Source organism: Talpa occidentalis, unplaced genomic scaffold, assembly GCF_014898055.3.
Source record: "Talpa occidentalis isolate TD23 unplaced genomic scaffold, MPIMG_talOcc4v2.1 talOcc4.7, whole genome shotgun sequence".
Classification (NCBI taxonomy): domain Eukaryota; kingdom Metazoa; phylum Chordata; class Mammalia; order Eulipotyphla; family Talpidae; genus Talpa; species Talpa occidentalis.
This window is the reverse complement of record NW_023605083.1, coordinates 57,361,145-57,433,233: the sequence shown is the minus strand read 5'-3', so window position 1 is coordinate 57,433,233 and position 72,089 is coordinate 57,361,145.

Below are 72,089 nucleotides of genomic sequence, written 5' to 3'. Positions count from 1 at the left end.
AAAACATGAGAGCATAGCAACACAGGGATAGTGACCAGAAGAACTGGTTAGCTGATTATGGATATTTAAAGTGTCATAAAATTCTCACTTATGCAGCACTTATAATGCCAGTGGAGGAAAGCACTTAGCAGGGAATAAAGGTGGAGTCTTAAATTTGAGATTTAATAACTGTATGTCCATGATTCCATTCTTACTATGACCCAATTTTGAGACTGGACCATTACACTGTACATCTTCAAAAAGTATCTGGGCATGGCAGAGAATACAACCCTAGAGAGAGAACTAGAGTATAAGCAGTACTAGTGAAGTTCCTCAGTCTAGAGTACTTAGCTTGAAATTAGGAGGAAGGATGAGGGCAGAATGCTAGGCTTATGAATTAAAGCAACAAAAGAGGGGGACGGGAGATAGCTTTGATTGAGAGGGCAAATAAGTTGTCAGAGTTATCTGTGAGAGCATTCATACATGCTAAATTTCATCATTAATGAAGATACCATCAAAGAGCAATACGGTAAACTAGCGATGTTAGCTGACATATTGAATTTTGACTCTCAGTGAATGTTTGATCTGAGCTTTAACAGATCACATTAGGAAGTGGGTGGTGAGAGATTGAGGCTGCTGATCTACTTCATGCATGTATCAGAGTTAGCAGAGAAGTGCAAAAGAAAGAGTTTATAGCCAGTGGGGGCAATGGTAGATTGAACTGTAAAGAATCTAACACAGATGAAGAGAAACGAGATTGACAGATAACCTTTTGAATTGAAAGGAAGCTGTCATTTAATGCATGCCATTTAATATATGTCATTTAATGTACTTCTTTTCTTAAATTTTTAATTGCTTAATTGGAATGAATTAAAACATTGCTCAACAACAATTTGGTGTGACTGGATTTTAGAGGATGAACATTATCTAGTTCTATAGGGTATATGTGCATGCCATTTGAAAAGATGAGTTCTGATCTATTGACTCTTTTGTAGAAAATTTGAGTTAGGTTCTCGGAGATCAGAATTTTCTTTCTCCTTGAGTAATAATTTGCTGGTTTTGTACGGTAGTGTTGCCTGGGAAGCATGCGACCAGAAGCACTCAAAAACATGTAGTGCCCTTTGTGGGCATCTCCCCTTGGTCTGGTGTAAGAATTGTATTCAATCAAGTTGTCAGAACAATGACAGCTGTGAGAAGGGGCCCATAAAGCTTATTCATCAAGCTCTGAAACAGCTAGCACTTTACTTGTCTGGAGTTATTTACTAGTGGTTGATGATGACACAGTTGAGTGAGGCTGAGGCTTATGAGGCATCTTGGCTCTCTGTTTTGTTGAGAAGGTCATTTGAAAGGGATAATTTAAAGGACTTTAGTATATACATTTCTAGTCTTTTATTAATATGGTAACATGCCAATTAAAATGGAAGAGAAAAGTATTTTTAGAAGAAGCATGCATTGTGATGTTACAAAAACTTGGATTGTCAGTCAGATTGGGTATTTAATCAGAATAGCAGAATCTCTAGAATATATAAATCATTATAACTCTGTGAGAAATGATAGAAGCACATTTTTAACTTTCCTACTAATTAGATCCTTATCTTTGGGCTAAGAACTTAAGATCTCCATCCTTAGTTATCATCTGTAAATATATATTTCACAAGGTAATATTTTTCTTTTTCAGTGTTTCTTATCTTTTTTAAACAAATCTGATTCTCTGTATATATTAACTCATCATTCTACCAGTGTTATGAAACCCCAATAGGCCAGGAAAATGGATGAATTCTTCTAAATCTCTTTCATACCACAGAATATTACTAGCTTTTTACTAAAATTAAAAAAAAAATCCTTGAATGGAGAGTTCTAAAAGAATAACCAGTAAATGAATCAACTCTCAGTTTATTGTGCCATTATTATGTAGACATTTAGTAAATAGTATTTGATTAACTGTAATGATTTTTATATATGTTCTACATTGTTATAGTACAAACATTTGGAGAAGCTTGCTTCTGTTAGCATGTTTTAAGACAAAAATTTTCACCTTAAACTTGAATTTAAGTCCAAGTCAGCTTGAATTTCCATTTTTTTTAATATATAAAATCTATGACCCAAGCTTATGAGTTCTAATTAAATAAAAATTTATCATATCCTTCAAATTTGGTTTCAGCTAGTGAGAATAAAATATTGTATACTTCTTTTAGCTGATAGCCATCTGCTACAGAAACATTCAAATGTCAGCTCATCAGAATTTAAAAGGACTTCCTGAACAGAAGTTCACTGAAATTTAGGAAACTTTAATGGAACTTCTGTTGCAAAATGATGCTGTCTTGGCTTTAGGCTAATCCCCAAAACACACCTACAAATCCATCTCCCAAAATGTCTGCCACAGAGAAGGAGTTGGATCGGTTTTACAATTTTTATGGCAAAGGTTAAAATAAGTAATTTCCACAACAGCTGTCGACATACAGTCTGTCTTTGGAGGCTGCTTTCCCTAGAGAATTTTATTTCTTCAAATGTCATAATTAGAATTTCATCTCTAGTGACTACTCAAGGAAATCTGGCGGCAGGAGACAGCATGGGTCACATTTTAATTACGAATGCTTCTTTCCTGTCTGAAGGGCCAGGAGCTTGTTGCTAGTCATGTCACAGGATCCCCCTATGCACTATGAATAATTAAGTGCACTTTTCAGTGGATAGCAGTTGTTTCCTTAAAATTCAACAAGATTTATCAGAGCATTCGCAGACTTCTTTGTCCTCCCCAAAACAGTGGGGTGCAAAGAAGTAGATTTCCAGTAATCAGAGCAGTGAGTTGTGTTGGCGCACTTGGATAATCTATCAGGGATGTGTATCAACAGGAGGGCACTTTCATATATTCGTTTTTTCCTTTCATAAAGCAAACATTTGTTGAATATCTTTTGGTGTTGAGCACTGAACACACAGTTGGGGAAACAAACTTGAATAATATTTTTTTTCAAGATGGAGACATACCTGAATTTGATCTGAAAATATCATTAAATGAGTGATATAGTGGAGTTACGTATATCATGCTCTGGGAATACAAAAAGAGGCAATTAATTCCATTTAGATAGATTGGGAAAGACATGGCAGGGAAGATGATTCCTCAGCTGAGCTTTAAAGCATAAGTAGGTAGGAGTTCGATTGATAATGGAGGGGAAGGGATTCTTGACAAAAGAAGCTGCATCTACAGAGACAAGGGTATTTGAAGGTACCTGTAGTTGGTTTTAGCGAGAATTCAATGCTGAATGCTTTTGAATAAGTAGTAGAAGATAGATATGAGTACAAGATCAAGGGTATATTTCAATGCAGCAGAAATGTAGATGCTATGGACATGTTATTTATCTTCACAAAATGGCTACAGGCATGACAAGGTATTGATCACCTCAGTTCTCATAGCAGCCAGGCAAGATTTTTAGTGTCTTTGTTGTTTATCCCAAATTGCCAGAAAAAATCTATCATTTTCTTTTTTTATGAAATGAAAATGATTAGTACATTAGTAAAAAGAAGTGAACTTGAGACATGAAAAAATGTATTAGCTGCAAAAGCATTTTGCTAAGAAGTTAGAAAGACAGAGTATGTATAGCTCCATTGATATAAAATTCTAGAAATGGCAAAACTACTGTGATAGGAAAAAGATTAGTAGTTGTTGGGAGCCAGGGATTGGGCGGAGGATATAAAGTGAAAAAGGACACAAGAACATTTTTTGGAGTAATGACAATGCCTATTTCATGGTTGTGGTGATGGCTTTTGGACTGTAAACAGTTCTCAGATCTCATCAACTTATATACTTATTATTGGTGAACCTTATAGTTTGTAAATTATAGCTCAATAAAGCTGACAGTATAGATGAGGGCCATCAGAGATTGGTCTTGGAATGAGTTAACCTCAAAGGCACTAAAGCCTTATATGCCAGAAGTAATAGCATTTCCAGTAAAAAACACCTAGAATGAGGTTATGAAGGGATGTCCTCAAGCATGCAGAGACACAGAACCATATTAGCTGATTCTGAACACAATATGTAATTGGTGGAGGAAGAACAGTGATTTTTTACTTACATATATTTTTTGGATTTTAAACTGAGTGTTTGACTTTAAATCATAAGTACAACAACAATAAATTAAATAAACACACCCTACCTGCTAGACATATCTTTAAAATTTACATATATACACATGCAAATACTCATTTAATTTTCATAAGATCATAACACCCTATTGGTAAGTCTTATCACTATTCCCACTTATCAGATAAAGAAATGGAAGAAAGGGAGGTTAGTAGCTTGTCCAGTATCATACACCTATTAAATGTTAGAACTGAGATTTAAGAGTAGTAGTCTCCTTCAGCGTTTGTGTACTTAAATACAAAGGCATGATACTTGGATTTTAAATTTCCTAGAAATTTAATAATAGGAGTTTATATTTAACTTTGGGACCATTATTGGAATGTATCAATATTGTAATTTTATATCACTACAGAGACCCTGATGATCTTTACAAGACAGCAGGGCTGGACATAATTAAGATGGGGAGTGAGTTTTTAGCTTCAAATACAGGGCAACATTGGAGCTGGCACTGAAAATATACTGACCATCAGAGGCACAAAAATATCCACAAATAACAATAGTTGATATGGGAGGAGTGGCTACATGAAGATGGAAAGGAGGTTTCCCTTATTTTCTAAAGGAAGATAGTTGTATATGATCACGAGTTTCATGAAAAGTTCAATGGATTGGATGAAGAAAAATTACTGGAGAGGACTAAGGGGATGTATGACAATCTACTACCATGTTTCCGTGCAGTGAGATCTCCACTGAAGAAGCTCTTCTGAATATTCCCCAACCGAGTGGAGATAATTTGCATACACTGGAAATCTGGACTATATTCATTTTTTATTTGTACCAGTACAGGAAGAGATCGTTAGTAACTATGTCTTCTGGAAAAATCAGACTTTTCCTCATTGATGTGTCAATGTCTAGCCTGGGAGAATAAGCAGAGAGAATTAAATCTGGACATATACTTCAGTTATAACCTCTAAGCTAGCCTTTAACAGTAATAAATTCCCTGTTTTGATCTCCATCAATCTTATGCTGTGTCTATTCCTAAAATAATTCAGAGTTAGTTGAAGAGAGGGGTGTTAGGACAGACCCTAAACAGCAGCAACAATGACAATATCATTCTTTTTTTTTGGTTCACAGAAAGATGGGAGGAAGTGACAATATAGGGCAATATGAAGGTCAACACAAAATGGAGGGGAAATAGAGCAAAACTGAACTAACGCAGTGTCTCTTATAACCTATCCTTCATTCACTGCACATAACTCTTCTCTGCTTTTCTTCCCACCATGGCAAACACACATTATGTCACCTCCTAACCCCTCACCCCCATCCCTGCCAAACAACAACAAAAAAACCACCACCAGGATCTTAAGTCTACCAATAACTTTTCCAGTTTTTATATTTGTTTTGTCACCGCTCAATGTGAAGACATTCCCAAGAAAACACTTGCAATCAAACAAATTTAGGTTTTCTAAGTTGGAACAAGGAAAATGGCATACTATGGGGAAAATAGAGAGATGGAGTTAGGATAGTCTTATAGGGTTTAAGGTAAACCTTTCTTGACTGGATTGTCAGAAAAAGGGTCAATTTGCCACAGAATACAGCAACACTTTTAATTTAGAAGGTTGGAGGAATAGGGCAGGGCTGTCATTGGTAAAGGAGCATTAGTCACTCATATTAGCTTTATGAGGAAAATGTGTTTGCATAGTGTACTTATTTTTGTCTTGCTCCATCAGAGTCACTGAATAACTCAGATGATTGTGATATTCTGTGAAACTGTTTATATTCAGGAAGGAACACTGTAACCTAGCTGTTGGCTGCCAGGACAGCTAAGAGTTGTCAGCTGTCAGAGAATTTTTTCTCCCTTTTTCTTTCAGTTTCTTACATCCATCAACTTACCTCTCCATTCAGAGGCAGCTTGAAAGTTTGCTTTCAGAGGGGAAAAAAGCAATTTGCATTAGTTACCATCTTATCAACCATGACTGAAAATTAGAGCAGATATCTTAAAAAGAGCAGGATAGAGAAAGAAAGAGAGAAAAGATTACCTTTTAAGAAACTATGCACAAAAAAGGAAATGTATTGACTATGTATGTGCATGTGACTAATTTAGTGGAAGAACAAATTCCACTCATACATATGTTTATAGATATTTTATGGTTATAGTCACTAATAATATTGAATTATTTGAGGTAAGCAAACATATTAGAGAAATTTCATACATGGTTTGGATATGTTAGGTGACTATAATTATCTTTTTTAAAGACATAAATAATGCAAAGAAAAGGTTATATAAAATATATCAGCAGATTGAAGAGTTTTAATTTACTTTTTCATAGATGAAATATTAACAACTAAGGAAAGTATTATATTTCAAGCACAATATAGCTAAGCCTCAAGTGAAAATTTCATTAGGTTTATCTTTAATAGCAGACTGGGAACACCAGAGTTTGCTTCCTACATGTAACATAAACCTAATGCAGAATTTTAAGTCTTTCACTAGTTCTCTCTTAAGAGAATTGCATTTTTTAAAAAATATAAACTTTTCATTGGCTTTCTAGTTTGGACTTTTTATTTATTCATCTTCAAACATCATTCCCTTTATCTGTATGGTTCCTACAGAAATAGTTATGGATGTGACCTGCTTCACAAATTACATCTTGGGCATATCCCAGCTTTCTCATGCTTTAGCATATGTGAATGCCTATCTATCTATGAGATAATATTCCTTGAAGGAACCAATTTTGAAAACTTTCCCATATCTTTACATTTGGTTAGGATTACTTTTTTCTTCTTCACACTTTTTTTGTACAGAGGATCTCTGATTATGTTAATCTTTTCTTCTCACAAATGTTTAATGATTTTTTTCCTAGCAATCACTTATGTATGGTATTATGGAGAAAAACGTGTCTTCTCTACCGTAAATGGCAGCTAATACATAAACATGAGAAAACAGATAATGAGAAGTGATACTAAGAGATGAGGATGATGTGATGCAGTGATTAGAAGGCACCGTTACTTTGGTTTTTCTCATTTTGGAGGTCTTACTTGGTGACAGGTCTGACAGAGACATACCAACATTGACAATGTCAATGTGAGTACACTTTCTAGGAACGGCCCCAAACATGTTCTTTTGCTGAAACACAAGTGAAATTAGGAATAGCACTCTCAGCTGTGACATCCCAAAAAGGTCCTCCAAATTCAAACTGTACCTATTTATTCAATGGTTATCTAACTATCTGTATTTTGTTTGTATATCTAGATATATATTTGTACATACATATTTGTATTACATACATATGTATGTGTATATACACACATTTGTAATATATGTATATTTGTAGATGTGCATGCATGTATGTCAAAAGCTTTTGCATTAGCAATTTTATACAGAAGTTTTAAAAATAAATACTTTTGTGGCAAGATTGGCAAGTGATGCAGAATAATTTTTTTCTTTTCCAAGTCAGTTATGCAGAATGAACATTTTTCTTCTTCAACATCAGTTTGCCTTCTTACCATTCAATTTTGAAATGACCCAGTTTGTTGGTTATGTAGCAAATTAAGAGCATTGGGGGTGCTAACAACATAGAAATAAATCTTATTTTAATTGTTTCAATATTTATTTCCCTGGTTCTAATACTGACTTCTCCCCTCAGAATAACAGAACTCTTGGAATTCAATTGCTACAGGAATGTGGGCTGGCTTCAGACTGGAGAGATTTGCTATTATCATCGCCCAGTCTTGTTTGGTTCTTGTGAAACTTTCCATATAGTAAACAGTGCATTATCAGTGCATGTTAAAATTAGTACAATTCCTGGGCTCAAAAAACATTCTTTGCACAAAGACAGATAACATGATAACATGTTCAGTAAGCCTGGGATGCCCACAGGAATTGTGCAAAATGTACTTACTGGGAGAATCGGGTTTCATCTTTCTTCCTCCATAATACAAATTTTACCAATCCTGGTGACTTGTGTGCTTGATATTGTAAATGAAGTAAATTTTTAGTTGAGTTGAAAAATATTCATCAACACAGAGTATAGTCATATAAAGACTGGTAGACTATGGCTTAAGAGATTTTAGCTGCATAGAAGTTTGAACAGCTGTTGTTATTTATACAAGCATGATTTTCTTCAGATAACTCAACATAACCTTTATATCTTTATTCTGTAATTATGACAGCAGTAATATTTCCAATATCTTTATTTACTATAGTGACTGAATTTATATAGGATTTATTAATATAACTATTATATTTGTACTATGGACTACTGTCCATGATATTTTCATTTAAAAAATTCTATTTCTCATCTGCAAGAAGGCAATTTACTTCTTGAATTTGATATGGTTAATAATACATGTTAATGCTTGATATTAATAGCCAGAGCACAAAGTATTGTATGAATAAGTAATGTGTCCAAAATCTACCTTTAGATTTCTAACACAAGTGATAAAGAGCAGGTCATAGAACAGAGCTGTGACCAATTAGAAATAGCAATGCAATTCGTGAAATGGCCTGACAGATATATCAACATCTGATGTGCGACTGATACAGAGCACTAAAACTTGTCAAGGACACTGCCCAAATAATTACTGTTTGGGAGAGGAGCTCTCTATCCTCAGTGGCAGGAAGATGCCATCTTTGGAGTGTTTGTGTTTAGGACTTTAAAAACATTGGCCACAGCTTCTGGTCAAGAAAATGGTCATTTTTGGCCTCAGTAACTTTGTTTTCCCCTGATTTGTTAAATAAATCCCATTATTGTTGTTCTCTGAACCTGAGTAGTCTTGCAATTGTGTGTGTAGATGAAGAACTCCGACAGTGACTGTTAAACTATTTGGGCAGTGTCTTGGCCAGTTTTTAGTGCCCCTACTGCCCTGCATCATTTCCTGTTATACTTCTGTATGTGTAATTTCTATAAGTAAGATAAAATGAAGCATATTCTTTTATTTTTTGTCATTTTGTTAATATAGTCTTCCTTTATACATGTATCAACTTCTACTTCACACTATTTAACATGCAGCTTGCCTATTTGTCTTTAGTTGCCTATTTGTATCCATCTAATAACATTCATTTACTACACTGAATTTCTACTTAATCATCAAAACGAGCTTCTATTGCCATTGCTTACATAATGCAATCACTATAGTCTTAACTATACCATTTAATAGATTTCTTAAAGAGGATACAGAAAATTCCAGAAGTAGGTGCAAAATGGAGGTTGTAGAAGGGAGTTGGAAACTTAGCATCATGTTCTTTGCATGCTTATTGTTAGATTGATAGTATTTATGCCATAAAAATTGCCATGCTGATAAAAGGAATTTATGCTTTCCAGAATGATTTTATGTTACAAAGTATTTCTTTACATAAGATTTTAAATATGAAATGGGTTCCCCAGTACATATGTTATTTATTTATTTTTGCAGTTTCTTTTAATTGATGGGAAATTTGTCTGTGGTGAAATACATAGAACTTGAGATCAGTGAGGTTTGACAAATATATACACCCAGGCAATTGGAATCTCAATAAAAATTTAGAACATTTTCATCATTCCAGAAATATTTTTGTACCCATTTTAGTCACCTAATGCTCATAGCAAATCATATTTCCTATTTCTATTACCATTAAGAATTTAAATTGTTTCTGAGCTTTATGTACATGGAATCATAGAGTATGTATTCTTATGTGCTTTCTTTTACTCATTGTAATGTTTGAGGTGAATCTATGTTGCAGATGTAGCTGTAATTTATTTCTACTTATTGTTAAGTACTTTTCAATTATATAACTATACCAAGTTTATATTTCTATATCCTGATGGGAACATCTTGTGATTTTAATTTTTGGACTAATATGAATAAAACTGTTATAAACTTTGTGCACAAGTAATTTTTGTATTTCTGTATTTTTGTTTCTCACGTTTCTATGGACTGCTATTTTTGCTTATATAGCTACTAATTTTTTTTACTATGCACTGGATATTATAAATTATGTATTGCTATGAGCTTAAATTATTTTGAGTTATTTAAATATATATATTAGATTTTTTTTCCTCTCAGGAAAATAAGTTATTAATAGATCCTCTTGATTTAGCAGTTTTGCATTTATTCTTCAATGTGGCATGCCTGTTTTAATTTTATACTTATTTGTATGGCCATTTTTCTCACACAGGCTATTAAGTTTTAAAGTATGGTCTCTTTTCGTCTCATCTGAAAGCCTGAAGTTCTCAGTGAAGTTATTGCATTATGATTGGACTGTATCTTTAGTGTGTCTCAGAACGTGAAACTTCTGGTATTTTCATTTACCTCACAGTCCCATAATGTTAAGCCCCTGGGAGTTCTCTGACAGGTCTTCTGGAGTTCAGCTCTGTGGGTGGGTAGCCCAACCATTGGCCAAGAATGTTTAGAAACTACCAATTCATTCTCTTGTCTTGCAGTCCCTGCATGGGTCCCTCATGTATTGCTCTCTGCTCTCCAAATTTCAGCTGTTTCAATTTCTCTATTTTAAGTGAAATACAGAGTTTCAACTGGGCTTAAGTCACTGGATCATAGTTTAGAAAGTTACCTTTACAGAAAAAGAATATAAAATTGGGGCTTACTTCATATGTTTCCTTTCTCTCAGGGATTACTATCCTATCATATCTATTGTGAACTGTTTCTAAACCATTGCCTCACATATTTTGTCCCGTTTTTAGCTGTTTATGAAAGGAGGAAATTACTTCTAGTTATTCCTTCATGGATAAAAGCAGAATCCCTTTTAACTCACCTGTTAATTTATTTCTATAGATTCACTTACTAAAAAGCAAACAGGAGAGAATAAAACTTCATTTTTTGGACCTTTATGATTTAAAAATAAACAATTAATTTTAGCAAGACACAACAATACATCATCATTTTATCTTAATAGAGATAGGCATTATTCTCAAGTAGGATACAGACATTTCTTTGAGATGCTCCATCTAAGAATCAATATCTCTAAAAAATCACGAATAGCCCTAGAACTAAAGGAAATTACTGAGCCTTCATGAGCACAGTTCTCAAGTAGGCTAAAATCTGATATCAATGATCAAATGTTACAAAGAAACATTTTATTTTATAAAATTAATACTCCCCTAGTAGGGTTGGTTGTGAGATCTATAAGGGAGATGCATGAAGCACCAAAAGTGGCAAGATAATTCACGGATATTTTTTATATATATATATATATATATATTATTTTTTTTACATCATTATTCATTTTTGAACAATATTTGCTTCCCCACATCCCCTCAAGTGTAGTTCCCATAGAGTTTCCTTCACCAATGCACCCAGGAACCATCACCTCAGTCCCCTGTGTTCCTCCCTCCCTCCCTCTGATCCCTCTCCCTACCCCTCTCCTGCAGTATTTCTCTGATTTATAATTGTCCATTTTTGCTTTGTTGTGTATTATACTATTATTAATTTTTTACACTGATGTCTTATTTGGTTCCCCTATATTCCTACTATAAGTGAAACCATCCAGTATTTTTCTTTTTCCTTCTGGCTTATTTCACTGAACATAATTTCTTCTAGTTCCATCCATGTTGCTGTGAATGGCATAGGTTTATCTTTTTTGATTGCTGAATAATATTCCATCATGTATATATGCCACATCTTCTTGATCCAGTCATCTATTTTTGGGCATTTGGGTTGTTTCCAGGTTAAAAAAAAAATGAAACTAGTCCACTACCTTTCACTGTGCACAAAAATCAACTCAAAATGGATAAAAGAACTGGACATAAGACCTGAAACCATAAAATATATAGAAGAAAATATAGGTAAAACACTATAAGACATATATTGCAATAACATCTTTAAAAATTCATGGACATTTTATGAAAAATAGAAACAAAGAAAGGGAAAAGAAGGGTGATAGAATGAAAAAATCACAAGAAAGAGAAAAGAAACATTTTATAGGCTATTTACTATGATATTGACCCTTCAGTAAAATAACCTGTTCTTATCCCTATTGTTCCTAAAATTCACTTACTTGTTATTTCCCACAACTAGATTGGATTTTTGCCTCGCTCATTAATCTTTTTTCCATAAATGAAATCTATTGATTCTATTAACTTGCCACATTGGCTACATTTCGTAAACATGGTGCTTCAAATGCCTCTCTTCCTAGGAGAACTAGTGACATATCAAAACTATCCCAAGAGATTTGGTTGCTAGTTTATTTTATAGTGACATTCAGCCATTCTGACAAGTGCTTAATTATTATATGTTCCTCCATAAAGGTTGTCTCTGACAATATGTGTAAATCAAATAAATTAAAGCAGTATAAGCTATTAGTTTTCTATTCTGGTTGACATCTGTGATATTCATTAATAAATAATTTAGTATGTTTATAGACAATGATGAAGAGAGCGTCATTACTGCTGGATTATTTTTCCCTGAAGGATATAGTAGACAGCTGTTTTCCTTTAATAGAGTTAAATCTGAGGCCATGAGTTTATGCTTTGTCCTACTTTCATAAGAGTCTAAATATACAATATTAGTTTGTATGATGAACATGCATTGCATTTTACTCTAAAGTGTGGTATAGAGGAAGGACCATTATAACCATGAGTAGTCACATATTTAAACCTTAAGCTCTATGTCTAAGTAAATGATTTCTCCTATCTGGATCTCAGCTTCCTCATCTATAAAGCCAAAGTTATGACTTAGATAAACTCCAAAAGATCTCTCGGATCCTAAGATTATGAAATGCTGTGTTTTGTTAAATCTTTGCTAGGAACCTAATTGATAGTGATTATTCTTTGTTGTGTCATCAACACTAGGTTTCACCTATACCCCATCTGTTCTCCATACTTTGAGTATCTGACTTAACTGTGTGATCAGCTTGGGGCAACTATTTTTAGTCTAAAAAAAAAGTCAAAGTCAAGTTGATTTTATATCATCTAAATGTGAATTAAATTTCACTTTGTTACTTGAATAGTCCAGCTTTCTAGGCTATTGAAATATGATGAATTGGATGTGTGGGTATGAAGGCAAATGTGAGGAAGAAGTGAGGAAAAAATCTTTATTTCAGTTATCTAACATTTACTAAAGTAACTGTACTGTGTTGGTGCTGTGTTAGTAACCAAAAATACAAAGAGGAACAGGAAAATTCCCTCTCTTAAAAAGCACATAAACTAATAGCAGAGGTAGAGTTAAAATGATTATTATACTATAATGTGATGTGAGTAGCATTTAACTTTTATGAGTTTCTACAATATACCAGACTCTTTGCTAAGAAGTTTATAAATTTTATCTCATCAATTATAAATATAGCTCTATAGTATAGGCATATTTTTATCACATGTATTTTTTCATAGATGAAGAAGCAAGTCCAAACAAGTTAGTTCAAGCTACTCTTTAATGGGTCTTAATGGTCCTTGCTGTCTCATTGCTCTCATTTGCATCTTTTTTAACTTTTCTCCAGCCAACAAATCTCTGATTCTATTTCCATTTCTTTTTCAGATTCCAAAAAGAGAAAATCTGGTTGAAAATTTTTGGAAATATCATATGTTTTAGAAACAGTCTTGCTTTAACCACACTCATTTTGTTTTAGATTTTGTCAAACTATAGATTAGTGCCTTTTGAGCCAGGTGCCTTTCCTCTGGTGGAATCATAGCTGACATGGTAGCAGGGCAAGATGGTATAGAAAGTGGCTGCTACATTAACCAAGACAAAAACCATGGAAGACTTGTGTGCAATAAGTTGCATGGTTGGCTTACTCAGTTCAAAAGATAGGGAATATTTTTCAAATCAACTGTAAAATATGCTTTAACATTAACTGTAGGGTATGCTTTGCTATTGCTCACAGATCAAATAATGAATTATATTATATAAAGCAAGAATCAAATCTACTGAGTACACTACATACTATAGGAGTGAGATTATTATAAGAATAGATGAACAAAGAGAGACAAAATGGCATGAATGATTTGGTATCTCTATTCAGAATGTTATAACAACATTTTCTTCACTATTTAGTCACAATAGTGACTAAATCCATTCCCACAATCCATTAGTACAATAATATGTTTCTTTGAATGGGTTCATACTCTCTTTTATCAAAATTAGCTTTGGTTATGATTATCTGTGGAAAATCTATTATGATTGTAATATTTTATTTTCATTACATACACTTCCTTATTTGTTAAACACACTTATTAAAATGAATAATCATGCTATACAAAGTAATAAGTTATTTTGCAATTGTAATTACTTAGGAATATTATCAACTACTTTACTACTTTATACTTTCAATGTCCTTAAGTTATTGAAAACATTGTATTTTGCATACAAGAGGCACTATGTTTGAACATACAATTGTGTGTCTGTCGGCTTTCTCATATATTACTCACTGGCCCACAAACATATTACTGATGACTATTATGTACCTAAATTAAATAAAAACATTCACACCATAAGCACATAAGTAACAGACAAGGACACCATGTGATTTTGAGAACATCTGATCTTGACTGAGTATCTATGTATCCCAAAAAATTGTAGAATTCTCAGCTCACGTTTTGGGATTTTTTTTTCCAATCACATTATCTCTATTCACCATACTATCTATTAATGGCACAATAAAATATTTCTTTAAAGGTCTTTATAATTTGGAGACATCTTAGGAGGAAATGGAAGTTATATTCTCATCCATATCTACCCTGGTATTTTGTTCCCTTTTCATGCCTAGCCTCATTTTCCGGAGTAAGGTATTCTTTCTCTGCTGAATTATGATCACCTTGTTTCAAATCTTGGTGATGGATATATTCATAGGTTATAGGCCCTTTCGCAGTTATTTGCCCCATGACTCCACAGCTTTCTCCCTTGGACACTCAATTGCCAACTTTCATTTAGGAAAGACTGCATTGTTCCCAGTATAAAGCAATTACCCATGACTTTGTTTCATATGCTTTTGTTCTTCAGCATTAATATAGTATGTTTAATGCTTCTGTTATCATCCCTAGGTGGTTTGACTCCTATTTGCTCTGGGAAAATGAGATTCATGATCTGATATTAATATTCCAGTTGTGCATTAAATTTTTACATGTCTCCGGGGGTCAATATCGTCTCCCAATTCCATGTGTTCTGCATTCCTTTATACTCTAACTGTATATATGCATATTTTAGGATGGTTAGACAAATAAACTCTATGTAGAACTGCATTTCCCCCACCATCCAACAAGAACTTGTAAAAATGCTATATATGTCTTTTTAAGATTTTTTTAAATTCATTCAAAAATATTTCACATATTTAATATTTCATATATTTGCAATCTTAAGGGTGAAATATTCATGTTTGTTAGAGCAAACAATTCCCTGAAAGAAGTATGACCAAAATGCTATAAGGCACGTAGTGATTAATTCTGATGTAGGGATTGGGAGAACTCTAATAGTTTACTGTGGAAGGAATTTTAACATTAACCTGACAAATTTCTATTTCAAGAAGCATTCTTCTTATATGCATACTGGAAATTATATTTTAAAAAAATTAAACAAGCTGACATCATTAGACATGGGAAATGCTTTCCCTCAACGTTACACAGTAACAGATAATTCAAAATCCAATTCTTTCACACTGAATCATTACTGAGACAAAATGAAAAAAAAAATGTCAGATATCCCTCAAGGAAATATAGAAAAGGTGAAAATGAGAAATGTGATCTGAGATTTTAATTTGTAAGTGTGAAAATAATAAATATAGAAAGAGTGTGTCCTCCATAACTGATCAGAAAAGTTAGTTGTTCAATGATCTATTGCTTCTTTTTCTTGCTAATTTTCCCTAAAACTAGTTTCCCTAGTTTTAAAATCTTCCTCTCCAGGGATTTTGATTAGGTAGTTTTAAGACTGTAGCGCATGCATGAGGAGATAAATAAATTTACCTTGCTTTATTTCACCCTTGTTATCTGTGCTTTCAAGTGACTCTATTTTAAAATCAATATAGCTACAACAATTTTAGAAGCTAGTTAAAATTTTGAATATATTTATGCTAGAAAAGAGTGGGATTGTGATCTTGCTGGACTCGACTGATGTTGTCTCCCATGTCCAGTTATAGATGACTGACATTTATTCAATTTTTTATTATTACTTTCACTTTTTTAAAAAGATTTATTTATTTATGCATACAAGAGCTGGGGTACAGGCCAGAGGTGTGGGGGTGAGAGTATTCACCAGAGACAGAGTGAGGAACAGAACGGGCAGACTGACCGAAGTACACTGCTGAGGGGAGCAGCGGACGAGTCAGGAGAGGTCTGCTGCACCATGTGGGTTGCTCCCTGGCTGGCCGGGAATCGAAGCCGCACTGCAGAGGCTGCGGACAGCTTCATAGGTTGCATTTTAACCCCTTGTGCCACCAGGGAGGCCCCTACTTTCACTTTTTAACTCCCTATTTGAACATAATTTAGGATTTTTTCCTACCCAAATGAGTAGAAGGAAGAAGGTAGCCTAATCTTGAATCACATACTACTGTGACTATAAAGTATTTACAGTCTGAAGTCTGACTATGCTTTATCAGCAAATGGTCACTTAGCCCCCTCAGGCCACAAGACACCAGATCGCTTAGAAATGACCATTTTATACCCAGCATTTTATACTTGTGGAAATGTGTGTGTGTGTGTGTGTATATATATAATGTGTGTGTGTGTGTATATATATATATACACACACACATTATATATATGTTTATATATAAATTGATGTTCTTCTTAAATCTTTGCAGATATTGTTAATAAGAGCCGATGGAATAATGTTAATGTTTCTCTCTTATCTTCTAGTGTTCCCTGAAATTGTGGCTTGACTTTTACAATCATTAATTACACTGATTGTTCTGAAGTACATTTATGTGTTTGGCTTTTTTCACTGAAAATATTATCTATGATGTTTATCTATGTATTTGTATGCTCCAGCAGTCCACGTTTTATTTCTGTTTAGCACTGCATTGTACAACTGTATCACAATTTGTCCATTCTCCTATTGATGGACATTCAAAGTATTAACTACTTTGAATAAAGCTGCTATGAATATCTTTATACATTTTTATTTTTTGGTAGCTAGATGTTCTCATTTCCCTTGTGAATATACCACCAATGAAGCTACAAGGTAGCTAGTAGGGAAGGCAAATGTTCAGTGTCAGCAAAAGAGCCTATTTTATCAAAACCATTTTACATTCTCACCAATAATATGAGATTTCTTTCTGTCATCTAGACTATACTTTCTTTTAAAAAAATTCTTTTTTTATTGGTCAGTAAAATTTTTATTTAAACCTAATTTGCAGTATCCTTCCTTACCACTGGCTGATTTTCTTCCACCTTGCTCCCCCTCTGAAAGCCTAAGATCTATAGCCAGGTTTGAAAGGTTAATTTTAAAGTGTGTTTTTGACTCTTCCTTTGGTTTATATAATTCTTTGTTTTCTATCTCTTTCTGATTTCCCTTGATTATGTACTTTGCTCATTTTCCAATAAAGCTGAGCATGAGGAATTTACACAATGCTTATGCCGCTCTGTTCAGTTTCCTACCCCTAACAGTCACTTCTGGTCTTTCAGTTCATTTCCCAAGGCCCTATCTGTTTGATTTAGCTTAACTCTTCTCCACCTTCACCAGAAGGCTCTGTATTGGGCCCAGTGGACTGATTTTCTTTTCTTGGTTTTGACTGTGGCAAATAAGTTCAGTATAAGTAAGGAAAGCATAGCTCATGCACATAGTTGCTACTTCAAGTTCTAGCAGGAGGTTGGTACTCTGCTTGTGAAAGCGACTGCCCCCCAATGCATTCCATTCTTCAATAAAAGTCTGTACCTCAGCTCTTGTATGCATAAACAAATAAATCTTTTTAAAAAAGTGAAAGTAATCATAAAAAATAGAATAAATGTCAGTCATCTATAACTGGACATGGAAGACAACATCAGTTGAGTCTAGCAGGATCACAATCCCACTCTTTTCTTGCATAAATATATTCCAAATTTTAACTAGCTTCTAGCTTCAAGATCATAGTGTAATTTTCCAGAGTCAGCTTACCTCTACTTTTCTTTCCTAATTCTTATATATCTCTAATCATTACCAATACAAATTTTACTATAATTGTTATAAATACCCATCATATATGTAATTTGACTATTAAAAATAAATTTAAATAAGCTCTGTAAGATAACATTTCATAACTGAGTAACAATGAAATTAAGGGGTTTGTTCAAGTGTACTCAACAAGATAGTGTTGGAATTTGGATATATGCCTCTATTTTCTCTAGTCCATTATTCTACATTCTTTTAACTATTAACACTGCATTTAATCTAACCTTTATGTTAACAAATGTTGACTTGAATTTACTTCACCTGTATGGAAAACATTATGAATACTCTTGGTGAATTTTAAATGGTCTCATGATAAGGACAATGAAGTATCTGTGTATTTTATGGGTCTTTATAGCAGATAGTTAATGAAATTATTACTTCATTTGACTAGTTCTATACTATTTTTCTAATTCTTTCTATAAATCCCTTACAAATGTTGATCAGTATCTTTGGTGAAGAAAACATTGCTGGGATTTAAAAAGGAGAAGAGAGGGCCTCCCTGGTGGCGCAGCGGTTGAGCGCTGGGTTGCGAAGCTGCCTGCAGCCTCTGCGGCACCGGTTCGATCCCCGGCTGCTCCCCGGCCACCGGAGGAGGGTCCCACATGGCGCGCAGACCTCTCCTGCCGCCCGCTGCTCCCCTCAGCAGTGTACTTTGGTCCTTCTGCCTGCTCTGCTCCCGGCTCTGGCTCTGGTGAATTCTCTCGCCCTCCCGTGCTTCTGACTGTGCCCAGTGCATGTATAAACAAAACAAACGGACAAACAAACAAACAAATAAATAAATAAAACATGCCTCTATTTAAAAAATAAAATAAAATAGATTTATTTGAAAAAAAAAATAAAAAGGAGAAGAGAAATCACACCTCTATGAATCATTGATTCTTTCTAAATATGTCCCCAGGTACAATGTCAGTTTATATATTTCAATATTTAATAATTTTCTGAAGTCTCTGGTGTGTACAAACATTCTATTAAAACCCTGTAGACTATTTACTTTCTCCAATCATTTATATGGGCTTTTCTTGCCAAATGTTAATGTGACATCTGCTGTACCTAATTCCAGTAAATATCAGGAATTTTTATGCCTACAAATGGTTTATCATACATACACCATCAATTTGCTCTGAGTCATGTCACTTGTACAAATAGCCTCAAGTTTTTATTAAGATTTACATCAAGTGAAAACTAAACACTTTAATTCAAAGGTCTTGGACTTTCAATCCAGATGTTTATAATCTCTCATGTTATTTATATTTACTGACCTTGCCAAATTAATGCTGTGAATTAATTAGCCACATTCATAAATTCACAGTAAAGAGATAGAATTACTATCAAAGGCTGATAATCTATGATACTAGAGTGTCATAAAATAAGGAAGTAATTAAATTCAACCTGGAAGAAGCAAAACATAATAACAAAGTGGACTTTCATTTTTAATGGTAAGGGATCTATAAGATCAGTCAGAATTTCATGCTTAGTTTGATGAATTTAAAGACTTCAGTCATATAAACCAATCATTTCCATAATATTGATATCTGATTATAGATTTTTCAATATTGTTTTCTATCTACTTACATTTGTTTCTTAATTGCATTCAGCTATCTCTCCAATGGCTGGTTCATCAATAAATTTTTTTTTTTACTTTTTCCATCACCCTCCAACTACCTAAAATAAGCTTTTCTTCCCTTATAGAACAATGTGCCTCCTACTCATAGAAGGTACAACAATTGCAACATTGCCCTTATTTGTGATTTTTCATGGGATTATGAGCTCTTGTGGGCAGAGTCTTTGCTCATTTTTGCTCACCATTGTATCTTGAAAGCCTAAAAGAGTTTTCATAGAGTAGGTGATCCATAAATATATTAGAATTGATGCTGGAGTGGATTTAGAATTTCAGGAAGAGCAAAAGATAGTGCAACATGATATCATCATGAAAATAAAAGGTCTTGTCTGTTCTTACAGCTATTTATTTTTTAGCTTATAATTTTTAAATTTGTTGATTGTATTTTTTCAGGCAAATTGTTCTTTTTGGTTCATCTCTCTAAAAACAACATATACGATTAGATTCACATAAGTAAGCCAGTCTATCTTTCTAAGTAAGATAGATTACCAAGCACTGATTGCTAAACATATTTTTAAGGTTGTATAATTCAGCTTCTAATTTTCATATTCTACAGAAAGTTCAGTTATTGAGTCATATTACTGAATATGTTCATTTTTGCCACTGTAGGAAATTATCAAAAGGTATCAATGAGTAAATAAAATATATTTTTAATGAGTTTCACAAATTCTAAAATGTTTATGTTTGTTAGAGAATTCTTAATTTAATCTTCTAATTTTCTCCATGAAACAGGAGTCAGTGGCTTTGGGTAAAATTTATACAGAATATGGACCTATGAGACAAGGAAAATTTAACAGAGATATTCAATAGTGCATGATTTATTTTTCTAAGAAAAAGAATATTTTTGTCCTAAAGTTGAAGCTCTCAATATTTGTGGTCTCTGGATTCCTTTACTTAAATATTATTGAACCCCCTAAATTTATGTGGGACATAGTACAATATAAATTACAGCTATCAAAATTAAACTACCAGAAATTTAAATTGAGGAAAACTTAAAAAATTCATATTTATAAATTAATTTGAAAATAAAGTGAACCCATTTTGTGTTAACAAAAGAACATTTCTATAAGAAAAAACTCTTTTCCAAAACAGAAAAGAATTATGGAGTTTTTGCAAATTTCTAAAATGTCTTACTTGATAGATCCTTATGTCTGCTTATGCATTAGGTCTTCTGAAATATATGAGATAAGTTATGTTGCCTCTAAGAACTTATAGTGTACACTTCTGAGCAGTGAAAAAGTCAAATAATATCCCAATGTTATAATGAAATAGTTTTGATGTTGTGGACCCACTGAAAAAGAATCACCATTTTAAAGTGAAATGTCAGTCTGTTTCAGAATATGAAAGAGCACAATGAAGGATGATTTGGAAGTGAATTTCATTTGCTTTCATCCAGAATAACTGAGTATGCAAGTAAGCCCTAAAATATATTAACCTTTTAGCAATTATTTTCTTAATTTTTATGGGCTGCTTTCCTTGGCCTACTAATTGAAGTCTTAACCTATAACATAGTTAGATTTCTATCAATGCAAATTACATCATAGCGGGAAAGCTTCTACTCATCCTAGAAAATAAAAGAAATCTTTGCTTATCTCTTCCTTTCTATCATGTAGTTTTAGAGATCTAGACATAAGTTAGTCTGTATTTTTTGCTAATCCACCTTAGCTGTTCTTTATTTGGGTGTAATTACTCTAACGGAGTGTTTTTCAAACAACTTTAACTTTAATTTCACACTATATTTTACATATTGATGCAACACACACATTTACATGTGCTCACAGCTGAAACAAAAGTTTTAAGCAATATTACTAACCTCTACATTACAGGTGTTGTTCTGATCTAGATGCTATTTGATTTTATTCAATTTAATTACAATTTATTAAGACAATAATTCTGATTGAAAGTTACTAGATTAATTTCAAAATTCACTATTGGGTTGTGAACTCTAGTTTGAGAACATTTCATTAAGAATCTTTTTATTAATAATCTTCCCTTTCCATACTATGCAAATTTTCATATTTTCTCCTTTTTAAAAACAATATAAAGATACAAAGGATAGATCACATCCCACCTGTGAGCTCTTTTCCTTTACTAACAAGTGATAGAAGAACAACTTGATAAACCATGAGAAAGGGTTTTTAAAATTTGGACCTAATGAGGTCCAAGATATTGTTTGCTTTCCTTTTCCTCTGGGAGACTCAGGAAAAGGAAAGCTACATGCTAAACTATTTCGGACACTGTGCACTTTTCTCTTGCAAATGAATCCATTAAAATCTGGGGAGCTGACCTGTGCACATTGCGATTCAATGCTGACTCAATAATTTCAGGAGAGAGTGGAATACAAGCTTGTATTTTAAGTATTTTAATAATATCTACTGATCATGTGTCCTAGTAGCTGTCTTATTTTTGCTGTCATAATAGAGAAAATAGTTCCTCATCTTTGGAAGGTATGAGTTTCTGTTGGAAAATTGCACAGTTCTGAATATTCCTGCAACTTGTGCATTTCTCAGAGCACGCCCAGCCAGAATGGCGTACACTCCTTTTCTTTCCTATTCCGTTTCACTGCCTTTCTTTCACCTCTGTTTTTCTTTATTTGTACCACCACCCACTGTGGAATGTAACATTTTCCAAACTGACTATCAGAAGGGTTTTCAATGAAAAGTTTTACTGAGAAGATACAATGGATACACGACATTAAAGATATCAATATGAAAACATGACTATAGTTTAAGAAATGTTACCACCTCTTATAGTCAATACGTAGGTTTCTAAATGGGAATAGTAAGTTTCCAATAGTCTTTGGTCTTTCTTTCTATTTTATTTTATTTTATTTTTTTTTGGGGGTCTGTAAACATTTATTTAAATCTTAATACTTTCTATATTTGCAATCATAATTCTTTTTTTTTATTAGATAATAAATTTTATTGTTATATTCCCCATACAATTGCAGCCCCCCCATTCTGACCCCAATCCCTCCCCTCCCGCCCCCGCCCCCCTAAAAGTGTCTCTGGTTCATAGTTTTTTGCTGATTTTGATTTTCACTTTCTTATAGTTATTCATTTTCCTGGTCCCTTATTTAAGTTTTCTAGATTCCTGCTATGAGTGAGACCATCCGGTATTTTTCTTTTTCTTTTTGGCTTATTTCGCTGAGCATGATCCCTTCCAGCGCCATCCATGTTGCTGCAAATTGCATGTGTTTATCTTTTTTGAATGCTGAGTAATATTCCATGGTATATATGTACCACATCTTCTTGATCCAGTCATCTATTTTTGGGCATTTGGGTTGTTTCCAAAGCTTAGCTATTGTAAACAGTGCTGCTATAAACATAGGGGTGCAGGTGTTCTTTGGAATTGATGTTTCTGTGTCCTTTGGGTAAATTCCTAGGAGTGGAATTGCTGGATCATATGGAAGCTCTATGTTTAGTAGGTCCAGAAATCTCCACACAGCTTTCCACAGTGGTTGGACCAGTTTGCACTCCCACCAACAGTGCAGAAGAGTTCCTTTTTCTCCACACCCTCGCCAACATTTGTTGTTGCTAGTTTTTTTAATATGTGCCATTCTCACTGGTGTAAGATGGTATCTCATGGTAGTTTTGATTTGCATTTCCCTGATGACAAGTGATGTTGAACATTTTTTCATATGCCTGTTGGCCATTTGCATTTCCTCTTCTGAGAAGTTTCTTTTCAATAAATGGTGCTGGGAAAACTGGGTCGCTACATGCAAAAGAATGAAGCTTGACCACTACCTCACACCATACACAAAAATCAACTCAAAATGGATTAAAGAACTAGACATAAGACCTGAAACCATAAAATATATAGAAGGAAATATAGGCGAAACACTACGGGATTTGCACATCAAAGACATCTTTACAGACACATCACCCAAAGCAGTGATAGTGAAGGCAAAGATAAATAGATGGGACTACATCAAATTAAAGAGCTTCTGCACAGCAAAAGAGACAATAACAAAAACAAAGAGAAACCCCACCAACTGGGAGAACATTTTTGCACCCAACGCTAATGATAAAGGACTGATCACAAAAATCTGCAAAGAGCTGATGAGACTCAACAACAACAAAGAAAATAATCCAGTCAAAAAATGGGCAGAAGAGCTAAAAAGAAACTTTCTATTTTAAAGAGTAGTATACATCAAGCTTTCTCCCCTCCTTAGATTCTGATATTCTTTTATATTACTCACTGGTATTTCATTTGTCTCTCTTGAAATATCAACTATTGATATCATGAATTAGTAGGCTTGACTTGTATCCACACAAGTGTCTAATTACATTGAATAATTAGCTTGTACTTCTGGGGCTCACCAGTGTATTTCCCACATGACTGTCCCAATATATATTTCCTGCAGTCAGGAAATATCCCGTTAATGGTCTTTTCTCACATTCATATTTTATACTGTTTTTATTCTTTTGGTAACCACAAATGTTAAAAGTAATGATTTCCTGAAATAATTTTTCTTCAAATATAGCCTTAATAGGAAAAGCAATATATAAACCCCATAAAAGAAGAACATTCTATTTGAGAAGAGATTTTGAATGAAGTGAACACATCACTAGTCACATCCTCCCTGGTATGTACCCCTGAGCACACTCGTAAGACTTCATAGCTGACATAGAACCCACATTTGTATACCTCCTTGTGAGTATACAAATGCCACATTTTCTTAACAGAGTCCATCACTCCTACTTGATATTGAGGAGTTTTTCAGAAAAGAAGGAAAAATAAGACACATAGATTTCTAGTCACTGTCCCAGACTTGACCCTTCACTTTGGGTCGAAAAATCACTACTAAAACTACTAAATTGAAAGCAACTGCAGACAAATTATTTCTGTAAATTTTTGGAAGACAAAAAACAGGTAGCTATGTGATAACTGAGTATAGAAATCTAAAAAAGAAAAAAAAAACCCTACAACTTGAGATCCTAAAAAAGAGGTTTACCTGAGGATGATATTAAAAATATTCAATGATCTATTCGGCTTGGGCTTTGATGCTCTATGGAGTACAGAGTCTTACGATGGCTTCCTGAAAGAAGGAAATCCCTTCAATCAACCACAAAATAATTCAGCACTTTCTGCCCTAAGTGCAAAAGAGATTTTCTGTCCTGAATGAATGTTTAATTTAAAATTTGCTGAATTTTCAGAAAACTCCAGAGCGAATTGACAGATGAATGATAGAAGTAGCTGATATGAATGCTTTTTAAAAATTGATGGTAAGAAAAGAAAGTATAAGTTTGGGCTGTCCACAGCAGCAAAACAGAACCTAGGAATGGTGGTAAAATTGATTATCCCAAAAGGGTTACTGAAGCCGAGCATACAAAATCTAAGTTGGTAATAAAAGTCTGCTGCTGTGGTGACAGTCATGTCTGGATAACACAGAGTCTGAGGGTTTAAAGCTATCCATACGTGGTACCTAATCGTGTATACTGTCACAGGAGATAGGTCTGGTAGATCTCACTGCCCTATCTTTAAAGAGCAGGACTTGAGGGGCAATGGCAATGGGTTTGGTTTTCAATAGCTTTAAGTTCACTCCCCAACTTCTTAGGAAGTATAAACTTCTACGGAGTGCTATTGCCTCTCCTATGTTCCTGCTGACTCTTTCTCATCGGATTTCCTTCATTTTCCTGTCACTTCTCATATTTACTTAGAAGGCCCAAAGCAACTTGACCCAAAGTGAAGGGTCAAGTCTGGGACAGCAAAAGAAGATTCATTTTCTTAAAAATTCTACTCCATCAGCATCTTCCACTTTATTTTTTTAAAGATTTATTTATTTATGCATACAAGAACTGGGGTGAGAGGATCACCAGAGACAGAGTGGGGAGCAGAACAGGAAGATCCACTGAAATATACTTCTGAGAGAGGTCTGCTGTGCCATGTGGTCAGCTCCCTGGCCAGGGATCAAATTCATGCTGCAGATATTTAAAATATCAATGGTATGATGCTGTACCATTTTTTATATAACTGAAAGATAACAAAAGGTAATTAATTTATCTTTAGGGCATGTTTTACCTCCATTTCTCAGCTTAGGTAAGAAAGCTTCATAATGCTGAAACTCAACCCCTTGCACCACTAGGGAGGTCCAGCATTTTACACTTCAAGAGGAACTATTATAGTTGTTAGAAATTAATATTTTAATTTTATTTTTTGGTTTGCTACTCCTTCTTTTGTATTCATTATAAAATCCTTGAAAGGATTCAATATCAATGTATATTTCTGTTTGTTGGCTTTAGGAAAAGAATAAGAGAAAAAATATTAGCATTAAATGCTAAGAGTCTGAGGAATTAAAATATAATCTTGTATTTAGAGTTTTAAAGTCTTTTCATACTTTATCTTATTTTAACATATGTGGGAACTAAAAGTTCATTTTAGTAACCTTTCAAACAACTAATTATTGTGAAAGTAGGATTAATTATATTTTCCCAAACTTCTAGCCTTATGTTCTAGCAGGCCCAGATAGTTCTTATTTCTAATTCCTTGACCTAATTTTAATCTTTATCAATAGAGAAACTCATTTCTTCACTTTAAATTCAAGCCTAGAATTATATGGAAGCAAATCAGACCAACAAAAATGATTCAGTAGTATGACTCAAAAGAGCCTATATCGAAGAAATCTGAGGTTGAATAAACCAGGCTTCCCCACTCCAGTCACATGATCACTTCTAACTGGTTCCTATATATTAAAGCATGGTATTCATAAGGCACCCACATTTTCCAGATTTGCTGTGTTCAAGTACAGAATATTATTTACAATTTTTAGAAGGTATTTGCAAAACAATCTGGCTCAGTACTTTAGATTTTTGATATAACTGAAAGATAACAAAAGGTAATTAATTTATCTTTTGGGCATGTTTTACCTCCATTGCTCAGCTCAGGTAAGAAATAACAGCCTTATATAGCTCTTAGAAGTTGGGTCATACTCTTCTAACAATTCCAGTACGTGTCCATAGGTACATAATCCCACATGGGAAGTCAACTATAATGCATTATGATAATAGGAAAAATTGTATCCAGAACTTCACCCTAGTAGCGATAAACATTTATGTTTGTGCATAATACTTCTCATAAGGTTTGATAGGAAACATGATGAGAATAATTTTCTCTATTTTTTTGATTAATGACTTCACACTTCAGAATATCTAAAACCAAAAAGTTCAAGCTGTCTGACCTAAAGCAACAGTGCAGCATAGCAGTTAAGGTAACTGCTTTCATTAAGGGATCAAAACCTTAGAGACATCTTTGATGTCAGCTTATTCACCCAGGCACAGAAAATATTGCTAGTGGCATTTTTATATCTTAGGTTATATAACTGAGGTCCACATATCCTACTCTAAAAATAATTTGCTAAATATCTTTGATCATTTTTACATATTTTTAGTCTCTGAGAAATATAGTCCTTCCATCATTTCTCCCAGTTTAGATAAAGATCTTACTGCTGAATTTCACAAATGATTATTGATGTGACAAGTTACCTTTTAACTATTTGGGAAACTTTCAATGTACTTATGTCAGAAAGTATTGGGAATTTCAGTCTCTTAACAAGAATCAAATACTCCATTTTGTCACTGCAGGTTTTTATTACTTTAAATTTCTATTTCCATGATAAGTTGATCCATAAATTTATACATGAAACTGCAATTATTCTCTCACCCCATGCCTAACTCTGATAGTTGAATTCTAAATCATCATTTAGGTTAGCTGAGGTCTGAAAGCTATAAAGAGAAGCTGTAAATGGTAAGAAAAAAAATGTTAAAACATAGGGATATTTATTTGAATTTGTTGTTACTAATTGAAAATTAAAAATAATTTGGACAGCTCGGGTTAAAAAAGGGAAAATTTAAAAGCTGTTAATGTTAATTCATCTCTGCTTAGAAAAATCCCAGGTTAATATCAGGTATATGGATTATTAAGATATGAAAATCTTGTTCAATATAAAATATTTAAGGTAGGTAAATATCATAAGACTATTAATGCAATAGTATGATGCTGTACCCAAATGAAAGTTAAGATTACTCTACTCTCTACTCTAGATTGCCATCATATTCTCCAACCAGAACAACCTATCACAACACACTGAAGGCAGACATAGACTTAAGAATCTGGCTGTCTGCTATTAAGCCAGATTTTTAAAATATCAAGCAATATCAGCATTCTCAAACATTTTTGAATATCTATTCCACTAAAAATACTATTAATGCTAATGTAATGAATTAATTTTATGAATAGAAATTGTAATTTTCTCAATTAAAAAAGATTACTCTCTAAAAATGAAATTGGGGAAAATGCGAATGCAATATAAGATGTCATCCTGCTACAGTCCAGAAGGTTTCCTGTAACTGTATTACTGAAAACTTGAAAAAATACTAAAAATTTAATCAAGGATATCCTGCCTGCATACACTATGATGCATGACTTGTGTGCAATGCTATCTTAATTAAGCAAAGTTCTATGAGAACAGGGTGAGGGCCTGCAAGAAATTTGTGAATATAGGGTGAAATTAATAGAAAAATCACACTATATTTACACTATTCTTCCTGGAAGAGGTTTCCCTGACAAACCAGCACAAATATTTATTTGTGAGTGTGTCTCTCCTTGAGAAAGGTCGGATGCATTAAACTAACATTATTTGATGCCACAGTAGTTAAAGTCCTCCAATTTACATGTCTGGCTCTGTTTCCATGCTAATAAGATGGCATACTATTTTGACAATAAATTTGTTTAACCTGTATGTTTCCAGTGGGAAAGAGGCACTTATCAGGCATATAGACCATTTAGGTTTGCCTGGAAATAAAAAAAATCTAAGAGGCACTTGGAAAATATGGCAATGTAAACTCATTTTTTGTTACATGGTAATGAAAAAAATCTTCTATTCAGAAGATCTAACTTTTCCACTCCAGAGCCCTTTTAGAATGAATATTCACTATCAAATATTAAAAGGAAAAACAAGCATCACCAGAAACTGGGAAAGGTGCCATGAACATGCTACAAATTTCATATATTTATATTACTCTAATTGATTAGGTACTCGCTAGAGGCCAGGTACATCTCTAAGTGCTTCTAATACATCAGTGAATAAAAGACAGAGATCCCTACTTTTATGAATCTTATATTTTAGTTGAAGCAGTTAGAAAATAGAAATAAGTAAATAATATAGTATGTCAGGAAAGTAGTAAGTAGTTTGACCAAAGGAAAACTCAAGCAGAGTAAGGAATGTTGTGCATCTTGGGAATGAGAAGGCCATTTGTGATATTAAAGAGGGAGGCCAGGTGAGATTTCATGGAGAAGGTGAAAATGGAGCAAATGTTTAAAAGAGGAGAGGGAGATAAGTAACTAGTAACTAGGGGAAGTATAAGCCTGCCAGAGGGAACAGCAAGCTTGGACTCTGGGTGAATATGAATGGGTTTTCTCCTACATTGATACCAGGGTTTGATGGCACTACTTCCCTCCCCACTTCAAACAGTGCCGGTCCTTAGAGAAGGATCTAGGGGAAGCCTGCTACTTCCCATTATTTACAGGGCTATGGGATAGGTGACAATAGTAGCATCAAATGTGTACTTTGTAGGCCTCCCTGGTGGTGCAAGGGGTTAAGATTCAACCTATGAAGCTATGCACAGCCACTGCAGCACGAGTTCGATCCCCGGCCAGGGAGCTACCCACATGGTGTAGCAGACGTCTCCTGACTTGCCCGCTGCTCTCTTTGGCAGTGTATTTCAGTCTGCCTGTTCTGTTCCCCATTCTGTCTCTGGTGAATCCTCTCAGCCCCCCACCCCAACCCTCTGGCCAGTACCCCAGTTCTTGTATTCATAAATAAAAAACCTTAAAAAAAATGTACTTTGTATCTTTACTTAAAAAAAAAAAACTGAAATAAATTTACTTAAAGAAGGAAGAGAACAGAATATTTCTTTCTTCTATTCAATGCTTTAGAAAAGTTGGTCATTAAAAATGTCTTGGGGCCTCCCCGGTGGCGCAGCAGGTTGAGCGCAGTGCTATGAAGCTGTCTGCAGCCTCTGCAGCGTGGGTTCAATTCCCAGCTGACCAGGGAGAGTCCCACATGGTGTAGTAGACCTCTCCTGTCTCGCCTGCTGCTCCCCTCAGCAGTGTACTTTGGTCCTTCTGCCTGTTCTGTCTCTGGTGAATCCTCTTACCCTCCCGCACCTCTGGCCTATACCCCAGTGCTTGTATAAATAAATAAATCTTTAAAAAAAAGTGTTAAGGAAAAGAATATATTAAAGAATTACCAATTAAGTCAAGAACTAAATAATTAGTAGTCAAGTCATGAACATATCTCTGGAGGGGGCATTTCAGTTTTTGACATGAGAGTGAATCTGCTGGGTTCAAAAATCAAAGCTAGTACAGCTACAAACATGGTCAAAGGAAAGAGATTTGACATAAGGTCAAACCGAATGTAGGAAGAATATCTTTTAAAAAAATCAGTAATAATTAGTCCTTGGATCTATTAGTAAATTAAGCATTTGTGGGAAAAGGGAAACTTTTCAATTAATAAAACTTGTATTAAGATGAATTTTGCTATGAAAATGGTGATTTTTAGCCTGTGGTTTCCATTTGCTTTACCTTCTAAAATGTGAATAAATGGTCAAAGAAATGTGAGAATATATATACCAGCCTGGAAACAGTGTAGGGCTTTTGAGGAATCTCTGGAAAGTTGGAGTAGAGCAATATTGGATTGAAAGAGTCACTTAATGCATGTGATTCACCAAATGGACATTGTTTACAATGACTGGTTATTACAATGGGGATTCCTAGACAGCAGGGGATTGGTTAAAATCGATTATACTATTTAGGATGGGGCCTCCCTGGTGCTGCAGGGGTTAAAGTCTCTATGCTATCAAACTATGACCACTTGTATTTCAGTTGATCTGCCTGCTCTGCTCCCCACTCTGTTTCTGGTGATCCCCCTCACACCACCACATCTCTGGTCTATACCCCAGTTCTTGTATAGATAAATAAATAAAAAGTAAAACTAAATCTTAAAAAGTCTCTTTCATGATTATCTGAGACATTTATAAGAAATAACCTAAGCTAAGTTTAGCTCATATTCATGAAATAAGCTAATTTAATTTTGTTTACATGCTTATCAAGTTTAATTTTGTTTACATGCTTATACTCTGCTTGGGAGTCTTTCAAGTCCACTCTCCATTCTATTTGATTTTAACACTAAAGATAGCTCAAGCCAGGCAAACTTTCTTAGCAGTCATTTGGTCCATGTGAACTTTTAAGTGTTGGGGTTGGGTTGTTTCTACCATTGCTCTCATCCCTTATTTAGTCATTATGTAGCTGCCCAACCATGTTTTGCCTGAAGAATTCCCCAGGATGGATAAAGGCCACTTACTGATGATCTGGGACTGAACACTTCTACACTCCAGGGGTGCAGTCTATACTCCTGTCTTGTAGAGTCAGTTTTTACTGTGCTCTGGTATAATCATGAGGGTCTAACTGTTTCTGCAGTTTATTAGTAGGGAAGCTGAACAGAGTTCCTTTTCTTTCAGGGACTCCCAGTTTCTCTAGGAGTCATCTCCACTTGGTTTGAAGGTAGGGAAGTAGATCTCTGGCCTCGCACCTGGAGAAGAAGAAAATGCTGCAGCATTTTTCCTACCAAAAGCGACTTCATTGTTTGAAGAACACTTTCCTTTAAAAACTTGCAGTCTGTTTGTATTCAGTGAAAGATCAGGCTAAAAGGGGGGCTTCCCTGTTAGTGCCAGGAGTTAAGATGCGACACTATGAAGCTATCCAAAGCTACTCAGCACGAGTTCGAACCCCGGCCAGGGATATGACCCACAAGGCGCAGCAGACCTCTCCTGCTTCGCCCACTGCTCCCCTCAGCAGTGTATTTCAGCAGATCTGCCTATTCCATTCCCCACTCTGTCGCTGGTGAATTCTCTCATCCACCCCATCTCTGGCCTGCACCCTAGCTTTTGTATGCCTAAATTAAATAAATCTTAAAAAAAAAAAAAAGGATCAGGCTAAAAAGGTCAGATCCATTTTCCTTGTTTCTTTTTTTTAAAGGAGATAGTTTGCATATTTTATTTTAAACATCAACATTTTAGCTAATATTTCTGAGAAAACTGGAAAATACTTCAAATGGTAGGTAGATATCAACATTGACATTGATTATCATAGAGAGTGGATTTAAAGTTGGATAAGACAAGACTATTATTTTTTTACTTTGTTTAACTTTTTTGCATTGTTGTAATAATGCAAACAATGTATTACATCTTGCAACTGGAAAAACCATTTTAAGAAAACCTGAAAATCAAATAAATGTAGTGGAAAATTATTAACAGACAGGGGTAGCAAATTTGCAAATATACTATTTCTGAGGAGTTTGTTTTCAGGAAGGCCATATGGTGAGATGATTGTCTTTGGAATTATTGGTTTCAACCAATCAACTCAAAAGCAGGTAACTCTGTATTTTGGTTCTTGAACATAATTCCTCCCCCAGACACTTAACAAGTATAAAAGGAAATTATAGAATATTCTAATATAAGCAGGAATCGGCCATCAGGAACATCAAGTTAAAATGGTGAAACATTCTGAAATTCACTATTGATATATTTCAGATTTGTCTCTGTGTTTACAATGACTGATTCACTTTGAACATTATTTAGTTAAATATGAAGATCGGGAATTATTTTTTTAATTCAGAAAACTAAAATATAATATTTAAGAAATATGGCATTAGTGATAATAAAGGGTTTAGTAGAGTTTAGGGTTTATTTTTTTTTATTTTTTTTTTATAGAGGCATGTTTTATTTATTTATTTATTTGTTTGTTTGCCTGTTTTGTTTATACATGCACTGGGTACAGTCAGAAGCGCAGGAGGGTGAGAGAATTCACCAGAGCCAGAGCAGGGAGCAGAGCAGGCAGAAGGATCGAGGTACACTGCTGAGGGGAGCAGCGGGCGGCAGGAGAGGTCTGCGCGCCATGTGGGACCCTCCTCAGGTGGCCGGGGAGCAGCCGGGGATCGAACCGGGGCCACAGAGGCCGCGGGCAGCTTTGCAACCCAGCGCTCAACTGCTGCGCCACCAGGGAGGCCCGAGTTTAGGGTTTAGAGACTGAAATGAAATGATTTTCCTTCCTAAATTTAGTCTTACCCTCTTCATTGTCCTTTACATTGCTATAAAATTAAAATCTGCTCATGCCAGTCTTTAGCTTAAATAAGTTGATTTTTTCCATTTGCCTGCCAGACAAAAGGAATCCTCCTTAATATGATGCACAGAGTCCTTCATTATTAGATATGAGATTGCTTTTCATTTTAATTTCATAGTCCTTCTCCTTATGTACTATATGCTTCAGTATCATTGAAGAATTCACTGTCCCCTGAGCTCACCATAGTCTTTTATATACCAATTCTTTTTCTTTTTTTATTATTTCTGACTGTAATCCTGAAATGACCTTCTGCTCATGTACCACAAACTTCCCTTCTATACTCATCCCATATGTCTCTCTGTGAGGCCACTCTTGAAAGTCTGGGACAGTGAGTCACTCCATGCCCTTGTACTTAGCAGCTTTGCAGGTTACCCCCAGCTATTCTGACAATTTTTTAATGCAACTCTCAATTCTAGACTCCTAGAAGAACTCTTAATGTATCAGTATTCTAATGTGGAGGAGAAACTTAAGAGACATTTTTTCAGTTTTGAGGAACAAATTAAGAAAAATACTCCCTATATTTAATTAGTATACCTAAAAAGTTTCAAAAATCATAATTCAATTTTACAGTTTACTCAGGAAAACTAAGATAATTTTGTACTCTACTATCTACATGGAAAGTCTATTGCAGTAGCTAATTTCATGATAAAAAGCACTTAATAGCATACACACACACATACACACAAAGCAATTTTATACAGAGCTGCACAAAATTTGATTTTCAGCAAAAGCTAAAATTTTGGTCACTTTAAGATTAAACTGCTTAAACTTCAGACTAGAAGTTCACTTTGGAACTTTTTGTCACTCTTGCCCAGACTGAAAATATTCCATATTCCCTCAGAATGGTGAATAGAAAGAGTAAATCATGCCTTTTCCCTCAGAATGATGAATAGAAAGAGTAAATCATGCTTTTTTTTTCTTGAAAGAGAAGTTTGGTGGTTTTCTTTTCTTTTCTTCTTTTTTTTTTTTTTTTTTTAGTAATTTCAGCCACTTGCTCTACACCAAGACTTGTATAGCTCTCTTATTTCTTACTTGTCCATTATTTTCAAGTGTGAAGGAGGGTTGTCTCCATCCTGTGAATGAGTGCACTTACTTGTGAAGCTCTGGTATTAATCTTGTCTCACCCCAGGAGTGGCTGCCTTAGCCATCTGCACTGATTTATTATCATAGACTGCGGCAAAGGTGATTATAGTAGGATGGTAAATGACTGGTAATCCAGTTTACTGCTCTGAGTTGCCCCTGCAACTTTACAATTACTTTACCCAAGGGTCACTGCACTTCCCCAAATTTGTTTTTTTCTGAGCTGAGGTAATTTCTCTTGCCCCTGCAGTTTTTCTGTGTGGTGATGTGATAAGTACAACTGTTCAGGTCAAACAGCACAATCTGGCTTATAGTCATTAGGGCACTAAAGCAACATGGGGATTCATACAAACTGCTATGGGTCCAGGCTAAGGGAGTCACTGTGCTCTCAGCTTTGAGAAGTTTGCATTGATGTGTTCTCCACTTGAGCACTGAAAGTCCCAGCTGGCTGCTACTGCCAGATGCTATTGCTAAGGCAGATTGCCAATCTCTTTCCTGTAGACCTGCTTGTTTTCCCAGAGTTGTCTTGGTAGGCTATATAAATATTTTAAAAAATGAAAAACATTCAGGTGGGAATTCTGGGAATGATCATGGTAGTAATAGATGACATAGAAGAAGCTGATCAAAACAGCTTAAAAAAAGTAAGAGGAGAAGTATAAAACCCTCACCAGTGCTGACACTTTGGACTGATGCCAACCACATGCTCCAAATAATTCAGACTAAGCCAAATCAAAGAAAGGCACGAACAGGGAATGCACAATTCCCCTTGCTAGAGAGCACTGCAGTATTGCAAGAAAAAAATGGGAAGCTCTTTCAACAAGCCCCTAAAATACACACTAATTTGGAGAAATGGAGGCCCTAGTGATCTGGTGTGAGATGAAATGAATAATTTTTCTTTCTTTGCCCCAGATGCTTAATAATAATATGAAATTATTCTAATTTGAGAGAGAGCCTTCTCTAGAGGTAGCTGGGATTCAGAGATTAGTTTAGACCATGGAAAGGGTGAGAAACAGGCTACATTTTTTGTGGTAAATTTCAGCAATAGCATAGGCAGCTGAAGTGAGAAAGGTGACAATAATTGCAGACCTACTAAATTCAGGATTTTTTCTAATCTAGTTTCTTAGCAATTGTTGTTATTTAATTTTAATGCAAATGAGCGATCTAGAAACAAAAGAACCTTCACCTGCTAGGGAGAGTTTACCAGTCCCTCCACCCTCCACTCCCCCCATCCATCCAAATCAAAATCACATCAAGCACAAAACTAACTAAATATAACTAAAACAAAAATTTTGCATGTAACTACCCAACCTTCTTCTCACTGCTATTTGCCTGAATATGTAGACTAAAATCTGTATCTGAAATCCTCTAGCAAAAATATCAGGGATGGTTGACAAAAAGAATTCACCTACACTATTTTTGGGGAAATAGGTAAATACTAAAACTGTTTGGGCTTCTTTACATTTAAACATCAGTAACCAATAAAATAAACATAAAGTTATATAAAATATGTGAATCAAAATAAACGAAATAAACCTAGTTTATGTAGTATTTCACAGTTCTAGATGGGAAGTGCAAAATTACTGTCTAAGATAGGCAACAATTTGAATCTAAGCCTTGAACCTAATTTCATTTAAGTCCACTTTACCCTCTCATCACTCCTTCTCTGTCGCCAGCAGCAAGAACTTGAGCAGGAGAACTAGGTCTCTCTTTTTGGCTCCCCGGCTTTCTCTATATCTTAACCCCAAGAATTTCACACTGACTATTAACTCTCACTACTTTTTCTTACCTTATTCCCACTTGCTTTACCTCTTTACAGACCCCTTTATCTTATTTAAAGCAGGAAAGTGAAGTCAGTTTGTGAGATGTTATATTTCTTTTTATTTTGGCTTCTTCCTGCTAGTATTTTTAAGTCTAGTGATAAGAACCCAGAGTCTTTTTACTCAATGATATTTTCAGTAATGGCTTATGAAAGAATATAAAACATTTCACTTGTGGACTCAAGTCACTGATCTGCCACAAATTAATAAGCAACTATTATCTTGACACATATGCAAAAGGTGGCTTTAAAAGCATATGTTCAATAATTTATTTCAGGAAATTAACTATCACCAGAACATTTGTGGCAGCATAATCTTGTATTCTTCAGGAAATTAAAGCACTCATTCTGCAAAATCAGGCATAAAAATATACTGATAATAAAATAGATTGAATTAATAAGGTTTCTGCCATGTCTAAGGAATCAATTTAAGAGAGTAGACATAGAACCTAAAACTAAGTTAGAAGCAGAGTCACACAAATTTGAAATTGCTGGGAAAAGAATAATTACCATGGCTCATAACTGAAAGAAATATTCCCAGAATACAGAGAAAAGGAATGAAGATGAAAGTTATCAGAGAAATGAATAAATTATATATAGCTCCTATTGATAATTAGTATTTTTAAAGGGAAAAAATCTGACAAACTAATTAAAATTTGAAGAAAGTGATTCTTGAAGACTGATGTTTATACATAAAATTATTTGTGACAGATACATATAATGAAAAACAATCAAGTGGCTATTTTGGAAAAATTACTGAAGTCTAGATGAAGAAACACACAAGCATCAGAGTGAAAGGAACATGTCAAACATAACATCAAACTTAAATAGGTTTTATATGTATGCTCTTTAATATTAGAAACCAGAGCACCATGTAAAAATTTACACTGAGTTTTAAGCAGGTAAATTATAAGAACTCCCAGCCAATCACAAACATAGAATACAGAAATCTATTAAAAGAAGAAGGCGCTCACATTTGTAGTAGTAAAGACTCTCCATGATATATGTTGTTTATCAGAGATGAAACTAAAATAAAATGATTGAGAAATGATGGACTTGGTAGTTGGAAGAAACCCTGAAATTTACAGAACTTAAAAAATGTTAAATACTCAATTACATGAGAAATTTTTGCTGATTTTCCATCTAATAAATATTTCACTAACTTAGGAGAAATTTAGAAATAATAATCATAGTGCATTTATGGAACTTTTTGTTTTATTAAACTATGTTTATATAATAATTGCTTGGAAATATTAATTTTCTTTTTTTCCTTTGGCTGAAAATAGTATGGGAATCAAATTAAAGTTTTTACTAAATACAGCTAATGCTTATTTCTCAGAATAAGTATTTTGAGTATTTATTTATAGACAGTCAATCACTTTTATTACTATTGCCTTTGTTAATAAAGTGATTTTCATATAGAAATATATTCTAACTTTTCCTCAATGACTTCACTCATTTCTCTATAAAAATATCATTAATGAGTATATAGATACACTTAATTGGCTATATAAATATATATTGAATATATAAGTATATTCACATGGAATATATGTGAATTATTCATTAATTACATTTATAGTCTTGAATATAATTGTATTATTGCAGATGTCAAAAAATGTATCTTTTACTTATTAACCATTAAACCACATCTTTTTTTAAATGATTTTTTTATTTTAATTTTTTAATTTTTTATTTATTTATACAAGCTCTGGGTAAGTCAGAAGTGTGGGAGGGTGAGAGAATTCACCAGAGCCAGAGCGGGGAGCAGAACAGGCAGACTGATGAAGTACACTGCTAAGGGGAACAGCAAGCGGCAGGAGAGGTCTGCGCGCCATGTGGGACCCTCGTCCTGTGGCCAGGGATGGAACTGGTGCTGCAGAGGCTGCGGGCAGCTTTGCAACCCAGCGCTCAACCGCTGCACCACTGGGGAGGCCCTAAACCACATCTTTTAGCACTGTACTGAAATGGAAAATGAAGCCTGCTTAATTCATTACATGCATAGAAATTATTGATCAAACATTTGAATTTATTATATTTATTTTGCTTTTTATTGAATACTTTTGTGATAGATAAAATTATAAAGCAAATAAATTAACAATAGTGAATGCAAAGGCCTATTCATTTTTCTTTTAGAGGGCTGTCTACTTATAGAGGTTTGTAGTAATTGCATCAACCTTAATGTTTATGTTAATTGAGCCTCCCTGGTGGAGCAAGGGGTTAAGACGCAACCTATGAAGCAATCCACAGCCACTGCAGCACGAGTTCGATTCCCAGCCAGGGAGTACCCACATGGCACAGCAGACCTCTCCTGACTTGCCTGCTGCTACGCTCAGCAGTATATTTCAGTCAGTCCTCCTGTTCTGTCCCCCACACTATCTCTGGTGAATCCTCTCACCTCCCCACACCTCTGGCCTGTACCCCAGTTCTTGAATGCATAAAAAAATAAAACTTTAAAAAAATGTTTGTTAACTTGGGCTCTGTGGGGCTTATAAGATTGTTAGCCAAATTGACATATTGCCTGTGAAAAACATAGTGGGATAGGAAATCTCTTATTCTTTATTTTGTAGGAGGATATTGCCATTGCATCATATGTTTTGGGATTTTCACTGGTCATAAAAGTAATTTAATTATTTTTGAATAAAAGTGTATTGCTTTCCCCTCCTCCTCTCAGTGTACCTTAATTATGGGGGATAAAAAGCTGGTGAATGCCTTTGGATTAAGAAAGCTGACTTGAAATATATGATGACACATATATATATAAACCCTTTTTCATTAAAACTTCAAATCAAAATCTACACAGTCAACATGTAACCCTCTAAGAGGAAAAATGTCATTCATTTAACGCAACTGACCTTTTGAAAAGTACCAGTGGTTGATGGGACAGAGCTATGTGACTCTTTGGGTAGATTTTGCTAGATCCTATGCACCTGGTATTTCAATGCCCTTAGGTTTTTAAGAGTTAGTGTAAGATTGACTCTGTTATGACCACTGTTTGTATAGTAAAATATTTACCTGAATGGGATTCTACAGAATTCCATGGATCTTAGGTCAGGGGCATGTATCATCAAACTTTGGCCCTTTGAATCCCAACCCCATCCACAAAGTAACTATATAAATGTCTCTTTCCTATATAATCCTCAGTATGTTTATAGCGGCAGAAATCTTGAAAACAAATTTCAACTCATTTTACCTTTTTTTCTTTCTCTGATGAGGTTTTCTTTCCTTCCAACCTGAAAAAAAAAAAAAATGAGAGTGCCTATGTAAGGTAAGTAAAGTATCAGGCTTTTCTGTCCTCCCATCTTTAGGACTGATGATGGATCTGAATGCATGCCTGATGGCCAGCACCTGGGGTAGGGTGTGGGCCTATGTAAGTGGGTACACCTGGGCTGAGAAACTGGGCTTATAAGGGCGGCATCACAGGGACGCCAGCAGAAGAAAGAGAACCATCAACAGAACAGCAGAAGGAACAGCAGAGCGAAAGGAGGAGAGAGCAAGGCCACGAGAGAACGCCAGAGAGCCCAGAAAGAGTGAAGACTTGCTGGGGTCCAGGAGGCCTGCCAACCTCCGGCCCCCAGCACCCCTGCCTGCTGTGTACCGGGTAAAATCCCAATAAAAACCTGCAAAAGCCACTGAGGGCTCCAGGACCCTCCTTTTCCTGTCTGCTTGGATCACAGAGATCCTGCTCTGTGCCTTTCTTGCCCCTATGCCTATTGTAGGGGCAGGACAGGCCACAGTGCAGGTCTTCCGATCCCATGCAGACTGGGTAAAGGAGGAGTCAGAGTCCTCAGTGGTTTTGCAGGTTCTTTATTGGGGTTCACCAGGCATACGGCAGGCAGGGGTGCTGGCTGGGGGGCTGGGAGGCCTGCCAGCCTGGGAGGCCTCCCAGCCCCCAGCAAGTCTTCACTCTATCTGAGCTCTCTGGAGTTCGTTCTGCTGCTTCTCGGCTTCTCTTTCGGCTTCGGCTTCGGCTTCGGCTTCGGCTTCGGCTTCTACTGCTGCTGCTGCTGCTGCTGGCGTCCACGTGACGCCGCCCTTAAAAAGCACAGTCTTAGCTGAATCCCATCTACCTATGCCCACACCCTATTCCAGGTGCCCGCCATCAGGAATGCATTCAGGACAAGGATCCATCATCTATCCTGATGGCGGGAGGGCAGAAAAACCTGACATTTTCTTTACCGTACACCTATTAACAGCAGAGTTGGTTTCAGGAGGGCTTTTGGTGTGCTTGCTGTGACTGCCAGGGTAGTGTTGACTAGCATCTCTCAGAATCTTATCTATATTGACTGTGACATGGTCTATGCATATAATTTCAGAGAGAGTCCTTAGAAAGTTAATTAAGCTGGCTAGACCTGAAATTTCTTATTCATTATTAGATAATGGGGATAATCTCTCTAGCATATTGGAAGATTGCAAAATTCCATCAAAATAATTTGTGTGAAATTATTTTGGAAATCTTGGGGTCAAAGTGATGCCAGTAATGATATCAGATGATTTGAGGATTAGGACACTATTAAATAATAATTTAAAAGCGTTTTAATGTCTTTAGGTCTGGCATGCACTCTTTGACAACAGTATCTATCTACCCCACTCAATTGTCATCTATCTCTAATGTCTTACGCATTTATATTATCTGCTTGCATACTGAGAGCATCTGAATTAGTATCCCCTGATGCAAGCCTTAAAGCAGAATTATGGTTACGATATAGACCCTAAGATATACTTTCAACACAGTAAGTTTAAGCTTTTGAAAATTATTTCTATGGACTCGGAAGTTCTATTATCAGATTGCATGTTATTTAATATTTCATTTACTGGTAAATGCTCAGCTTTGTCTTGTTTGCCAAAAAAAAGACACTAAAGATAAAATAAGGTAATGTATAACATTTGAGTCCCATCATCATGATCCTGAGAAATAATTCTAACCACTACTTTAATATGTAGAAATCTCAATTCAATAAAATTTTCAAAAGATAATTTGTTCCTTGGCAACAAGTATTTGTAAAATCTATGATATTAACAATTATAGTATTTACTGAATCCTTTGTATTTGATATGATATTTTGATTTCAAAATATGTAAAAGTTGCTTTTTGAGATTTTGTTTTTATTATAAGGAAGCAATAAATAGGCTCGCTATCCCCAAAATTCAATAGCAATTTGGAAAGAAAGAAATCTGATGCAACCTGAAGTAATTTTAAAGATATATATTTATTTGAACATATAATTAATTCCTATATAGGTAAACTCTTACAGTTTGTATTTTGGATGAATGGGAAAGGAGAAATTTAATTTTGTGTTTTATGTGAAGTTATTGTACCAGAATAAATTTTGTTTAATTGATCTGATGCAAGTAGCTACTATCAAAAATTGCTACTTAAATCATATCTGGTTATTAGTAAAATAACATATTTTCACTATGTTATCTTGTCTCATTTTATTTTGGCTTTACAGAAAACTTGCTTAAAATATGCGAAATAATTATCTAGGAAAAAATAAGAAAGGGTTTTACAAATGGAGTCAACTTAAAATCCTGTAATTAATAATGAAAACTGGAACTTGGACCTAGGGGGTAGAGCTTCAAATTGGAAACAGTTGAAGTCCTCATATACAATTTTAAGGATTCAAGGGATTTGGGGGAGGGCAAGGAAAAAGTTCTAACCTAAGAGGCAGTAAGACTGTTGGGAAACACTTGGATCAGGGTACGTGAGAGAGAAAGTTCCAAATAGTAGAAGTCTGGCTATAGGGTATAGTATAGGGTCACTACTCAGGAGAGAGGCAAAGGGACTTCCCAGAAAGAGGAATATCAGAGTGGGTTTGTGTTCAGATGATGTCACATTGCAGCATTGCAGGGAGGAGTTAGGTATGAGAACTCTGAAGAAAAAAAATCTCCTTTGGGCTATTTTTAAAATAATTGGTTGTGTAAAAATTTGAGTTGGCACTTGCAGGCATTTGAGCTAACGAGTCAGTCTGTAGTGAGAAATAAACAACCTAGGGTTCAATACATGGAGGCCACCTTTGACTCATTGTTTAGAATAAATCAAGACAGAAACATAATGTGTACTCTATAAAGCCACCTCCATGTAACACAGGGGGGCCTGAATACTTTGGGTCAAGAAAGTTGAGAATTTTAAAAATGTTCCTTTCTTGAGATGGATGGAGCCACCTGAGAAGAACACACAGCCAGTGAACAGACACCGAGAGAAAGATGTCCTTGGGTGTCAGAGGAAATGAGAAACCTCAGAGTGAGTGGAGAAGAATAGGTGAGAGGGATCACAACCTAAAATTAAACTACATTTGGGAACAGCCCATGTAAGAAATTACAATTTAACAAAGTGAGAGGGAGGGAGGACAAACGGAGGGAAAGAGGTCGGGAGGGGAAAAATCAGACTCACGATCATTTTGCATTTAAATATGCACAATACATGCAGTCATTTTTGAAATCAAGAATGGGAAACCATGTAACTGAGACAGAGGTTCTAGAGTAATATGTGGGAATAGAGGTGCTTGGAATACTGAGCAGGAATTTGGGCCTGATGACTTGAAACACATGTAAGTCAGGGTCTCGAATCAAGAACTATATGTGGACTGAGGATGGAATGTGCTTCCATTGTGAAGTAGAAAGCAAGCCTATACTGAGTGAGGCCCCACATAGCTTGTTCCACTGCCTGGAAAGATAAAGAAATGAACTACCCACTCTGGTAAGAGTGGAAGGAGATTTCCCTTTATGAGTTCAGAAACCATCAGATCCAAGATTGAACTTCAGATCAACCTTCCTTTATGACCATGGTAAGGGCAATTGTTAGCTGGAGGTGTTTCCCAGTTTGTGTATGTGTGTGCCTGCATCCATGTGTGCAAAATAACATGGCTTCATCAATTTATAAATATTCTGCAGTAGGAAATATTGAAGACATTTTTTTTATAAAGTTTACAGCTTTTCAAAAAACGTTGACTTTTGCTATTTCAGAAAGAATCTGATATATTCTTAAATTTCTGTTTCTCTTCTTGAAGTAAACTGCTAGACTTTAGTTTTCCTGCAACAGCAAGCAGTCCTAAAATTATTCCTGTCTTCTTTTCTCATGCTGTTAGTAGAGGCTGCTATCACTTAGGATAAGCTGTCAAAGTGTCTTTGTGTTTGAGTTTATGGACCATCACTGTGCCAATCAGTTAAGATGACCCCAACTTCTATACTCTACATCAACAAAGGGTTTTCAAATAAAATGTTCTTCACATTTCTCACACCCTGTCCTTATTTACAAGGCTCATACTTGCAAGTTATAGATTTACCCTTGATGAATAGGGTCTCCTTACTTGTCTCCAAAGAGACCACACTGCTTTCTTGAAAGGTGAGTAGCTAACTGCCTGCTGGATTATTTGCTAAGATGTCCATATTAAATGTAGTGTAATTTTTAAAATTTGACTCAAAGCTTTCCTTATTTTTAGTGCTAATGGATAGTTTCCTTTTTTAAAAACATCTCCATGCTAATTCCTATCAAAATTGAGTATCAAATGGGAGGGGAGGTGGTAATAATGCAACATCTATAATTATTTGACATCTTTATCTTGAAAAATTTGTTACATAAAACCATATTTACTAAACTTACTAATTATAGAATTAATTAGAGCATATAAACAAGTGGGAAATTAATTGAAAACTAATAACCAATTTCACACCCTTAAAAAGAGGATATTTGAAAGCAATTTTGTTCTATTGTAAATTAATTGATGTTAATATTACTTTTTATAAGTCCTTGCTTGCACTGTGAATATTGACTACAGTTGATTTTAGAGAGGTTTCAAATGATACGAACATTTTGAAAACACTTTGATACACATTGAAAATTATGTTTTTGATGGACGATATTATTATTTGCTACTCCTTCCTGTAGGAGGATTATACAACACTGTTTCACTGACATCACTGAAGACTATCACATGCTCTTGCTGGGGGGATTATTCACTATTTGTTAGTATTTCCCTATATCCACAGCAGGTTTGGCCAAGTGACTTGCTATGTAAAAACAACAGATATATGGTCTAGACATAGGGTACTCCAACAGCCTGTGTCCAAAAAGGAAGATAATATGGACCTGAGTTACAGCCAACCCAAAATAGATGGGTAGGGGATGTGAAGAGCAATCATGTGTTTTTTGTGTTTTTTTTCAGTTTCTGAGATGCCAGACTATTTATTACCACACCATAACCATTGATAAGCTAGTAAATATATGAGAAGAGCTGTACCAATCTGACTCTAAAAGTAGAGTGTAAGTGTAATGGCTAAGTTTGATGCGTTGACTTGGCTAAGCTATGTGTTCAGTTATTTGGTCAAACAGTAGTCTGGATATTGTGATTTGCTGTGAAGGTACTTTGTAAATGTGCTTAAGATCTACAATGAGTTGACTTAAAATGAAGGAAATTATCTTTGATAATGTGGATAGGTCTTATCCAAATCAGCTGAAGGCCTTAAGAACAAAAGTTGAGATTTGCCCAAGTTTCTAGCCTGCCAAGCTACCCTACAGATTTTGAACTTATCTGCCCCCACATTATATATTCCAGCTTTGTAAATAAATATTATTGGACACAGATATGCTACCCTACAATTGGTTCTACTTTTTGGAGAACTCTTGATGCTACAAGAAGTATCTGAAACTGTGGATTGTGTTTGAATCACTGTTACATAAATTGATTCAAAGAAATGTAGATGATGGATATAGAAAGCTATGCTAAGGCAATATTGAGATAAACCCTGAACAAGTAGCTTAGGTAACATGTTAATTTATTTATTTTTGTAGGTTTTTTTATTTTTTGAAAGATTTATTTATTTTTTTATACAAGCACTGGGTACAGTCAGAAGCGTGGGAGGGTGAGAGAATTCACCAGAGCCAGAGCGGGAGCAGAACAGGCAGACTGACAAAACACACTGCTGAGGGGAGCAGTGGGTGCGGCAGGAGAGGTCTGCGTGCCATGTGGGACCCTAGCCAGCGGCCAGGGATTGAACCGGCGCTGGCACTGCAGAGGCTGCGGGCAGCTTCGCAGCCCAGCGCTCGACCACTGTGCCACTGGGGAGGCCCGTAACATGTTAATTTAAACTTAAGTTTAATGTAGTATTTTCAGTACTATAATTGCTCTTTTAGACTATGAAGAAATACAGAGAACTACCAGTAGTTTATAATGATATGTAAATCTGGTAGAAAAAGCCTAGTGCTGAATTACAGATGGTTGACAATTATTACAGTACATGGGAAAATTCTAAATAAGCTAATAAATAGGAAGTCATAGCCAAAACTGCAGCAAAATAATTTACTTAGCAATGTCAATTTATCCAAGGAATGAAAAGTTTAAACATTAGGAAAATGAGTTTTATGACTATCTTTTCCATTTCCTATGTTCTAGAAAAAAATTTTCTGCATCTTTTTAAAAAGATTTATTTATTTATGCATACAAGAACTGGGGTACAGGCCAGAGGTGTGGGGGGTGAGAGGATTCACCAGAGACAGAGTGGGGAGCAGAATAGATGGATCTACTGAAATTCATTGCTGAGAGGAATGGCAGGCAAGACAGGAGAGGTCTGCTGGACCATGTGGGTCAGCTCCCTGGTCAGAGATCAAACTCATGCTGCAGTGGCAGCTGATAGCTTCGTAGTGCTAAGACTTAACCCCTTGCACCACCAGGGAGGCCCAAAAATTTTCTGCATCTTACCCTTGAACTTAGACTGAGACTAAAATAGCTCATTAAAAGTGATACACAGGGTAGTCAGATTGGAAGCAGCAGAGAGGATTCTCTGTAGGTGGGGCTCTCCACAGGGCTCACTGACTGTCCTCAAAACATGTTTACTTGCTTTTCTTAGAGCAGCTGATCCACGAAGGAGAGCAAACTATTCTTTTAACCATTAGATATATTGCCACTCAGAAGCTATTTGCCTAGTCTCAAGTCACATGGCATCACTTTTACCACATTCTTTTATTATTAAGGGAGTCACTACTTCCAGCCCATATTCAGTTGGAGAGAAATTACCTTCACCTATTGATGGGAGAATTGCAAATGAATCTAAGGAAACACTTTTTAAATCATTACACACAGGCACATAACAGAGAAGGATTTGTGTGTGTGTGTTTATGCTATGCAATATGCTATAAAAAGTTCTCAAATTCTTTATTTAGCAACATCTGTACTCCTTAGCGTGCTTTCACTTTTGAGATGCAGAGTCTATATGAGAAATGTAAAGGTGTACTGAATCTTGCTTAATAGTGAATTCAAGGGCTTCCCCTGGTGGCGCAGGCAGTTGAGTGCAGTGCTGTGAAGCTCTCCGCTGCCTCTGCAGCGTGGATTCGATCCTGGTTCGGTGAGAATCCCGCGTAGCTTGGCAGATGTCTCCTGCCTCGCCCGCTGCTTCCCTCAGCAGTGTATTTCAGTAAGTCTGCCTGTTCTGCTCCCTGCTCTGTCTTTGGTGAATCCCCTCAACCTCCCGCGCATCTGGCCTGTACCCCGGTTCTTGTAAGCATGAATAAATAAATCTTAAAACAAAAAAAGTGGATTCAAGCCTCAGAGTTAAAGTACAGTTGATTTATGTGGTTGTTTTCCATGATTCAGATGTTGCTATAATATCTACCTTCCTCTCTCATTGCCACTCACTTTTAACTCTATAAGATAATCAAAATTTTATGTCAAACAAGTAAACAAAATAAAACACACATTCCCTTCCTCATTTAGGAGTTTGCATATGCTAGTCTCTTCACACAGACTTTTTTTCTCACTTCCTTCACCTAGTTAACTACAACTCATCCTCTTATTCCGCTTGTTATTTTTCTTCCAGAGCCTTTCTCTTGTTTTACATCAGGGTCACAGGTAAATACACTCTGACAGTTTGCATGTGGAAATTTATTCGGGGATGCTCTCAGTATCAGTGTATGAAAAGGTGTGAGTAAAGCTGGATTAAACACAAATTGTATGGTTTGGTCATTGCGTCAGAGACCTCAGAGAATCCTACAGAATGTTGTAATGGCCACAGATTAATGTAAAGACGCCAGTTCTTTGTACCCTCCTAATCCACATTGTATTTACACCCAGAGAAGAGTGTAAATATGAGCAAAGAAGCCCTTTGATCAAGGACAATTCTCAAACATGATCGTAACAGTAACCTGTCAGTCGCTGGCATACAGTGGATGATTGAATGGGAGTCTCAGTCCTGAAGGATGTACCTGGGTGTTGTACACAGCATCCTTGTGCTTTCTCTGCCTTTATTGGGTAATTTGTGCCTCCATATAATACCATATATTTCCCCTTTGTAGTACTCTTACACTATTTGAATTGCTGATTTATTTCATGTAATCATGAGCTTTCAGGACTATTCTACCAGCTGCACCAAACTCTCATATGAAGGTGCTTGGTAAATACTGATTAAGTAAAAGAGCAGATAAATCAAGTCACACTGGAGGTGAGATGTGAGATGAATGGGAGGATTTTGTCAGATGCACTAGAAAGGGATGACACACTAAGCAGAGAAGAGAGGAAGTAGTCCCAGAGGCATGAAAACAAGACATATTCAGAAAACTATTAATAAAATGGGTCACTGTGGCTGAGATAAAATGAAAGATGAAGAAGTGGCAGGTAAAAGGGCTTAAGAGTTGGGCAAAGGTCAGAACATAAATGGCCTTGTAAACTACATAAAGGAATTTATATTTGTCCTGTAAAAATCTCCATTGAAATAGCTTTTGAAAAAGTGCCAGTAATTCTGTGTTCATAAATAATAAAACACAACTTCTTTTCCTCCTCTGAACCTGTATTTTGCTCTGTGCTCTCTACACTATTAACATTCAGCACCAGAGCATACAAAAGATAAGATGTAGGGCAATTCAGATGTAGGGCAATAGATATCAACCCAACACTACTACGTTTTAGTAGTGAAAACACATAATGATATATGCTGTATTTTTCATGGAGTGTAGTAGTGGAATTATTTGGGTCAGTTCACACTGACCTATGAACTTGTTATCTCAACCAAATGGAATGCTAATTTATTTAAGCAGATCTATGTCAATGTCACCCTGAAACAAAAGCAATTCTATTCCCTTGCCAACAAAAGTGGTTAAAAAAGCAAGAAAACAATAATAAAGCCTCCACACTGACTTCTCTATAAAAATTCCTTGGTAGATGTTTATTTGGATAAAGTGTTCAGAGTATTTGTCAATTGACTGGATGCTACATGATCAGCAATAACTTTAGAGATATTAAATTCATATAGTCAAAATTTAAAAATATCATTTGATAAACCATTTGGTTCTTATCCCCAGAGTAACCATTTGTATTAAAATAATAGCTACATGCTCATAACATTTGCATAAAAATATGATCAAAATGACAGATCTTTGAGCAAATGCACAGCTTCCAGCAGAAATAAACCATGTTCAAGAAATAGACTATATTGTGATTTCCTTGTTGAATTTAAAAACTCAATCTTAGTAATGATTGAAAGTCAGAACATTCTAGGACTATAAAGGACTTTGAGGATAGTTCAGTACAACCCTTATTTTAAAGTTGTGGAAATTAAGGCCTTGAAATATGAAATGTCTTACTCAAGGACTGCAAGTTCACAGTTAATCCAGGAATTAGTATTGAATTCTGAATTTGAATCCAGTTCTCTTTGCATTTTCCACATTGCTTCCTAGCCTGCTTTTATAAATAGTTAAGCAAATAAGGGCTTATTCTGAAGGATATGTTACAATTTTTAGCTGGGACAGTTTAGCTGCAAACTATTATCAAGTAAAATTACAGTAATTAGGCATTTCCCACTCATGATGCAATCACTGAAGCAAAAATGCTAATCCACAGTTGACACAGGTCAATGTCAATTAAAATTATGCCAATTTTCAATATGACACATTTCATAGTGTGCCAAATAGGAAGCAAATTGATGATGCTAAGCATGCAAGTATGTTTTAGAGGCATCTGACTGAATTTAATCAGGGTGCAGAAGCCATGAGACCTTTATTTAAATACAGACATTTAAAATCCTCTTGCCTTTTCCCAAAGCTTCAACTGTTCAGTAATGTTTTACTGGCATGCTTTAAAAATGATGCTTATTTAATCTTAGAATGAATAACTTCCTCCATCCCTGGTCAAATTCACCTGGTACTAAAGGCCAGTATCTTTAATTGTAACTACAATGTATGAAAAATGTTTAACTACAAATCAAACACCTAGGAGAAAAATGATTGTAGATGCTAATAAGTGTGAGTTATGGAAGACAACTGAAGCTAGCAGAAGCAATGACCTTAAATTAGCATAAACAGCAGGTTTCTGCCTAATACTTATAGAACTTTGAGAGGCTAATGATCTCTGGATGACATACTAGCTTTATGAACACAAGATAAAGGTTGAGGCTTTTCTCTGGAATATACAATAACCAAATTACATTTATAATATGTGCTATTAATGTGTAGTACACACCTGCTGTTGTCCTCATGATGTGCTACCAGGTGATAGAGAAAGGCTAGTACTAAAAAAGGTTTCTAATGACGACATTAGGAGAATATTAAATTTCTAAAACTCTAGACTTGACTTGTTTTCAGGTCTTTATGTGTATATATATATATATTTATATATACATATATAAAATGAATGTGAATCTTTGAAAATTAGTAAATCGGCTATGAATATGTGAGTGTAACATATCTGAGTGCATTAGATGACTAACTCACTGAAAATCTAGTTGAGTTTGCATAGTCGGTCAGCATCAAGCATCCATTACCCTATGTCAGATATAATTTACATGAATTCCTTAACTGGTGACCTGCTTCCTAACTTCTCATCTATCCAAGAATCCTAATGAAATAGATTATATTGGTGTCTTCTGTGTCAAAACTGTACTGACTTGGAGACACAAAAGTTATGAAGGTAGTAATAGTAATATTTTTGATATATAGTGAAAGTATGTTCTATTTTAATCTTTTTAATGGATTTTGAGATTTGAGCAATTGCTTTACTTTCTGGAAAACAGCTTGCCATAATGTCTGTCTTGTAAAATTCAAAGAAAATAAAAGAAATAACAAGGTTAACTTTTAAAGGAGATTTTGTATGGAGAACTTTTGATGTGTGTTCCTATTCGCATTCAGTAACTTTGGCCTTTATATTCTTAGATATTGCACTTAGTATTTAAAATTTCATAAAATAGTTATAGTAGGGTTGAAAAGTCTTTAGATTTACTTGAAGCAAACAAATGCAATTAAACTATTTTCTACTATTTGAACTCTTTCATTTTGAGGGGGTTGTGCTTATGTGCATGTATGAAATATCTTTAAGGTGCTCTGTCCCTTAAGGCCCTTGTAATCCTAAATTTCATCCCATTCTTTGAATTAACACTTGTTTTTATTGATGCTAAGCAGAACACAGTTCCTAGACACATTAAGGAGTTTTCTGTGTCCCCACTCATTTATTCTTTTAGTTAAAACTGTTTATTGACAAGCTACAATGTGTCAGGTACTGGTTTAGGAGGTATACTGGGTAAAACAGATTATGCCCTTGAATTCTTAATATTAAGTATAGTGAGCAGGGCCTCCCTGGTGGCGCAGTGGTTGAGTGCTGGGCTGCAAAGCTGCCCGCAGCCTCTGCAACAATGGTTCAAGCCCCAGCCACTGGCAAGTGTCCCACATGGTGCACAGACCTCTCCTGCCACTCCCGCTGCTCCCTTCAGCAGTGTGCTTTGTCAGTCTGCCTGTTCTGCTCCCGCTCTGACTCTGGTGAATTCTCTCACTCTCCCGCGCTTCTGACTGCACCCAGTGCTTGTATAAATAAATAAATCTTTTTTAAAAAATAGTGAGCAATAAGGCAATTATAACAGAGTGGAGAGTACTAGAAATTAGAGTGTGATATCCAAATGAATTTTATAGAATGATATGGTTTTAGGCAGAGCAGCAGGGACTGAAGAGCTCCACATTATTGGGCTCCCCACTATCAAAGGCCTAGAGGTGTAAGAGAGCAACGATCCGTTCTAATAAGTGAAAAATGACAACTTTGCTTAGAAGGCAAAGTGTAAAATGGCAGTGGTGAGAAATGTGGCTAGAGAGATGCAGGGGTCAGAGCTTGCTATGGTGTATTGAGAAGCTGAAACTATTAAAAATTTTATTAAAAAGAAATGTATGATGGATACTCAGATTGAAGTTTAAGAAAAAAGTTCTTGCTGCTGTTGAGAGAATCGATTCAAGGGGAAAAGTCTGGAGACAGGTAAAACCAGTTAAGAATCTTAGAATAATCCATTGTGTAGCTCCATTGAGCAAAAATGATAGTGGCTCACATTAAAGATGTAACTGGGGCATAGAGATATGTCAGGTTTGAAAAGAGGATTGAGAAATAGAGTATATGGACTTCTGTGATTTATTGAAACTGGAGAATGACATAATATTGTAAACAGGCTATTACCGAAGTAGATACCCCTGTGTACGAGAGGGAAATAAAGTTGGAACATTTGGGGACTCCGTGGGTCAAGAAAGCATTTTTGAAATAAAAGAAACTTAAGAATCCTACTCAGATTGCTGTCTGAGGGCTTAAATTGATTAGACATACTGGAATTACAGTCCATTACTGAATTGCATTTTTACTAAGTCAATAGGAACCAACACTTGTATTCTGAAATAAAATGATATCATAGTCATGTTTGTATTGTAATGATTATTAATTCACAGTCATTCTAATTCCAGGATGCTCATGGATTGACAACAAATTGTACAGAGGGTCACTAAAATGTCATAATAATAATATTAAAAAAAGTTATTCCCAAGAAACTTGCTGTAGGAGGCAAGAATGGACACGGTGCAGGTTTTCTAGGATCCAGCAGACCAGGTAAAGGAGGAGTCAGAGTCCTCAGTGGTTTTTTGCAGGTCTTTTATTGGGATTTACCCAGTACAAAGCAGGCAGGGGTGCTGGGGGGCCGGGAGGCTGGCAGGCCTCCCAGCCCCCAGCAAGTCTTCACTCTATCTGGGCTCTCCGGCCTTCTCTCTGCTTCTGCTTCTGCTTCTGCTTCTCTTGCTTCTCTCTTGGCTTCTTGGCTTCTGCTGGCGTCCCTGTGATGCCCCCCTTAAAAGCACAGTCTTAGCCCAGGTGAATCCCATCTACCTATGCCCACACCCTACTCCAGGTGCCCGCCATCAGGCATACATTCAGGACCGCAAGGATTCGTCATCTATCCTGATGGCGGGAGGGCAGAAAAGCCTGACATTTTTCCTTACCCTACAGTCCACCCCCTCAGGGTTTTCTGCCATATAATCTACATATATACAATTTTCTTAGCAAACATAAACAATGCAGCCATGGCCCACAAAAGCAAATACATCACAATATAACAACAAAAATACAACAGAACACAAATAAGTCCAGGCAGGGCCCCAAACTAGTGGCAAAAGACAATTATTGGTACCAGCAGATGAGCCACCACATCTGCTGCCAAAGGCACTGCTCATATGAGGGAGTGGAACCACTCACGGCATCTACTCTAACACACCAGGAGCCGTCAGGTTTCCTGACCTTCTCTGGCTGTAGTCTTGGCTACAAGCCACACACCGCATCCACCCCCAGGATGCACTCACTCTGGGATTGGGGATTCTATTCTGTTGGGGGTAATCGCCAACCCTCAGGGTTTCTGTCTGCAGTCGCTCCAACACTCAGCCTTCATAGCCACCAACGCGACTCACAGACCCCTGCACTCAGGCCAACCCACTGCACAAGCACATGGGTCGGGGACCCAAACTCTACATTCGGCTTGGGCTCCACCCCAAGCCACGTTCCCCACCCGCCCCCCAAGGATGTGTTTCTCAGCTCCTCACCCTCACTCGACAACAAGCAGGGCATCACCCACAGGTGATTTTACGAGACTCACAGGTCTTCAGCATACTCAGGCTGTTTAACAGCTGCTCAAGGCTTCCCAAACTTAGCATCAGCACCAGCTTTTGCCTTCTCAGTTGGCTTTTCTCCTCTGCCTGGCTGCTGGGCATACACAGGCTGCTTTTAGCCATCAAGGCCCACTGGCCACCCCCAGATTCTCAAAAAAAAAAAAAACAAAAAACCATAACCTGCCAAGGTCCTCCGCCTTCTGGCGGGATTGTCAGTCCAAGAGGCAGGTGGGGATTTAATCGGCACTAAAGAGGCTGCGGACAGCTCTACAGTGCTGCACTCAACCACCTGTGCCACCAGGGAGGCCTTCCAGTTCAACTCTTACAGAAATCTTCCACTCTTCTATCTCTCTTACAGAAATCTTCCACTGAGCCCATTCAGCTGACTAAGTTGGCAGCTTTTCCTGAGCTTACCATGCTTGGCTGTCAGTGCCTAGGAGTTGTGATCTGTGAAGGTTTCTTGCAAAGCTAGGGCCCCCAACATTTGATTATTTTTCATCATTGAATGAGCATATTTTTAGACTTCCCTCACATACCTTTTTATTGGAAATTTCTTTTCTAGGTTCCATTCTACCATATCTATGGCCTTGTTATTTCTAAATATTTTCTGAAATTCATCAGTTCTCATGTTGATTATCTTAATGATTTTTCAGGAGAAATCTCAATTGTACCTCTTCCAGGAAAGTTTTCTTTATCTCCTCAATTAGGTTAATTAACCTTTAAGCAAATATTTAATATATACACAATACACCTTTAATTTATAGCCAAAGTAATGTATTTCACTCAGAATCAAAACAAAACTTATCAAAATATATTTAAGAGTACTCAATGCATCTATAGTAATAAAACAAATTATAACAGTTGACCCCATTTTTTGATGCACTACGGGTTACAACTATAGTTGAAGGAAAGTTAGAAGGTTGTGCTGTTTTAATTGTCCTAATTCCTCACAAGTGTTCCTGCCCTTTCTGCCTACTCCCCGTGGCTTATATTTCCTTTTTATTCATGCAGGTACTTATTATGCACTCCCAGTTACTAATCTCTCACACACATAGATTTATGAGGTCTTTCTATAGTAAAGAGAACCCAACTCACATTTAAGAGGTACCAATTTTGAACCTGTTTTAAATTCAGACAACGAGTGAGCCAGTCTGAGAAAACATATAATTCATCTAAGTTACATATCTTCCATGAATACAAATCCTACCCCATAGATGTGAACTAGTTCTAAAATTTCCACTTCTGATTCCCAAATGATTTGTCAGCTTGGTCCAAAGAGTCCATAGGAGATGCTTGTTGAAAATACTCACATCACCATACGTACAATTAAGATGATTTACTTCTTCAGTATTGTTCCAAATACAAGGGTTCTAGTTTTGGTGAGGTATTATTTTGGTTGCTTGGCTCTGCATTTGCTTATTTTTGCCTTCTAGATTGCTTCCTAGTCCTCTTGATTTCAGGGTCAACCTGGGGGAATAAATGTGGGAGGGAGATTCTGCACTCCTCTAGACTATTGATAGGATAACCTGCCATTGAATTATCTTGATTGCATTTCCCACCCATATACTAGTGTTGCCTCTATCTAACCTGAACAATGGCTTTCCAATTGCTCCACATTATTGACTGAAAATTCCTAGAATTATTTCATCAAATATTTTTTCCAGAAATTTCATTAACCTATAAATCATTTACATATATTTATGAATATATGGTTTTATATGCTTTAACCAGGACTGCATGGACAAGTTGCAGGTGAGCTATGCAAACATGATCTTTAGCTTAGCTAATACTTAGTTATACCAAGAATCTTACATTTGGTACATCCTGTGATGTATGCGTCAATGAAAACAACACCTGTAGTTGAAAGTGTACATTATGGTCTAGAGCTGAAGATCCTTCAGTCTTAGCTCATTTGATGGGTCTTCACATATGTGACTATTGGAGATGATATTTTTGAAGCCAATTTGATCATATATAAGGTTTTATATATTTTCCCCCATGACTAGAATGGGAAATATATATATATATATATATATATATTTCACAAAATAAAGGCTCAATTGGATCTTCTAATTTTGTTAATCTGGTGGTATGACTACCAAACTTTCTTCCTAATGTGCATATAAGAAATTACTACTCATGGTTCTTAAATTGGATCACTGGAAAATTTATAACTTTTGTCAAAACATATGCTTTCTGATATCTTTAAAATTTTATTTATTCTGTGTAATCTAATGTGAAGTTAATTGTTTCTTGGGACTCAAGAAATCCCTTATGCTGGGGCTTTACCTGGAGGTACAAGAAAAGATGATTCCATGTGGAATCTCTTGGTCAGCATTAATAGAGAAAATCTTTATGAAATCTGTATATAAACAGAATCTGAGAGCTACACGGTGGTGGAAGATAGTAAAAACTCAACCAAAAAAGTGTAATTTATTTCACATCCCTGTACTCAGACTTTATATTAGAAGTATACTACAATTAATTTTTTACTGTTTAAAAACTTCTTATGATAAAGAACAGAAGTTTTCAAACTTAAGTGTGTCAAGGAATCACTCAGGATGCTTATTGAAAATGCTTATTTGTGTGTTCTGCAACCACACGTTTTGTTTGAAACTTCTTAGAATGGGCTCAGAAATGTATGTTTTAATAAGGACTTCAGTTGATAATTCTGGATACACATGTAGTAGAGAAAAAACTGTCCCAAGCCTTTGAATTAGGATGCAAATGTTGGGAGAAGAGTGGATTTTGCTTCATTATCTGGGGGGACAAATTTGCTCTCTTGTAGGCATTAAATTGTGAATTTTCTCAAAGTTGTACTTACTTATTCGACTCTAGATATATATTTTTAGTGGAATTTACTTCAAGAATCTAGAGAAAAACTTACCAGGATTATTTCTCAGTACTCTGATGAGATTTCATCTTTCAGTGTCCTCATTGGTTTAGTTATGTGGAAATTTTGAAAAGACTGAGTCAACTGGCTAATTAGATACTATTTTAATCAGAGTCTGATCTCTCTTCCTCTGAAGGTTCTTCCAAGATCACTTTGATAAAAAAAAAAAACATCTCCTATGAGGTAAGTGGACTATTAATGAAGGTATCTTTGCACCTCTTTATAAAGTTGCAGCGAATCATTCAACCTTTTTTCTGAAGGTCAAGCTTCATGCTAAGAAAATGAATGATTTCCATTGCTTCATCAGAGAGCTTTGAAGCCTGGAATAGTGTTTTGGAGACAGCCTCATATTTATTCTAATAACTTTCTTTTATGCCACATCATCACTCAGTGATGCCAACCATGCTTTGAAATATTTCTCTGATGATTCCTGAGAGTAAGTGTCTGGTAGGTAGGGGATTTGAATTGACTTGACGCACAACCCAAAATTACGTGAATGTTTCAAGGTCTGAATCTATTGCCATTAAATAAAAATTGTAAGCATTAAATTTTCACTCATAGGTTTAAGAGCACACAATTATTTTACTCATACATCATTTAATTTTTGTCAAAGCGAAACTATTCTTTCATTGTAAATTCAGGATTATTTATTAATTAAATCTAGTCTATGGCTAAGCATATATCCTTCTTTGGTAGCTCTTGAATGCTTGGACCACATGTTGATCCATAAAGTGAGGAATAAAATCTTGCTTGAAGGAAATGAAATCTCGAACAAAAGATAAAAATAGAATTACAAGATGTGAATAAGAGAATTGCACAGATGTAGCAACACTGATGCAATTTTTCTGTTAAATTATGTTCACTTACTAAATCAAATATTTTAATTATGTCTTCAAATAGGTAAAATAGTGATTTAAAAAAAATTAACTCAAGGAATATGAGTATTTTTCTGTTCCCCACAAAATATATTTAGTATTCTGTAAAATTATGGGATTTTTCTTGAAGTCCACTGAATCACTGACTCTAAAAATAATTAGCTTGAGCTCTGCAGCTTTACAGCAATTTTCCCCACTTTCAAATGAATATAAATTATACAATCAATAAGGAGCTTTATAATAGACCAATCTCATCAATGCTGAAGATGTGTTCAGGAAAATAACACATACTCCTAATTATCTTCACAAATATTCAGTATTCTTTCATGTAGCAGCAAGATGTTGGTGTTACCTTCTCTATTACTTTCACATTTTTATGCATACCATGGCACTTGCTAAAAATTTCAAGTCACCAATTCCCTCCTTGAATTTCTGGTACACTGATGTCTCCTGAAGTTTTAATGAACTCTATACATCCATTTTTCTAGCTGTAGATTATATGTGTATTAAGAAGCATTTTCTAGTCTATCACTTTTATTTAAGTATTTTCTACCTTTTGTCATTTTTCTTACTGTTTATATCATTGAGACTAATACAGAGGCAGTTTTGTTAAATTATTTATGTCATGAGATCTAAAATCTTCATTATATGACTTACAATTTTATGAATACAAAATAGCTTTCAAAAAACTTTGTTCTTTTCATTACAAATAGTCTGGTCAGAGGTTCTATTTGCTGTGTATATATATGGAAAAAAGATATATGTTTTATAGTTATCATACTTTTTTCCTTAGCAATTTCTGTGTTTTTTTTTCTCCTATTAACTTGTTCACATGCCTGAGGGGTTGTCATTTATTAACCTGCTATTTTTAAAAATTTAAATAGGGGCCTCCCTGGTAGCCTAGGGGTTAAATCTCAGCGTTATTACCTCTAAGGCCTGAGTTTGATCCCCAACCAGGGAACTAACCCACATATGGCTCAGAAGACCTCTCCTGTCTCGCCTGCTGCTCCCCTTCACTGTGAATTTCAGTAAATCTGCCTGTTCTGCTCCCCACTCTGTATGATGTATCCTCTCACACCCCCACACCTCTGCCCTACACCTCAGTTCCTTGACATATAAATAAAATAAAAATTTAAATAGTATATAATATTATGAATTGTTAAGAAATAAATAGCATAATACATAACATTTACATTTTATGAATGGAAGGGTGCTTTTGGTTGTATGTATACTTTGATAATATTGTAAAATAATAGGAATGTATATATTCACATCAATGAAGATGGGAAGGAGTTACACTAACATAGTGGAGAGAATATACCTTTTCTTTCTTAATCACCTTTTCTTTCTTAATTTTGCTTATATATATTGTGTAAGTATTTATTCTGGGCATGAGGACTTTTATAAATCAGCATTCTGAGGATGCTGCTGCTGAGCTGGAGCTGTGCTTACTCTGTACACTAATATCCAGAATGGTCCAGAAAATCCAGAAGTTCAGTAGTTCAAAAATATCCTCATTTGGGATCATCATGAAGACCACAAAAAGATCTGTAGAGGATGAATTTTACAAACTGATGACAATATACAAGCTTCACACCACAACTGGAGTAGTTTTGTTCATTCTGGAAACTTATCTAACATATGACTTATCTACAACTCTCTTCTCTTAGGTTTCTGCTTATCCCATCAGCAACAAAGATAGTTCTTTTACATTGCTAGAGCAAAATATTTAGGTAGCATATAATAGATGAGGTATTTTTAGAAAAGGACTTGTTTTTGTAAATTGTTCGGCATATGCAGTCAGCTTGCATTTCAAATTAATAGAAATGGCTGAGTGATACCGCAGTTCTCTTTCTCTGTAATAGGCAAGCTTATATCATTATGACTATTTCCTAGAATGTGAATATCATTTGTAGCATGATGTTATTTTCTGTTCTGTGATATCAATACCAAAGCACCACATAACTATGCTTAAGAGAAAGGGAAAAATTGTGTGGAGTAGGGAGTTTGTTACTTTTAAGCTTTTTCTGTGAAAAGTGAAAATACCTATTCAATGAAAAAACAGTCTCTTTAGTCCTTTTTATTTATTCATTTTTTTGACTTATTATATTGATAGTGGCCTAAGGAAACATTTGAAATGAGCTATGGCAAGCTATATTCCTTTGAAGTCTGTCTAAGTACAAAGGATACCCCTGAATCTTTCAAAGCTATTTTTCAACCAAGCCTATTTTTGGGCCATTTGGATAGCATTTAGAGGGTTTTTCTTTTCACCACTGTGCATTTAAATTGTATAATTTCCATGTAAATTGACATTACTTTTCTAGAAACTCTGTGCACCATGTTATGATTTGAGTAACAAATTTATATCAGAGGAACCTGGTTCTGCTTGGCTAAATTTTTAATTTTTTAGTTTTTTGCTCCACTGTCCTTTCCTAGAGATTAGCTGTACTACAACCACCTATCAGAGTCCTAGGAAGAGGGTGCGGTTGGCAGCCATGGATTATCCTTCCAGGAAGATATGCAACTGTGTGGCTATAGCAATATAATAAAAGTAGATCCTTCCTAAGGTGTAACTTACGAATTGCAGCTGTGAGTTCATTTAGGCATTCACAAAGTTGAAATGGATTATTATGTGAGAGAGGCTATATGGGAATGGATAGGGTAACTTGGATCATATGTTCTTGAAAAAAGTCAACTTCTAAGCCTTAGGATTGAGAGGTCATTACCTCCTCCTGTGATACCCTTGTTGGCAGGGGTTAATGCAATCTTCTAACATTCTAAAAGCCAGATTGATCTTTGTCTTTTAAATGTCTCCTGGGGCTTCCAAGATCTGAGTTGAGGACTAAAAGGAAACAACAATATATTTTCATGAGAGAGAGTGAATGTGACTGATTGCTAGCACCACAGGTAGAAGAACAAAGGTGAAAATGAAAGTGACTCAGAGGTACATCCCATACAGAAAAATGACTCATTTAGACAGTAACTTAGATTTTTGCACATTCACTCTTTTTTCAGAAATCTTACTGCTAAGGAAAATGTATAAATAAATGAATCCACATATACTTTTAATTTCCAGTAAGATAACTCATAGTTGGGAAAGTTTTAATGTACATGCTAGTGTATAACAGTTGGAGGAGTTTCAAATTTACCACAAACTAAGTGCTACTTAAGGCAAGTCAATGAAACTCTCCAGTTCTTTCTTACCTCTACAATGTAACAGAAAATTTAAAGGATTCCTTTTTCTGAAAGCAGCCAGTCATTCCCAAGTTATCTGGGTGTGTGTTTCTAAGTGTGTGCTTTAATTTACAATGTTGATAAATTACTGAAAAAAGTCTAGTAAAACATAAGGAAACATTCTAAAAAGGAGATCTTGTTTATAGATGCTAATGTACATACTGTATTAAGTATATAGGCACATAAATGTTTGTTGTAAATTGATAAATCCATATCAACAGTCCATTTTCAAGAACAAAAAATGTTGGTTAAAAATGTATTTTGAATAAAATGGCTATCTGTATGTACGCCAAACAAGGCCTATGACAGGTGATATATAAATGTTAGAATTCAGTTACATCTCCCATTATTTAGCAATCAGCCCTGTACAAGATTATTTATAATCTGTTGTAAATAATTGTTTACATCATAGTAAGTAACAGTCACAGCCCAATTACTTGACTATTATTATTCATCAGAAATAATGATGCTGCCTCCACAATTTCAGTTTTATTCATCCCACTTCCTGACCAACACTTCCTATGTTACTAGCTCATCTGCTGTATTATACCTCTCTCTCATTTGATCCCCACATTTCCTGCTGGATAACATTGCATTTCACTGGTGTTTTATAGTAGCAAAGATTTGAGTACAGTCAGTTTTTTTCATTTCAAAGTCTTCAAACCACTCCAATGTAGCTACAGTCTTATAATGAAGAAAAAAAAAAAACACAAAACACCTCGCTTACAGGATTGGTGTGAATATTAAATGACTCAATATTCTAAACTAAGACTTCGAGGGAAATTTAGCCTATAGAGAGTCCTCATTAAACATTACTTAAAAATTGTAAAATAATAAACACTGATATAAAATATGTATATATCCATATATAAGTATTAACAAAAAGGAAGAAAAGTAAAAGTCATTTACATAATTATCATTATGTAATCAGAATCACTATTTCTCTTATCAGGATTGTTTTTTGAGTAAAGATCTCCATGTTAGCCAGGATTCCTTAATGAATAATTACCATGTTTATTTATAGTTTTAGTTCTAGTACTGAACATATTCCCTGAAAGATAGTATAAACTCAATACTATTCTAGTAGTTGCTCAAGTGTTCAATTTTCACATTAGCATGTGATGTTTATTCATTTGTTAAACATTACCATGAAATGTGATCATTTAAATCAGACTTAGTGATCCCATACCTCTAAGTCATGTACAACATTTTAAGTCAATGTTGTCTCAATAAAAAATTAAAAATAAGTACAAAGACATAAATCAGACATAAATATAGGGTCTTGTAAGATCATGAAAAACAATCTTGAAGTTGAATCTGTTCATAGGATGTTAAGAAAGTTATTTGGGAGAAAAAGCTGTAGTTGCTATTAAAATGGTTTTCAAGGATGGTACAAGTCCAGACATATGCTGATCTCTTAATAGCACTCTACCAACACACATATTGAACACATTATATAAGTCAAAACTGTACTAGGATTGAGAAACAATGGTGAATAATGTGTAATCCTGAGCTGCCAGAAGTTTATCTTCAATTACAGAAGAAACTAGGAATAGACAATTACAACAAAGTGTGATGAATGTGAGGTCCTTGGATTCACACAGTAAAGGCATCAACTGATGATAATGAGGTCCCTTGCTAAAAGTGGGAAGTTAGGGAAAAATTATTGACAGAAACAGCAGCATATACAAACATCTCATAATTAGAGGGGAGGATACTTTAACAGGGAGACTACTTATGGATTTGTGTATTTAAAAACTCAAGAGAGTAAGTAATGAGAGAAGAACTTGAAGAAAAAATGTTTTAGTGAAATCAAAGCATGAGGCTTGTCAATGAATTCCAAACTTATCCTGAGGACAACAAGAGTTAGATCAAAGAGTGACAATAGAATTGATGTGTTATAATGAACACTGACAGTGATAATTGTGTATATGTGGGGGGAGAGGAGCAGGCAAGGCAGGAAGCAGAGGAGTTGGGAGGCTGTTGCTGTGATGGAGGCAACAGTGGATGGTTGCTTGAAATAAGGTAGCAGTGGTGGAGATAGAGATAAAAGAATGGATTTGAGAAATACTACAGAGAAATGTCAAGTATTGTGACAGATATTTTATGAATAGTATTGACTTAAGAAAGTCAGGAACTGTAGGAAAGTAGTGATATTCAGGCTATTTTAATAAGCATTATTGGTTGCCAGAGCTGAGGAAAGCGGGAAATCACTTTCAATTCTTATCTGACAACAGTGACTAATGGGAACTGAATAGAAAAGTGCATGTTTATGATTGTGACTGCTAAAGGTACTGCCTGCTAAGCAGTTAATATTACAGACACCGGAGCAGGGGCAGTACAGATTGCAATTAGCATATGGTAGACATTAGCTCATTAAAATAGGCAAGCAGATGTACATGTTTCAACAGGTTAGGGAAAATATTAATTTTAAGAATTAAAAACTCAGCCTTTGGAAGTTTTTGAGCTCTTGTTACTCAAATCTCTGTAATGGGGAAATTGCAGGCATTTCATTGACTGTCAGTTCAGATACTTCTGATTATAGCAGACAAACTACAAAATAAGGCAAATCTTGGAGAAAAGAGAATAAGGAGATAAACATGCTGTAAAATCCCTGTAATTATACTTTAAGCATTTGGAATGAAGACACACTACTGCAAGGTCCTCTACCTTTAGAAGACATTTTACATTAAAGATTTTTAAAAAGTCTTAAAAATGAAACTGTGGAGATAGATCAAAAGTTATTGTTTGATACTGTGTTCAGAGGGAATGACAAAATCTTATTAATTCCACAATCTGTGGCAGACAAACTTTTTTATTGCAACTCTCCTTCTAGGAAAACAAAGCTCAAAGGCAATTTAATGAGCAAATTCCTTAAAGTTCTAATCAAAATAAAACCATAGAATTTGACAAAGAGTATAAGAATCAGTTTCAAGTCAGTTTTTGTTTAAATTGAAAAAAAAAAACATTTTCTATGTGGAAGGGAGATGAATGAGCAAGAGAGAAAGATTAGAAAATAAAGTAAAGGAAGAAAAAAATTGAGGAAGGTAAAAACATTTCCTTATGTACTGTATAAAAGGAAAGAATGATCATTTAACACTAGAAAGCAGAATTTATATTTTAGCATATTTATTCAATTATCATAACTAATAGTGTTTATGAAATAGTACAAAAAGGAGTTGAGATCAGATGAGAGCTGAATACCTTTAATTCCCTCACTTACACTAAATATATACATATATGTGCAAAATACATATACACAAACCAAATATACAAACATGTATATATGTATATAGTAATCTATATGGAATTGGGTAAATATTGTCATATTACCTGTCATTTTTATGTTTGTGTGTGAGCATGCATTCACAGTAAATCTAGAAAGAGTATTTTCTTCAATCAATAGACAGCAATTTTGAGGCATCCATCCTTGAAATCAAATAGCAGATGAATCTGATTGTCAGAAACAACCGTTGTCAAAAAATGTGCCCTTGAGGGAACTATCTACAATAGGACCAGGATTGAAAGCCCATGTAGCTGGAAAACAAGCCATTTGTATAACTTAAGGAAAATCTACTGATGGACTTTGTAGTAATCTCTAAGAACACTAAAGCCAGCAACACTCTAATAAAAAGCACACTGATTTTCAGCAGCACAGGAATTATCATTCAGATGAGGAAATACATTCCAGCCAGTTAAACTGATGAACCTCTACGTTTGTCTATAAATATGAACAGATGATTAAAAATCACCAAATATTTCTGGAAAATAAAAACAATAAACAGAACTAACCCCAAGGGTAAACAGAAGGAAAAACTGAATTAAGAGTAGTATCATCGGAGAAGGCATTAATGAATAAAAAATTAACAGATTGCCAAACCAAAAAAAAACAAGCAATTAGGTCTCTTTATGACATTATGAACATATTTATTGACAAAAACTTCACTTTAATAGATGGAATGACTAGTAGAATAGAAATAATGGAAAACTGAGTCAGTGAACTGGAACAGGAACCAACATATTCTTTCCGAAGTTGTTCTAAACACAAAGAAGAAAAGGTTGAGACAAAAATAGTTTCAGGAGATTGAATAGTCATTTAATAGAAAAACCAGAAAGAGAGAACAAATTAAAAATTGAAATAGGGTTGGGGAAATTTGATAATAAAGTAAAATAATAAAATTTCCCTGTAAGAATAAGGAGTCATTTTTTATGTAAGAGCCTTTTAGTTGCAAATGAAATATTAATATGCAATAATAAATTTGAAAATCTCATGCTAGAGCTTTCCTGGTGAAATTTGTCCTCTTAATATTTCAATATACATATTTTTAAAGTCTTATACATGTGTTACACTGCAATTTTAGAAATTCAAACTCATTAAAAATTTCACAGGAAGTAAAATTTAGTGGAAGTAAATTAAAATAAAACAAAAATAAAATGATCTTTAGCTTTACTGTAATCAGGAAAATGCAAATTGAAATGAGAATTTGACCAAAAAAATTTTGTAATATTTTGTGTTGGCAAGAGTGGGACAATCAGGCATAAACTGAACACAGCTAGTTGGAAATGAAACAGATAGAGCCAAATAGAGAGACACTGGACAGTATATATCAATAAAAACACATATACTCACTCATACCCTGACATAGTTTAACCTCTATGAATCTATCCATAGAGCTACTATACACTGCAACAGAAATACTTTCATATATTTATATATATATATATATATATATATTACATTTGCAAGTTTGTTTCAGCATTCTTTGAAAGGCAAAATGTGAATTTAGAAAAACATGCGTTTCTGCCAAAATAATGTTTAAATAATTTTTTTTTAAAGATTTATTTATTTATTTATTTATTTATTTATTTATACAAGCACTGGGTACAGTCAGAAGCGTGGGAGGGTGAGAGAATTTACCAGAGCCAGAGCGGGGAACAGAACAGGCAGACCGATGAAATATACTGCTGAGGGGAGCAGCGGGCACGGCAGGAGAGGTCTGCGTGCCATGTGGGACCCTCGCTGGCGGCTGGGGATCGAACCGGTGCTGCAGAGGCTGTGGACAGCTTTGCAACCCAGCGCTCAACCGCTGCACCACCAGAGGAGGCCCTAAATAAAATTTTGATACATACTAGGGAATAATATGCAGCCATTAAAATAAGTGTTCTAGATAGTGTGACCTTAAGTGACTTAGTAAGAGACAAAAGTTAGTTGTGGTGCGCTATGAATACCCATATACATGTAAATGAACAGGAAAAAATAGAAAAGATGCAGAACTGATAGGTAGCTGTGTTCACTTACAGAAAATGAAATGGGATTTGGTGAGTTAAAGGCTGAAGGGAGATATTAGGTAACTAAGAACCTTGAGATTATTCATCAGTCTTTTGTAAAATTAAAACAGGAATTTCAATTAGTTTCCTACCACAGAGGCTAATGCAAAAGTAATGAATAGAACCATACTTTACTGAACTGTCCCTTCACTGAAAATCAACAATAAGCCAATATATGCATGCATTTCTCTATCATCTATCATTTTTCCCTCCTTATTTTCTTTCTTACTTATTCTTTCACTTCCAATCCTTAGATTAGTTCGGGTGCTTAATTGACTTGAAAAGCAGTACACGGATAACTTTCCATCAGAATGCTTCCTGAGAGGATAATTATATTGATTTTATTACTAGGAAATGGAAAATGAATTAGAAAATGTGAGGGTGTCTCATCATACATGTAAAATTTCCTGTTTCCTCAAATACATGCTTTAAATACACAACTACAAATCTTTCTTTCTTCTTTTTCTCTACATCTGAAATCTTCCCTTAACTCAACACCTCTGTTTTTCTTCAAAACTTAGATTAAATATTGCTTTGACTCCAAGGGTGTCTTTATTTAACCCTTTCAGTTACGCTTAAAATTCTACCCCACTTTATTTCTATGGTATTTATATGTCATTAGGTTGCTCATCAAATTCAACCTTATTAAGAAAGTTAAAATAAACTAAGCACTTGTTAAGTCACTTTGTTAAGCACTCACTTCCTGAGTGTCATTTCTTTTAATCTTCACAAGAGTCCTATGAAATCTGGGTTTAGAATTTATATAACAATATCTTTTCAAATAACGTTTTTTGTTTTTTTTTTGTCTTTTGACTCATCTAAGGAAACATAAATGTTCTCTTCATCTTGCTATCCTCCATCTCACTATCTAGCTAAAGTCTGGCCCTAAAGATGCTTATACAGTCTTTGTAGATATCCTCGTTGTCTGCCTTGTGACTGACAAATGCTCCTCTCAATCACCATAGGAAAGATTGCTCCACAGTATCCCCAGCAGCAGAGCATACAGGTTCTGAACCCATATACTCACCAACAGCTGTTTTCTGATTTAATTATTTTAACCATTCTAGTGGGTATAAAGTGGTAACTTGTGGGTTTGATTTACATTTCCTAATTAATGATATTGATCATCTTTTCAAGTGCATATTGGCCATTTATATATATATTCTTTTTCAAATGTCTTTTCATATCCTTTGCCCATTTTTAAAAATTAGGTTGTCTTTTAAGTAAGGGTTGTTTATATATTCAGATACAAGATATATCGATATATATTGTCAATTATTTTCACTTTCTTGATAGTATCATATGAAACATGAGGGTTTTTAATTTGATAATGTACAATATATCTAATTTTTTCTTTTGTTACTTGTTCTTTTGGTATCATATCAGAAATTATTTGTCAAATGCATACTTTTACCATACAATTCTCACAAAAACTGGGTGAATTAGATATTACTGATTTCTCTATTATTAAAAAGCAAAACAAAACAAATACAGAGCAAACTCCCAACTTTGAGAAGTTAATAAAGTTGCCCAAAGTCACAAAATTCTGAAGTTCCTGGACAGAAGGATATTTAACATCCTAAATAAATAATAACATACATTTCACTTGCTCTAATGAATATTGAAATAACTTAAATCACAGCCATAAAAAATAATAAAAGTCACATGAGAAATGTGGATTGGCTTACCTGACTTGGAGATTTTTAAAAGTTAATAAAGATAAATATAACATTTTAAAAATCAGATACCAACCATTATCTGTATTACAATTATTTCTCCACCTATAAATTATTTAAAATGATCATTGAATGCCCAACTATCTGAAGTATATAGATTGGGCAATTTGATTACATTTAACTAAGGATAAGTTCAAAGTTTTGATCCCATAGTTTCATCTTCACAGAGACTTTTGCAGTTTAAAAGGCACAAGAGGCTTTCTTTTCTCCAGTGCATACTCTTGGCTCATCATTGCAGATTAACTATCTATATAAATGTGCATTTATTTCTGGAATCTTAATTCTACTCCATTGGTCTGTGTGTTTACTGTTATTTGAATACCATGTTTTGATTAGTACAGTCTTGTAGTATAGCTTGAAATCTAGAAGCATGATATCTTTACTTCTTTTCTATCAACTTGCTTTGCTATGCAGGGTCTTTTTTGGTTCCATATAAATTTCAATAATGTTTGCACTACTTATTTGAAGAATGTTATTGACATTTTCATAGAGATTGCATTGAATCTATATATTGCTCTGTGTAAGATAGACATTTTAACAATGTTAATTCTTCCAGTTCATGAACATGGAATATCTTTCCATTTCCTTGTCTCTTCTATTTATTTATTTTATTTTTAGCAATATCTTATTGTATTCATTGAATAGGTCTTTCACATCCTTTGTTAGTTTTATTCCTAGAAGTATTTAATACTTTTTGATGCTACTATAAGTGGATTGTTTTCTTTCTCTCCTCATGTTATTTGCAGATAGGGATGCAAGAGACTTTTGTGTATTGATTTTATAGTCTGCTTTACTGATTTTACTCTATAGTACATTTTACTGCACTGATTTATTGTTTCTAATAGTTTTTTAATGAAGTATTTAAGATTTTCTCCGTATATGATGATATCATCTAAAGTATTATAGTTTTAATTCTTTTCAAATTTGGATTCCTTTTAAATCTTTTTCTTGCATAATTGCTCTAGCTAGGATTTCCAGTACTATGTTGGATATAAACGGTGAGAGTGTACATCCTTGTACACCTGATCTTAAGGGAAAGCTTTCAGTTTGTCACCACTGAATATGATGTTATAAATGGGTTTGTCATGTATGGGCTTTATTATATTGAGGTATATTCCTCCTATTCCTAACAGGGCCATTTTAAGCTTGTAATCTCAGAGTGAAGAAAAAAGGTTAAAAGTAACCCTTGACACTTCATTGCAATCTGGCATTATTCACTATGGTCTGGAATCCACATAAGAGTTTTATGGCAATAGTAATGAATAAAATTGTAGAGGTAAAATTCGTTACATTTTCTGGAGTCTTCATACTGTGTATTTCCTTTCGGATTCTGAAATGGTTGTAGGTTGCTGGCAAAATGTTCAGAATTTGAACTCTTGGCCACCTCTCCATATGTTAAACACAGAGTATGTTGATCTCATTGAAAATTCTCCAATTCTATTTTTTAAAGACCAACTATCTCTGTTCTCTCATATCATATAATCTTTTAGGGCTAAAGGATTCATTAACACACAAAGAAAATAAAACCTGGTTTGGGAAATCACCCAAAAACCTGGTTTGGGAAATCACCCAAAAGCCCTTGGTGTGCTCTTTTTATAAAAGTAACTGAACATGGCACACACTACAATGAAATCTATGCTGAAATTCTAATAGCCAAGGGACAAAATGTATATGTGTGTGTGTGATATGTGACTGTGAGACTGAATTTTCAATTACAGTGTAATTTATAAAATAATATATTCTACTGATATTGTTCTAAGAAGAAACTATATAGTAAGGAATTGCAATTTTTGAAATTATAATTAGTTTAATTTAAACTATAACTCAAAGAAAATTAAACATTTTGGTATAGTATCATTTCTTTTTATTCTTAATTACAACCAAGAAATATTCTGTTATTTTTATATATTGTTCATTATTCTAGGTATTTTGAGAGAAAAATAATAGAATGTAAAAAAGAAATGGGAATAAAGTTCATTAAATACTTATTTTATTTTACTCTATTTTGAAATAATTGGCAATTCTGTGAGTCTCATCTTACTAATGAGGAACACGGTTTATAGTGAATCAATACATTTCACAAAGTTTTGTAATTTTTAAGTAGTAAAAACTAGATTCAATTCCAAGACTGATTTTCTCCTTATCCATTCATTATCCAAAATGAATCTAGGTTTTTAGAAACTTGACTTTTAGAAAATTGAAATTACTAAATAAAACCCAAAGACTATAATGGCAAAGACAGAAAAAGGAAGGATATAATAATAAAAATCACTATTATATATCTACTTATTCTTTTTGGGTGAGGGGAATTTTTTGTTGTTGTTGAGGTAACATTTATTTTCATCTATTCATTCATCTTACAAAATTTTAATTGAATACCTATTATTGTGATCTCTCATCTAAGCATAAATATGGAATCAAGAATAAGAAATTATTTGTCATAATGAGATTGCATTCTGGTAGGGTAATCAAACAATTGAGATGATAAAATAAGTATATAATATAAACTTCTATATAGGAGCTAAGGAGAAATATCAAGCAGGTACAGCACACAGAATGACACCTAAAATCATAAGAGCCCAAATCTTGAAGATCATTTCTTGCTCATTCTACATGTCTTTCTTTTTTTTTCCCCTCTCCTTTTTTCTCTACATGTCTTTTCATGTCAGAATCCAGAATGTCAGTACATACACTACCTCAAATTGTGGTAAGTCCAAGGGCAAAAATAATTTTAGGAATGTCTTAAAAAGGCAATTAAAGGGCCTCCCTGGTGGTGCAGGGGTTAAAGACACAGTGCTATCAAGCTGTAGGCAGCCACTGTAGAACAAGTTAGATCCCCTATCCCTCACCCCGCATGCCAGGGAGCTAACCCACATGGCGCAGCAGACCTCTCCTCTCTCACCTCCTGCTCCCTTCAGCAGTGTATTTCGGTAGATTTGCCTGTTCTGTTCCCCACACTCTCTGGTGAATCCTCTAACCCCATGAACCTCTGGCTTACACCCCAGTTCTTCTATGCACAAATAAATAAATCTTTAAAAAAAGGCAATTGAATCTTCTGACCTGGAAAGAAATAAAACAAATTCATAACATATTGGCCAAAAGTTCATATGTCTTTCCCTCCATACCACAGCACAGGTGTTGAGAAGCACAATGGCTACAATAATGGCAATTGGGAGAATTGGAAACTTTTGGTGCATACCTCTTTGGAGTTGAATTGTATATCTATATCTTGAAACCCTTACCTCTGGTATTTGTGACTTTATTTGGAAATAGAGAGTTTGCAGATATATACAAGCAAAGATGAGACCATCAGAGTAGACTGTAATCCAATATGACTAGTGTCCTTATGAGTCTAATTGGAACACAGAAACACACAAGAAGAATGCTCTATCTGTGTGGGGGAAGACTATTAGAGCACTCCATCTACAAGCCAAAGATTGCCAAGAATAGGCAGCTGTGCCAGATGCTAAGAGAGGCATAGAATATAGTTTCCCACAGACTGTTCTCTAAGAGCCAATCCTGAAGAAACTTGTTTTCCCATTTTAGTCTCTGAAGGTGTGAGGTAATACATTTCTCTTGTTTTATGTCACCCAGCTTGTGGTACTTTGCTCCAGCAGCTGCAGAAAATCTATAAAAGCACTGGTTATTATCAAGAGAAAAATATTTAGCACCAAGAACAGGTAATGAGTACTCAGAGAGGTTCACTTTAAGAAGGTGCTATTTAAGCAGAAACCTGAAGAAAGGAAATGAACCTTATTAAAATCTGAGGAAATGTGCATTCAATGTCAATAACTTTGACATTCTTATTAATCAGACTCAATATACTGCAAAAAATAAGAAATAAAAAAAAAAGAATCCACAAGCTATATGGTAGAAAAAAGATCTTAAACTTTCTAGACTTGTACATTCCAGGAGGGCTTAGGAGATAAATTTCATTGGTTTGGTTTCTATCTCACAGTCACTGAATTGCTGCTGGTAGATATTAGAGGTCAATTATTGTTTATTCCTTGGGGGTCAAGTATCTCAAATACCTTTGAAGAAACCTTATTTTTTTAATTTAAACAAATTATGATGATGTAAGCCAGCCTCATTAAGGGATATGTGCTCCTCAAAAGGCAAAGAAATAATTCATATCTAGTCACCAGAGAATTTGCTCATGTTATTATCAGATAACTCAGGTTGTTGTTGGTATAGTTAGGTTGATATAATGCAGCATCAGACCTTAAGAAGAACAGGATAGTGCCACTGGCTAAGTCAGTGCTATTCAGCCAAGGCAGGAGATTTGCAACTATAATTGTTCCTACTGCTTCTGGCAGGCAGTGCACTGGTTTTTAGGAAAATGTGGTTGTCTACTTATGAGTTACTGTTATTTTTTTTAATTCCACTTACACGCAAGAAAAAATGGTTCCCAGAAACAGAATTTCAGTTCAACAACCTGCTGCAACTCCTTAAATTTTAAAAATAAGATTATATAAGCAATCATTTTCTGCATAAGTGTTTTCTGTAACACAACCTATTTTTTTTGGTGAGTTTCTGTGTTTTAGTGTCAATTCTCATTTTAATTTTTAAAGTTTTGTACTTTTACAATTATATGTTAAAACTGGGATTTTCACTGGTTGGAGTTCCCATAGAGAAATGACTATTCAATAACTATTACAAAGCATGACTGTACTGTATTAAAGCTGCACTGCATTGACCTTTGGGTTATAACTGATGGGGTAGTTATTTCTAAGGATGTCTTGTTAGTTGGTTCTTAAGAAGCCGTGTTTCCTGGTATTCATCTCCTTGAGTCACAAACTGTCCTAGAATTTGGTCTGGGTATATAATGTGCCTCAACGGAAAAGATGTCACAGAGTGAAACTGCCAATTACAGACCTAAACTTCAAATGCCTAGTAGCTTCTACTTTTACACTGTTGGCATCCTCAGCACTCTCATGTGTGAAATTTTTCTATCTTATAAGAGAGACCAACTGATTCAAATAAGCTTTGAAGCTCTGAGAATTTGAAGGAACATGAACAAAAGGATAAGGCCAGCTCCCCAGCATCTCAGTTGAATCCCCTGTTAGCTGAGTGAATCCATATAGTGGCCACTGGCTAGAACAAAAACCTGCCCAGCTGAACTCTGATTGCCCAACCATAAGCAAAGAAAACAGTTTAGAACCACAAAAGGGTGTGGGTTTTAGGCAGCAATTGTAAAACAAAACAGCTGCAGTATGGTATTCGAATTTAAGCACAGACACTATGGAATAATTATAAAATCATGAGCAGTCTTAGTGGTGTGGGGTGAATGAACTAGTGAGTTACTGTGGATTGCAGTCTAGCTGGTAAAGACA